The sequence below is a fragment of the Bufo bufo genome, chromosome 2, assembly GCF_905171765.1.
Source record: "Bufo bufo chromosome 2, aBufBuf1.1, whole genome shotgun sequence".
Classification (NCBI taxonomy): domain Eukaryota; kingdom Metazoa; phylum Chordata; class Amphibia; order Anura; family Bufonidae; genus Bufo; species Bufo bufo.
Window position 1 is genome coordinate 816,223,278 of NC_053390.1, and position 72,089 is coordinate 816,295,366.

A 72,089-nucleotide genomic window follows, 5' to 3' on the forward strand; every position below is an offset into this window, starting at 1 on the left:
AGGCATATCCCCATGCATTCTGAATGGAGAGTAATCCATTCAGGATGCATCAGGACGTCTTCAGTTCAGTCATTTTGACTGATCAGGCAAAAGATAAAACCGCAGCATGCTACGGTTTTATCTTCGGCGAAAAAAACTGAAGATTTGCCTGAATGCCGGATCCAGCATTTTTCCCCATAGGAATGTATTAGTGCCGGAGCCGGCATTCAGAATACCGGAATGCACCCGCACTAATTCCGGACCCATTCACTTCTATGGGGCTGTGCACATGAGCGGTGATTTTCACGCATCACTTGTGCGTTGCATGAAAATCGCAGCATGCTCTATATTGTACGTTTTTCACGCAACGCAGGCCCCATAGAAGTTAATCGGGCTGCGTGAAAATCGCAAGCAAGTGCGGATGCGGTGCGATTTTCACGCATGGTTGCTAGGATGAAAGTCTATTCACTGTATTATTTTCCCTTATAACATGGTTATAAGGGAAAATAATAGCATTCTTTATACAGAAGGCTTAGTAGAAGGTCAATATAATAAACATTGGTGGCGCAGTGCGCCCCCCCCAACACCCCAGTATGATAAACACTGGTGGCGCAGTGCGCCCCCCCAACACCCCAGTATATTAAACATTGGTGGCGCAGTGGGCCCCCCAATATAATAAACATTGGTGGTGCAGTGCGCCCCCCCAACACCCCAGTATAATAAACATTAGTGGCGCAGTGGGCCCCCCCAATATAATAAATATTGGTGGCACAGTGCGCCCCCCCAACACCCCAGTATAATATACATTGGTGGCGCAGTGCGCCCCCCCAACACCCCAGTATAATAAACATTGGTGGTGCAGTGCGCCCCCCCCCTCAATATAATAAACATTGGTGGCGCAGTGGGCAGTGCCAATGAGGGTTAAAAAATAAAAAAATAATTAACTCACCTCCTCCAATTGATCGTCTCCTGTTCTTTCTTCAGGACCTGTGGTGACATCACTGTGCTCATCACATGATACATCACATGATCCATCACCATGGTAATGGACCATGTGATTAGCTCAGTGACGTCACCACAGGTCCTGAAGAAAGAACAGGAGACCGGCAGCTACGCGATCAACTGGAGGAGGTGAGTTAATTTTTTTAATTATTTTTAACCCTCATTGGCACTTCTCACTGAGCCACCAATGTTTCTTATACTAGGGTGTTGGGGGGGGCAAAATGTGCCACCAACGTTTCTTATACAAATACAGGATGCGGTGCTGGAATCAAATAGCCGACACCCGACCTTTGTGACAGGGAGCTGCGATCAGCGGCAGTTAACCCCTCAGGTACCGCACCTGAAGGGTTAACTCAACTGCAGCTGATCGCAGCTCCCTGTCACAGAGGTCGGGTGCCGGCTATTTGATTCCAGCACCCGCCTCCTGTATTTGTATTACAGGTCAGTTATCTTCATTGGTGGCGCAGTGGCCACAGCCCCTCCCCTCCTCCTCCCGTCTCTCTTCTTATTGGCAGCGGCGGGGGCAGCAGCACAGGGGGGAGGGAGAGACTCCTTCTCCACTGCGCTGCTGAATAGAACATCGGCGGCGGGGCAGAGAACTATCATCTCCAGCCCTGGCTCATCTCAGTGCCTGCCCCGCCGCCGCCGCACACATTGCCCCGCTGCCGCTGTGGGGGATTTGACCATACCCGTCCCCCCCGCTTCCTACGCCCATGAGTGTCCCTGCGGACAGTTAAATTATCCGTGCCACATCTCCTGTTTAAAGTGCGCGCATCCCAAAAATATCAGTGACATCCAGTGCACTTTTTCCGTAGATGGTTTCCGTTGCAGACAGTTAAATTATCCGTGCCACATCTCCTGTTTAAAGTGTGGCCATCCCTAAAATATCAGTGACATCCAGTGCACTTTTTCCGTAGACGGTGTCTGCTGCGGACAGTTAAATTATCCGAGCCACATCTCCTGTTTAAAGTGCGTGCATCCCTAAAAGTGGGTAATTTGCGCGCCCCCGCTTGCCTTCCTTGGATGTTGTAGCCGTTTCTCAGGCTCCCTCTCCGGAATCAAACACTGATTCCCCAGTTACCCGTGGTCCTCATGTTAGGCACAAAAAAATACATCGAAACTTGATAGGCAGACATCCAAATGGATCATCGACATCACGGGGATATACGATCAGGCAGAAATTATCTAGAGTCAACAAAGTGGCAGCAGGCCCTTGTCCATAATGTTTGCGATGGTCAGCTCACCTGCAGGCCCTCAACCATAATTTTTTTAGATGGTCAGCTAAGCAGCAGGCACTCTCCCACAAGAGTCTGGTCAACACAATCCTCACCGCCGGGGGTCACATAACTAATTAGCACTGAGGAGTCTCGGTTATCGGAATTATCCAGACAAATCGCTCCACCAACTCAGAAAAGCCATGCACCACCACCCACAGAATCGAGAACGAGCTATCAATCTGTCAATCCTTTCCGTGTCCGGGCCGGGTGAGGTTTGCCGTGTTGAGTCAAATTAAGCAGCAGGCTCCACTCTTGGTGGTGCCCTTCCGTCAAATAGTTAAAGTTTCAGATTTGCAACCATACTCCCCCCAGAACCCAAAGACTTTGGTTTCCTGGAAGCTTCTCTGCGGGTCATGGGAATAACACAGCCGGATCGCCTGACGGATCGTCTTCGAACCTCCGACTTTTGTTGTTGATTAATGAAAACATTCTTTGCAAATGCTTTCACTGTGGTTCGTCTTGCATCGGTCCACGATTTTCACCTCTAGCGACGCAATACGGATGCCACCGGCCGTCCCTCTTGATCATGGCCCCAGTTCCGAAAATCAACAAAATTTTTGGCTGAACTTGCACTTTATATACAAGTAAATATAAAGGAAAGAATGTTTCCTAACACTTTTTCCTTTAAAATCAATTTCATCTTCGGTTTTGTGTGTATTATTGTCAGTCTGTAAAAGTGGCGTACTAATCTGACAACATCGTTTCCAGCAGCAACCTGGGAGTCCAAGATGCATCCAGACATCCTCCCCATGCTGTTCCCAAACAATTTTGGTGGTGTTTCCATCATTTTCTGACATTTTCCTATGAACCAGGCACCCCCCCTCTTCAGAGCAGGGGGTACCTGATTTAATGATCGCGTTCTCCTATTGACTTCTATTATACTCGGGTACTCTGTAGAGCAAGTGGACTCATGAATTTTGATCCAAACATGAATAAATGGCCTCATATACAGTTTATATATTATTCTGAGATGCAGTAGATCAATGCATGATGTGGATATGCTATCCATGTTTTTTTTTTTTTGGAATGCTACCCTATTTTATACTGACTTCAGACTAACACAAAAAAAAAGTGTATATGTAGACTTTAGATAACATTCTAAAATATATAGATATTTTTTTTTTTGTATCTTGTAGTTTCCACATTCTCGCTGCAATGAAAAATGTCCCCCTGGATACAGGAAATCTCAGGATGGAAGACATCTGGTCTGCTGTTATGACTGTGTCCTATGTTCTGAAGGAGAAATATCAAACATCTCAGGTGCCATGGAAGTATTACATTAACCCTTCTGTGCTGACTATTAGAGAAATCACCCCCATATACACAATCTTATTCAGATCTTTAAAGATCCTTACATGCAGTATGATTTATCACTCTTCCTCGGTAAGTCCGTTTCACACAGAAATAACCTGGGGCCAGATTTATCACAGCATGGCAGCGTATGCCGGGCTGTGATAACCAGGAGCACTGCTGGGTGCTGCGCCTGATTTAGGACAAGGTGTAGCTCCCGGCTGATGTAAAGGTTAGTGTACTTCAACACCAGAAAACTAGGGTAGAGGATGATAAATGTGCCTCTGACCTGCTGCTCCTCACCCTCAAAATGACCACTTTTACGGAAGGTAGTGAGGCCGAGGGAATAACAGCAGTACCGTAAAATGTTTGCACAAGTGCCATTGAGAATGACTCAAAGAAATGTTTCTCAACATAACCATTGCATGCGCGTACAGTGCGGCGGGAAGCGACTTCCTGACAGCCGTCATACAGGTGCGGCATGCTGATCGGGCGGGTGCAGGAGCCCGGCTGGGTCTCACAGACAGGCTGTTCAGTGTCTTACACTGCTAATACACTGACAGTCAATTCATTACATTCATTGTAATGCATTGTAGAGATGATCAGAACCCTAAAAGTTGAAGTACCACAGTTGGACAAAAATAAAAAGTAAAAAAAAAGGTGTTTTTAAAAATAGAAAAAAATATGTTATAAGTAAAATAAAGTGCCCTTTCTCCTCATCAAGTCATACACAATAAAAAAAATAGTCATATTAGGTATCGGTGTATCCGTAATGACCGACTCTCTAAATATTTTACGTGATCTACGCCATCAGATGAAAGCCATTTAAAAAAAGGAAAAATAAAAACCGTGCCAACATAGCCATTTTTGGTAACTTTGACTTCCAAAAAGTGTAGTAGCAAGCAATCAAAAAGTACAATGTACCCCACAATGGTACCACTGAAATGTCACTTCATCCCGCAAAAAATTAGCCCCTACACAAGACGAATGACTCAAAAATAAAAAATAAATATGACTCAGACACTGGCAACACAAAACAGCATTTTTTTAAAAACATGCTTTTATTGTGTAAGATTGCAAAAAATAAATAAAAATATTTGGTATTGCTGCATCCGTAATGACCTGCTCTTTAAAAATATCTAATGGTCTACCACTTCAGGTGAATGCTGAAAAAAAATGTAAAAGTAATAAAATGTAAAAAAAAAAAATGTTACAAAATTGGTATTTCTGTAATCCCACTAATCAGCAGAACAAAGATAACATTTCAATTTTCTTGCATGATGTTTGCCGAAATAACAAATCCCAAAAAGCAATGGCAGAATTGCCACCTTTTGTTTATCCTGCTTCCCAAAAAGCTAAATAAAAAAAGGATCAAAAAGTTGTATGTACCCAATTATAGAACCAATGATAAAGCTCAGTTGAGATAAAAATAATATTTGTGGTTGTCAGTAAACGGCTGTACTGGTGTCCAGTGGCTGATCAATAGTAACATGGCGCCTGTAAACCATTCCACCAAAATGTTCTCTTCATGTGGAGTTCCTTCTCTTCTGATCCCTGCCGTGTGCCCAAACAGCAATTCACAACTACATATGGGGTGTTGCTGTGTTCAGGAGAAAATCCTTAACAGAATTTGTGGTTCTTTTTCTCCTGTTACCCCTTGTGAAAATGAAAAATGAGGCACTTATGCAACATTTTGCTGGAAGAAATGATTTTTTTTATTTTAACAGCCAAGTACTTCTAAATGCTATTAAAAGGCTGTGGGTCAAAGTGGTCAGAACACCCCTCAAAACAAGTACATGAGGGATGTAGTTTCCAAAATGGGGTCACTTTTTGGGGGATTCAACTGTGAGGGGACCTTATTGTGCCTTCAAATGTAACATGACTTTTACTAAATTGACCCTAACATATGTAGAGGCTCAATAAATAATTTTACAATTGGTCACAGACTACTAGTTGCCTACTATTAACATATGTTCATTCCTATCTAAAACATAACTTTTATTATTGGGCTCTAATATTGTCTTAGACCAGGGTTCCTCAACTCCAGTCCTCAGGGCCCACCTGCCAGTCATGTTTTCAGGATTTCCTTAGTATTGAGCAGGTGATATAATTAGTTTCTGTGCATCAGGACTTACCACAGGTATTCATTTGGTGGGATATTCTCAAATCATGACTGGTAGGTGGGCCCTGAGGACTGGAGTTGGGGAACACTGTCTTAGACAATTACTCATTTGTTAAAATTCTCAGTTGTGTTCCCTCTATGTTACATTGTGTCTGGGCAGCACTGTGGTTACTGTACTGCTTATTAGTATATAATGGGAGGCTAGTTGCTGCGCACCTGCTCTAGACTCTTCCCTCAGGATTACTGTCCAACTACTTATTTTGCATCATAAAGTTAAATTAGGGCTCACTTCTGAATCCTAAAGAACCTCAAACACTGCCCCGACATGTTTCGCCAGCCAACTGTAGTTGGACAGTAATCCTGAGGGAAGAGTCTAGAGCTGGTGCGCAGCAACTAGCCTCCCATTGTATACTAATTAGCAGTACAGTACCACAGTGCTGCCCAGACACAATGTAACATAGAGGAAGCACAACTGAGAATTTTGATCAATTGAGTAATGGTCTAAGAAGACAACATTATAGACCAATAATAAAAGTTATGTTTTAGATAGGAATGAACATATGTTAAAAGTAGGCAAATAGTAGTCTTTGACTAATTGTAAAATTATTCCTTGAGCCTCTACATATGTTAGGGTCAATTTAGTATGTTACATTTGAAGGCACAATAGGCACAGTAAGTGTTCAAGTTTGGGGAAAACCCAGTGATGATCCCTACCAAGCCGCTGCTTAGTGTCAATAAATTTAGTCAGCATGCCATAGCATGGCATGTGTCACGGCTGAGGATGGGGGAAATCCTCAGCCGTGTGAAGCCCGGTGATGTTACGGCTGCTTGGCCATGAAGACAGGATTAGGGAGCAGGTCACCTCCTAAACGCATCCCTAACCTGACCCTGGCTCCTAGCTACATGAGCCAACCTTGATGGTAGGAGGGCCCATGCTCCGGAACCTAAAAGTCCCTGCTAGCCCTCAAGATGACCCTCACCTAGGAGCTGAGTAAGACAAGCCCACTCCTCCTAGACACGGAGGAGCAGGAGTCTCAACGGCCAAGCTGCAGGAAAAGGGGAGACATAAACAGCTCTATGGATATGGCAGGTGAACAAAGAGTTCCACCTACCTGCCACAGCCTTGCTGACTGGATCCCTGTGTTAGCAGGGTGCAGATCACAAACGCATCCCCACACAGGGACCCAGATCCATAGCTGCACAAAATCACATATAAAACATCACACGGACAACACACATAACTGGAAATAACTTAAAGCGACATTATGGTTATGACCACAGGGGTGGCTCTTACTGGCAGGTAATAAAGACATGAGGCTGCTCTCAGCTAAGCATGGCTGAAGCAACCTGCAGGCCTGCAAAAGCAGTGAGGCTTTATAGGCCAAGAAGCCACACCCCATAGTCGGACACACCCAGTGCACACACACACTAGGAAGGAGATTAACCCTTCCAACAACAGGGAAGGGAAAACACCACTTAAAGGAGATGTGCACACAATAACATAAAAAGGAAGTGCACACATACACACATAACACAAAACCGCATGCACAACGTAGCGAGCTGCAATGGCACAGCTCAGCCTGCTACGCTGCCACATACACACTGTTGCCAGCGGCAACCACAGGTGAGGCAAATACCACAGCCCTCACCTGTGATTGAACACCAAAGAAAACCGCTGACAACCGCATGCGGTTCAGGAGTCACGGTCATAGCCATGGCCGTGACAGCATGTTTTTTTGTCAAATCAAACATCTACCCAGTTATTCTGGACAGAGGTGAGCAAAGTTTTTCCCACAGAGAGTCCTCCAGTTCATGTACTAGATAGTAATCAAGCATTCAAAGAACTAAATAAAACCTAAAAAAAATATATTAGGTCCATATGGGAAATTACCAGTTTAGAGACCTACTTACAGCAGAATATTGTATATAAAGGTATGCAAATTAATATTACACCTAATTCACATCAGGAAGATCTAGACATTATAAAAAGGGGGAGCAGTGCTTACAGAAAATGCTCTTCGTATGCAATCATACCTATTGGAGTATAAAAAAACATATCTGGTATAGATGGAAATCAGTGAAATACAAACATTCAGAACTCATTCTGATTTTGAACAATTAGAAGCCTTGCAGAGTGAGATAAAGGAAAGGAAACACTAGAAGTATAACTGTGATAAAAGGGATTTTGAAATCGGGAAAATATACATAGAAACATAGAAACATAGAATGTGTCGGCAGATAAGAACCATTTGGCCCATCCAGTCTGCCCAATATACTAAATACTATGGATAGCCCCTGGCCCTATCTTATATGAAGGATGGCCTTATGCCTATCCCATGCATGCTTAAACTCCTCCACTGTATTTGCAGCTACCACTTCTGCAGGAAGGCTATTCCATGCATCCACTACTCTCTCAGTAAAGTAATACTTCCTGATATTACTTTTAAACCTTTGCCCCTCTAATTTAAAACTATGTCCTCTTGTAGCAGTTTTTCTTCTTTTGAATATTCTCTCCTCTTTTACCTTGTTGATTCCCTTTATGTATTTAAAAGTTTCTATCATATCCCCTCTGTCTCGTCTTTCTTCCAAGCTATACATATTAAGGTCCTTTAATCTTTCCTGGTAAGTTTTATCCTGCAATCCATGTACCAGTTTAGTAGCTCTTCTCTGAACTCTCTCCAAAGTATCAATATCCTTCTGGAGATATGGTCTCCAGTACTGAGCACAATACTCCAAGTGAGGTCTCACTAGTGCTCTGTAGAGCGGCATGAGCACCTCCCTCTTTCTACTGGTAATTCCTCTCCCTATACACCCAAGCATTCTGCTAGCATTTCCTGCTGCTCTATGACATTGTCTGCCTGCCTTTAAGTCTTCTGAAATAATGACCCCTAAATCCCTTTCCTCAGATACTGAGGTTAGGACTGTATCACAGATTTTATATTCTGCTCTTGGGTTTTTACGTCCCAGGTGCATTATCTTGCACTTATCCACATTAAATTTTAGTTGCCATATTTTTGACCATTCCTCTAGTTTTCCTAAGTCCTTTTCCATTTGGTGTATCCCTCCAGGAACATCAACCCTGTTACAAATCTTTGTGTCATCAGCAAAAAGACACACCTTACCATCGAGGCCTTCTGCAATTTCGCTGATAAAGATATTAAACAATATGGGTCCCAGAACAGATCCCTGAGGTACCCCACTGGTAACAAGACCTTGGTCTGAATATACTCCATTGACTACAACCCTCTGTTGCCTGTTCCTTTAGCCACTGCCTAATCCATTCAACAATATGGGAGTCCAAGCCCAAAGACTGCACTTTATTGATAAGCTTTCTATGTGGGACAGTATCAAAAGCCTTACTAAAGCGATGTCTACTGCACCTCCTCCATCTATTATTTTAGTCACCCAATCGAAAAAATCAATAAGATTAGTTTGACATGATCTCCCTGCAGTAAACCCATGCTGTTTTTTATCTTTCAATCCATGGGATTTTAGATGGTCCACAATCCTCTCCTTAAGTATGGTTTCCATTAATTTCCCCACTATTGATGTCAGGCTTACTGGCCTATAGTTGCCCGATTCCTCCCTACTACCTTTCTTGTGAATGGGCACAACATTTGCTATTTTCCAATCTTCTGGGACGACTCCTGTTGCCAGCGATTGGTTAAATAAATCTGTTAATGGTTTTGCTAGTTCAACGCTGAGCTCTTTTAATAGCTTTGGGTGTATCCCATCAGGCCCCTGTGACTTATTTGTATTAATTTTAGACAGCTGACTTAGAACCTCTTCCTCTGTAAAGACACATGCATCAAAAGATTCATTAGTCTTCTTTCCTAACTGAGGTCCTTCTCCTTCATTTTCCTTTGTAAAAACTGAACAGAAATATTCATTGAGGCAGTCAGCTAGTTCTTTATCTTCTTCTATATACATTCCTTCTTTTGTTTTTAATTTGGTAATTCCTTGTTTTTGTTTCCTTTTTTCATTTATGTATCTGAAGAATGCCTTCTGGCTTTTTTTTCCTGACTGAGCTAATTTCTCTTCTGCCTGTGCTTTGGAAGCTCTTATAACTTGTTTGGCCTCTCTCTGCCTAATCTTATAAATTTGTCTGTCATCCTCGTTTTGTTTTTCTTTATAATTCCTAAATGCTATCTTTTTGTTTTTAATGATTTTGGCCACTTCTGCTGAGTACCACAGTGGTCTCTTCCTTTTTTTGCTTTTACTGACAAGCCTAATGCAATTTTCTGTTGCCTTCAATAGTGCCACTTTTAAGTAGTCCCATTTCTCCTGGACTCCAATGAAACTGTTCCAGTCTGATAGGGACTTGTATACCACTAATCTGATTTTAGAAAAGTCTGTTTTTCTAAAATCTAAAACTTTTGTTTTTGTGTGGTGTGACTCAGTCACTGTACTTATAGTAAACCACACTGACTGGTGATCACTAGATCCCAAGCTTTCCACTACAGTAAAATCAGATACCAAATTCCCATTTGTGAATACTAAATCTAAAATGGCCTCCTTCCGGGTTGGCTCCTCCACTACTTGCTGTAGAGATAATCCCAGTAGGGAATTTAGAATATCTGTACTCCTGGCAGAACTAGCTATTTTGGTTTTCCAGTTTACATCTGGAAGATTGAAGTCTCCCATAATGATAACTTCCCCCTTCAATGTCATTTTAGCTATTTCCTCAACTAGTAGATCATCTAATTCTTTGACTTGGCTAGGTGGTCTATATATCACACCTACACGAGTTGCCTTATGATTATCAAGCTGCACGGTAACCCAAACTGACTCTAAATTGTTCTCACTAACTTGTATCAAATTAGATTTTAGGTTATCTTTCACATACAGGGCCACCCCTCCCCCCTTCTTGCCTTCTCTGTCTTTCCTGTATAGAGAGAACCCTGGTATTGATATATCCCAGTCATTACTCCCGTTGGCAATCAGGGAGGTAGAAATTATTCTAACTACTCAGATAAACGTATGAACTATACTGACATATCAGAATCTGAAATCTCTGAGTCAGAAGGAAGTGTACAAAATAAAAAATTGGGAACTAAATGGAATGCAAAAAACAAACCAGGGCCTTCCCAAAGAAGATTTAACCCTAACACAGCCCAGAAATTCCAAATAAATCAGAAATTAAACAGTGGAGGACAGGGAATACTAAATATGGAAGGAACATTTATACCTCCTTCCTCATCCTTCTTACCCTTTCCATTTTCCCAAAAAACAGTCTCTCAGCCTCAACAACCAGTGACACCAGCTATAACGATGGCACCTACAGCTCCTTTTTTATTACCAGGGATACAACTAAGGGATCGGGACAAATGGTTAGACCAACAATTAAAAAGCTAATTACCCAATAAAAAGATAAAGAAATGCAGGTTATTAACCTATCCAACATTATCCTAGATTCGGAACATGAAAGCCTGATACAGAAAGGCCTATCATTTACACCAGCCCCATACTTTGATTGCTTTTCATGGGTCAGAGATGTTAACCTTTTCGCTAGAAAATTGGCCTTACATAAGGAGTTTAAAAATAAAGAAAGGGATCCACAGGAATTATAGAAAAGGGAAGCAAGAGCAATACGAGTCTTAGAACAACTACAGAATGAACAGTTAGTGGAAGCTATCATACCATCAGCCCAATTTAGTACACTTACCCCCCAAACAACATTTTCTCCACCATTTACAAAATATGGGAATATACAAACATTTGTGAATCTGGTAACGGCAGACCTGGAGAAAATTAAGACCAAAAAAGAAAAAGTTGGCCAGAATCTAACGGATAAAGAAAGCAAGGCATTATGAGAACTAATGGAAAATCATGATCTAGAAATAAAACCATCAGACAAAGGGGTGAATGTGGTAGTGATGAATAAAACTGAATATAAAGAGATGGTTATGAGCCTCCTAAAAGATGTGAATACATATACAGAACTATCTATATACTGTTAAATATACGCAGAAACTAAAAGTGATATTACAGTCAGCTAAATTGGAAAATGTAATAACTAAAGAGGAGTATAAAGTTCTATTCTATCCTAAACCTGTTATCGATCCCAAATGTTCATAAAAAACGTCATCCAATACCAGACAGACCGATAGTGTCAGGCAATCAGAATCTTTGTGAGGTAATTAGCAAATATGTAAATGAGATCATATCCCCATTTGTCCCAAGCCTTACTTCGTATTTAAAGGACACCAAAGATGTTCTAACTAAGTTGCAGGGAGTAAGTGTTAGTAAAAATACGTTAATATCGTTCCTTGACGTTGAAGCGCTATACACGAGTATCCAACACCAACTAGGAATGGAGGCCATCAATTATTATCTAAGCACGAAAGGCACATAACTCAATAAACACAACACCTTTCATGGTAAATATTATTTACAGATCACGGGTACTGCTATGGGCACGATGTGTGCGCCAAATTTCGCTAATTTATTTTTAGGGTGGTGGAAAGAAGGATAGTTTTCACAGAGGAACACGTCAATTTCACAGAACACATTAGTTTCTGGGGTCGTTATATTGATGATGTTTTAATTTTTTTCAAGGGTACTAAAGATAAATTTTACGAGTTTGTAACCACTCTTAATATAAACACTATTGGTCTCAGATTTACAGCAGAGATTCATGAAAGCAAGCTGAATTTCTTAGATCTAACCCTTGCCCTGCAACCTGATGGAAGCATATTAACCGAGGTACGGTATATAGGAAGCCTACTTCAACTAACAGCCTGTTACATTAGAAAAGCTTCCATCCACAATCGTTAAAAATAAGGAATCCTTGTTTGCCAATATTTGAGAGCAAGGGGGAATTGCTCGAGTGAAGAAAGCTTTGATTGTGAAAGTGAGCTGTTATATCAAAGGTTCTTAGATCAAGGGTACCCCAAAAAAGTGCTGCATAAAGTATATAGAAGAGCTAAAACCACCGAAAGGGGCACTCTTCTATACAATCAAAAACAACTTGGTAAAGAAGAAATTGCACGATGTATTGGAACATTTGATGTACAACACAAGAAAGTGAGACAAATTTTACAACATCACTGGCACATTTTGAGAGCTGATGATGATCTAAAAGACATTATTTATGAATATCCAACGGTGACTTATAGGAAAGGAACCAACCTAAAAGAAAATCTAGTCACTTTCAGTGGACCTATTAGAAAGAGAATAAAACAAAGTGGCTAACCACCAATGGATCATATCTGTGTGGAGACTGCAATTTTTGCAGTAAAATGATATCCCAAAGAGAATTTGTGAATCCAATTGATAACAAAAATATCAGATAAAACAGTACATCAACTGCAAGACTACTGGGGTGGTATACACCCTTAGGTGTGGATGTCAGAAATTATACATTGGGAAAACGATACAAGAATTGAGAAGGCGTATATCCAACATACATAAGGGGAATACGACTAGTCTCAAATACTGGGGCATAGCTAAGATATCACTAGGCCCAAGACAGAGCAGCATTGACAAGAGACTCCAGCAAGAAGAGGCGAGATGGATATATCGCCTTAAAAGTTTAGCCCCTCAGGGATTGAACGAGGGATTTACCTTTGCTCCATTTCTTTGAAAAGCGGAAACATCTATTCCTAAGAATAAACTATGAATAATTAGTGCAGGATGACAATTTAACTACATACAATATGTAGTCCCTGGTGATGGATCTATCACATTAGGACAGTGTCTCCTCTTTAATCCAACTTCTATTGGCTCCATCTCCTCTTTTTCTCCGTTCCCGTCTCTCCCCCCTCCTCTTCCCTAATATATATGAATTATGATTCTAAGAACTATAAATGAGGATTATGAATAAACAACAAATATAACTCATGAGAAATGTATCAGATAATTATAATCTAATATGCTGAGAATTATAGATTTATCTGAATTTATGATTATGATCATGATTACAACTTACAATTAATTGGCCAGGTATCCAATAAAATCAGTCTAAAATCATTCTAAAACTATTTATTGACTAAAAAAGGATATAATGTGCATAGATGATTAATAGCCTTTTGAAAAAGAGGAAGTAGGAAAAAAAGGGAAACAAAAGAACAAAAATAAAAAATAAAAATAAAATAAAATAATTAAAAATAAGAGACAAACAGAAGAACATGATGGGTGGTCAATATAGCAAATGATGAATGACTGAATACACCATAATTTGCTGATGGAAACATGATCATGAATTCTAAGTTATTAAGTGTAAACGATATGCTATATGGATAGGGTCCTTAGTATTTATCAGTTATAATAGACATGATTATGAGTAGGGATGAGCAAACCCGAACTGTATAGTTCGGGTTCGTACCGAATTTTGGGGTGTCCGTGACACGGACCCGAACCCGAATATTTTCGTAAAAGTCCGGGTTCGGGTTCGGTAATCGGCGCTTTCTTGGCGCTTTTTGAAAGGCTGCAAAGCAGCCAATCAACAAGCATCATACTACTTGCCCCATGAGGCCATCACAGCCATGACTACTATTGGCATGGCTGTGATTGGCCAGTGCAGCATGTGACCCAGCCTCTATTTAAGCTGGAGTCACGTAGCGCCGCACGTCACTCTGCTCTGATCAGTGTAGGGATAGGATGCAGCTGCTGCTGTTAGGGCGAGATTAGGCAGGGATTTACTTACTGAAGTGATCGATGTACAGCTGTGTATCATACAACCTCTGCTATTCAATTGCTCACTGTTTTAAGGCTGTCCAGAGCTTTTTCAGTCACTTTTTTCTGGGGTAATCGGCGGCCATTTGTGTGTCTTGTGGTGCGCGAGCACAAGCTGCCACCAAGTCCATTTTTAACCATCAATAGTGTTTTTTTTTTTTTTTTGCTATATCCTACATCAGGGGCTTGGCAGTGCTTGCTATTTTATTGAGGGGTGAAATACAATTGCCAAAATAGCAGTACCCTAAATCTGGTGTTTCAGCTGTGGCTAGCCAATTGTAATACTGTCTGCTGTCTGCCGAAGCACAGTTTTTGTTCTGGGTTGAATACAATTCCCAACTTAGCAATTCCCTAAATTAGTGGTTTCTGCTCTATCAGGCCAAGGTTAAATCTATCCATAAAAGGGTATATTAGATTGAAGGTGCGGATAGGGTCATTCTCAATAACTTCACACGCTACCGTGCATTTCCAAGTCTAATTCTGTCCGTAAAAGGGATACCTGTCATCCAGGGCCTAAATACTAGGCCTACAATTTATATTCAGCTAAATCTGTCGTTACTGCTGTGCCAGTATTACTGTAACACGGTACCTAAATAGATAGCCAGATAGTGTTAGGTGTCTGTAAAAAAAAGGCCTGAATTTGAATTCAATACATTGGGCCAAATAATTTTTTTCTTATTGTGGTGAACGGTAACAATGAGGAAAACATCTAGTAACGGACGCGGACATGGTCGTGGTGGTGTTAGTGGACCCTCTGGTGCTGGGAGAGGACGTGGCCGTTCTGCCACAGCCACACGTCCTAGTGAACCAACTACCTCAGGTCCCAGTAGTCGCCAGAATTTACAGCCATATTTGGTGGGGCCCAATGCCGTTCTAAAGATGGTAAGGAATGAGCAGGTACAGGCATTAGTCAATTGGGTGGCTAATGCCTGTACCTAGACCCCACATGGAATGAAGGTCATGCCACTGACTTTCAGAATTCGGAGGAAGAGGCAGTGGTGAGACCGAGCCAACAGCGTATCAAAAGAGAGAGCAGTGGGAAAAGCAGAACACCTGCCGCCAAGAGACTCCGCCTGCTACTGACCGCCGCCATCTGGGACCGAGCACCCCAAAGGCAGCTTCAAGGAGTTCCCTGGCATGACACTTCTTCAAACAATGTACTGACGACAAGACCCGAGTGGTTTGCACGCTGTGCCATCAGAGCCTGAAGCGAGGCATTAACGTTCTGAACCTTAGCACAACCTGCATGACCAGGCACCTGCATGCAAAGCATGAACTGCAGTGGAGTAAACACCTTAAAAACAAGGAACTCACTCAGGCTCCCCCTACTACCTCTTCTGCTGCTGCCGCCTCGGCCTCTTCCTCCGCCTCTGGAGGAACGTTGGCACCTGCCGCCCAGCAAACAGAGGATGTACCACCAACACCACCACCTCCGTCAACAAGCATCTCAACCATGTCACACGGCAGCATTCAGCTCTCCATCTCACAAACATTTGAGAGAAAGCGTAAATTCCCACCTAGCCACCCTCGATCCCTGTGCCTGAATGCCAGCATTTCTAAACTACTGGCCTATGAAATGCTGTCATTCAGGCTGGTGGACACAGACAGCTTCAAACAGCTCATGTCGCTTGCTGTCCCACAGTATGCTGTTCCCAGCCGCCACTACTTCTCCAAGAGAGCCGTGCCTTCCCTGCACAACCAAGTATCCGATAAAATCAAGTGTGCACTGCGCAACGCCATCTGTGGCAAGGTCCACCTAACCACAGATACGTGGACCAGTAAGCACGGCCAGGGACGCTATATCTCCCTAACTGCACACTGGGTAAATGTAGTGGCGGCTGGGCCCCAGGCAGAGAGCTGTTTGGCGCACGTCCTTCCGCCGCCAAGGATCGCAGGGCAACATTCTTTGCCTCCTGTCTCCTCCTCCTCCTACTCAGCTTCCTCCTCCTCTTCTTCCACCTGCTCATACAGTCAGCCACACACCTTCACCACCAACTTCAGCACAGCCCGGGATAAACGTCATCAGGCCATTCTGAAACTCATATGTTTGGGGGACAGGCCCCACACCGCACAGGAGTTGTGGCGGGGTATAGAACAACAGACCAACGAGTGGTTGCTGCCGGTGAGCCTCAAGCCCGGCCTGGTGGTGTGCGATAATGGGCGAAATCTCGTTGCAGCTCTGGGACTAGCCGGTTTGACGCACATCCCTTGCCTGGCGCATGCGCTGAATTTGGTGGTGCAGAAGTTCATTCACAACTACCCCGACATGTCAGAGCTACTGCATAAAGTGCGGGCCGTCTGTGCGCGCTTCTGGCATTCACATCCTGCCGCTGCTCGCCTGTCTGCGCTACAGCGTAACTTTGGCCTTCCCGCTCTCCGCCTCATATGCGACGTGCCCACCAGGTGGAACTCCACCTTGCACATGCTGGACAGACTGTGAGAGCAGCAGCAGGCCATAGTGGAGTTTCAGCTGCAGCACGCACGGGTCAGTCGCACTGCGGAACAGCACCACTTCACCACCAATGACTGGGCCTCCATGCAAGACCTGTGTGCCCTGTTGCGCTGTTTCGAGTACTCCACCAACATGGCCAGTGGCGATGACGCCGTTATCAGCGTTACAATACCACTTCTATGTCTCCTTGAGAAAACACTTAGGGCGATGATGGAAGAGGAGGTGGCCCAGGAGGAAGAGGAGGAAGAGGGGTCATTTTTTGCACTTTCAGGCCAGTCTCTTCGAAGTGACTCAGAGGGAGTTTTTTTGCAACAGCAGAGGCCAGGTACAAATGTGGCCAGACAGGGCCCACTACTGGAGGACGAGGAGGACGAGGATGAGGAGGAGGTGGAGGAGGATGAAGCATGTTCACAGCGGGGTGGCACCCAACTTAGCTCAGGCCCATCACTGGTGCGTGGCTGGGGGGAAATGCAGGACGATGACGATACGCCTCCCACAAAGGACAGCTTGTCCTTACCTCTGGGCAGCCTGGTACACATGAGCAACTACATGCTGCAGTGCCTGCGCAACGACAGCAGAGTTGCCCACATTTTAACGTGTGCGGACTACTGGGTTGCCACCCTGCTGGATCCCCGGTACAAAGACAATGTGCCCACCTTACTTCCTGCACTGGAGCGTGATAGGAAGATGCGCGAGTACAAGCGCACGTTGGTAGACGCGCTACTGAGAGCATTCCCAAATGTCACAGGGGAACAAGTGGAAGCCCAAGGCGAAGGCAGAGGAGGAGCAAGAGGTCGCCAACGCAGCTTTGTCACGGCCAGCTCCTCTGAGGGCAGGGTTAGCATGGCAGAGATGTGGAAAAGTTTTGTCACCACGCCACAGCTAACTGCACCACCACCTGATACGGAACGTGTTAGCAGGAGGCAACATTTCACTAACATGGTGGAACAGTACATGTGCACACCCCTCCACGTACTGACTGATGGTTCGGCCCCATTCAACTTCTGGGTCTCCAAATTGTCCACGTGGCCAGAGCTAGCCTTTTATGCCTTGGAGGTGCTGGCCTGCCCGGCGGCCAGCGTTTTGTCTGAACGTGTATTCAGCACGACAGGGGGCGTCATTACAGACAAACGCAGCCGCCTGTCTACAGCCAATGTGGACAAGCTGACGTTCATAAAAATGAACCAAGCATGGATCCCACAGGACCTGTCCATCCCTTGTGCAGATTAGACATTTAAAACTACCTCACCTTAACCATATATTATTGTACTCCAGGGCACTTCCTCATTCAATCCTTTTTTTATTTTCATTTTACCATTATATTGCGGGGCAACCCAAAGTTGAATGAACCTCTCCTCTGCCTGGGTGCCTGGGCCTAAAAATATCTGACAGTGGCCTGTTCCAGTGTTGGGTGACATGAAGCCTGATTCTCTGCTATGACATGAAGCCTGAATCTCTGCTATGGGACCTCTCTCCTCTGTCTGGGTGCTGGGGCCTAAAGATATATGACAATGGCCTGTTCCAGTGTTGGGTGACGTGAAGCCTGATTCTCTGCTATGACATGAAGCCTGATTCTCTGCTATGACTTAAAGCCTGATTCTCTGCTATGACATGAAGCCTGATTCTCTGCTATGACATGAAGCCTGATTCTCTGCTATGGGACCTCTCTCCTCTGTCTGGGTGCCGGGCCTAAAAATATCTGACAATGGCCTGTTCCAGTGTTGGGTGACGTGAAGCCTGATTCTCTGCTATGACATGAAGCCTGATTCTCTGCTATGGGACCTCTCTCCTCTGTCTGGGTGCCGGGCCTAAAAATATCTGACAATGGCCTGTTCCAGTGTTGGGTGACGTGAAGCCTGATTCTCTGCTATGACATGAAGCCTGATTCTCTGCTATGACATGAAGCCTGATTCTCTGCTATGACATGAAGCCTGATTCTCTGCTATGGGACCTCTCTCCTCTGTCTGGGTGCCGGGCCTAAAAATATCTGACAATGGCCTGTTCCCGTGTTGGGTGACGTGAAGCCTGATTCTCTGCTATGACTTGAAGCCTGATTCTCTGCTATGACATGAAGCCTGATTCTCTGCTATGGGACCTCTCTCCTCTGTCTGGGTGCCGGGCCTAAAAATATCTGACAATGGCCTGTTCCAGTGGTGGGTGACATGAAGCTTTATTCTCTGCTATGGGACCTCTCTCCTCTGTCTGGGTGCCGGGGCCTAAATATCTGACAGTGGCCTGTTCCAGCGGTGTTTGAGATGAAGCCTGATTCTCTGCTATGGGACCTCTCTCCTGTGTCTGGGTGCCGGGGCCTAAATATCTGACTATGGCCTGTTCCAGTGTTGGGTGACGTGAAGCCTGATTCTCTGCTATGACATGAAGCCTGATTCTCTGCTATGGGACCTCTCTCCTCTGTCTGGGTTCCGGGGCCTAAATATCTGACAATGCCTGTTCCAGTGGTGGGTGATGTGAAGTCTGATTCTCTGCTATGACTTGAAGCCTGATTCTCTGCTATGACATGAAGCATGATTCTCTGCCATGAGACCTCTCTCCAATTGATATTGGTTAATTTTAATTTATTTTATTTGTATTTTAATTAATTTCCCTATCCACATTTGTTTGCAGGGGATTTACCTACATTTTGCTGCCTTTTGCAGCCCTCTAGCCCTTTCCTGGGCTATTTTACAGCCTTTTTAGTGCCGAAAAGTTCGGGTCCCCATTAAATTCAATGGGGTACGGGTTCGGGGCGAAGTTCGGGTCGAGTTCGGATCCCGAACCCGAACATTTCCGGGAAGTTCGGCCGAACTTCTCGAACCCGAACATCCAGGTGTTCGCTCAACTCTAATTATGAGCTATAATTCATAAATCATAGATCATTGGTTTTAGTCATAATAACTGATAGAAGAAATTAATCATGTACTCTAAACACTAACTGTATAATAATACAATTCTATGAAAAGGATAATGGATGCCTATACAGTTTAATAAGGGCATCAATAGTGTGCCAATGTACACTATTGGGTACACGATTGGGTATAGCAGTATATATAGTGACTAAATGAGAGAAATCCTAAGTCTGTGCGCTTGCGCATTGAAAGGAAAAATTAACAGCTGAGACTAAGTCAGCAATTCGGCGCAGTTGTGTAAAAAAGAATGAAAAATAATCTGTCTATTGACATGCACAGTAGCTAAGAGAAGGCTGAGGAAAAGAGAAGACCTCTGACATGTGACTTCAAAACTAGGGTTGAGCGAACTCGTGGAGGTTCGGGTTTGCCTGGTTCAGCCGAACTTCAGGTCAAAGTTCGGGTTCGGGACCCAAACTTGACCCGAACTTAAGTCAATGGGGACTCAAACTTCACTTTATTATTTTCCATTATAACATGGTTTTAACGGAAAATAATAACATTCTTAAAACAGAATGCTGAATAAAATGTCTACTGAGAGGTTAAAAATAAAAAAAAAACTCACCTCATCCACTTGATCGTACAGCCAGTATCCTCTTTTCTTCGGGACCTGCAAAAGGACCTGTGGTGACGTCACCGTGCGCACCACAAGGTGAATGCGGTGACGTCACCACAGGTCCTGCTGAATGAAGATAGAAGGACCTGCGGTGACGTCACTGCGCTCACCACGTTATAATGGAAAATAATAAAATCACCCGAACACCGAACCCAAACCCGAACTTCAGTCAAAAAGTCCGGGTTCGGGTCCGGGTACCCGAACTCACAAAGTTCAGTACGAACCCGAACTTTGCAGTTCGGGTTCGCTCAACTCTATTCAAAACTCAATCGGTCCTTAAAAAAGTGGATTTTGGAAATTTTCTTAAAAATATGAAAATTTGCTTCTAAAAGTCTAAGCTTTCTAAAGTCATAAAAAATAAAATTACATTCACAAAATGAGGCAAACATAAAGTAGACATATGGTGAAAATTAATTAATAACTACTTTATTAGGTATCAATTTCTGTTTTGAAAGCAGAGAAATTCAAATTCTGAAAATAGTGAATATTTCCATATTTCCATTCAAAGCAGTAAATCGGGTGTCTATGGGTAGTAGTAGTAGTAGTAATAGTATTAGTGGTAGTGAAGGTAGTAGCTGTAGTAGTGGTGATAGTGGCAGATGCTTTGGGTTAATAGTGCTGGCAATAGGGGATTAGCAGTGAGGAGCAGCAGCAGTTGAGGCAGTGGCAGCAGCCATATGGTACATGTTGGCAGGCATGCAGGGACATGATGGAAGCTGCAGCAGCCTTACAGAAGATGATAATAGGCAGGCCGGAGCAGTGGCATGAAGGCAGTGGTGGTATGATGGAGGCAGCAACAGCCATACAAAACATGATGGTCGACAGGCCGCAGCAGTGGCATGATGATGGCAGCAGTATGATGGCAGCAGGATGGCAGGAAGGCAGAAACAGTGGCAAGATGGGGCACCACCAGCAAGGACAGATCTATTGTTAACTCTTTGGCCTTAGCTAGAAGAGTGTAAAAATCCTCCCAAATCCAGTCTTTGTTCATTTTGACAAAACTGATGTTTTGGATGCTGGCAGAGGACAACTTGGCCCGTTTGGGTGTAACCATGTCCCTTGCAGTGCTGAAAACCATCTCTGGGATGACACAAGAGGCTGGGCATGAAAGAAGAAAGACAGTGTGCTGTGCCAGTTTGGGCCACTGTTCCAGTCTGCCTCCCCTGAAATCCATGGGGTTAGGAAACAGAGTAAGTGCCAGAGACTGGCCAGAGTGTAGGTACATCGACCTGAACCTCGGCATTGAGGCGGGAGCTGTCGGCTTGATGACTGGCCTCAGCTTGGTGTTGTGCATGGAAAAATTGCTCTATAATGTTGAGGAGGCTGAATGAGACCTCCCTTTCAGACACACTGGTGGCAGGCGTCTGCTCGCTGAAAGCTGCGGCAAGCTGCCTACACAGTGTTTTCTAGTAACAACGTAATTTGTCCTCCCTTGCTATGGGAGGGAAACAATCCCCAATTTTGCTTTGATAGCGAGGGTCTAAAAACATGGCTATGTAGTAATTATCAGAATGCTTGAGGTCAACTCTATGTCTGTCACTGCGTAAGCAAGTGAGCACACAGCCATGTCACCATTCTGGCCAGCGTTTCCAAGATGCATGTTCTTTCTGACTTTGCCAACCACTGAGACGATTGGGTGTCCTGTCTGCTGCCATTGTCATCATCGTCCTCTTGCTCCTCCACATCCGGCTCCTTTTAATCCTCTTGCAGCGGCGGCTCCTCATTGTCCTCCACGTGAGAGTACATGGCAGGGATGCTGACTAGGTATCTTCCAGTGAGGCTGAGCACACGCCATTAGCTCCTTAAAGGCAGCAAAGTCCACTAAATGGTATGTACTGTCTTGGCCAAGTGGGAATTAAACTTGCACACCAGTGGATTGCTGGAAGTGTATAGTTGTTTCCTGGCCACGCATTCTGTTTTGAAATACATCATACTGCCTGTGGATGTGGCCTGGCAGCCCATAGGGGGACCGGGAGAATGAGGGAATACCACCTTTGCTTTCCCACGGGATAGGATGATGCCCATTCATGTGGTTCAATAGAGCTTTGGAGCCTAGGTTTGTGTTTGGCTGGCCAAGTCTTATTTTGATCTTGAAGAGCTTGCACAGGGCTTCAATGCTTCTGTATTCCGGAAGTGTGAAGAAAACCTGCCAGATTAGAGATAGTCAGGCAGAACTAGAAGAAACCAAACTTGGCTTAGCTCTGGAACGTTTTGGGCCTAATCCACCCACAGTGTCAGTGGCATCACCGGATCCCAAAACAGACATGACATTGGCTCTTCTTTGGGAGGTATGTGGCCTCTGCTCTTTATTGCTGCCCCAATCACCTTCCTCTTCTGATGTTGCCTTCTCCTCCTCCCTCAGCACCCTGATCCAGCTCCTAGGTCCTGTTCAGCACACAAACATCATCAGAGTCCTCATTCTCCCTGCCGCTTCAGGGACTGTGAGATATCATTGTAGGTTCTTTGGCTCCCCTCCTCCTCTGCTCAACAGTTACCACAACTGCCATTTTTTGCTGTCCCCATCACCAATACTGTGGATACGGGTGCCACTACTTCTACTAGCAACACAGCTATACCTGGGGTCTGTAGCCTCCTCCTCATGCTCCTCCTCAGGCATTAAAAACGCTGACTGCTCTCACACAAGTTGTCAACAGGGACAGTCTCTTGACTGTTTGTCATAGGGCATGGTGGGGTTTTCTTGCAACTTCTTAGAAAAAAGGAAGGTGCCCCACTAGGAAGGGGCAGTGCAGACTGAGAGAACTCCACTGACAGCCTTCTCTGGGGCTGTAAAGAGGAGGAGCAACAGGAACAAATTTTTGCTTGTTTGGTATTAAACTTTTTGTGAGGCAAGGCAACTTTGTTGTAATACTGTACTGAGCGGGAGCTCTCTACAGTATTAGAATGTATTGGCTCCGATGAGCCAAAGTTATTACTTTGTGAAGTCTTGTGAGACTTTGTGTAATAACTTTGTGATATAATTATTACTGTAAAAAACCTTGATACTGAACTCGGGTTCGGTTCCAAGGTACCACTTGGAAGTAATAACGAAGTAAATATTCGTCTTATCGGAGCCAATACATCGGATCCAATACATTCTAATACTGTACGGAGCTCCAGCTGCTTTCAGGAACACCCAGGCCCCTGCCACTCCTGCGTCTGCCCAATCAGAGCAACGTACATGTACGGCACTGGGCAGGAACGGGTTAATGGCATTGGCATTGTACTTTCATTGACTGTTTCTTTCTGTTCATCTTTCTGTTTCATAACATTTCATAACATCTTTTTCCAACAGACAGTGAACTCTGCCACAAATGTCCCATTGATGAGTGGCCAGATGAGAGAAACGTGAAATGTCTTCCCAAGCCACATGAGTTTCTGTCCTATGAATCTGAGCTCGCGTTACTGTTTTCTGCATTAGTTCTGCTACTTTCTGCTGTAACAAGTCTCATTCTAGGATTATTTATTGTACACTGGGACACTCCTTTTGTAAAAGCCAATAATCGGACAGTGAGCATCACTCTCCTGGTCTCCATCTTGCTGAGTTTCCTTTGTGTCTTCTTGTTCCTTGGTCGTCCTGTGGACATAACCTGCATGCTAAGACAGACGTCATTTTCAGTCTTCTTTTCCGCTGCCGTCTCCTCTGTACTCTCTAAGACTATCACAGTCTGCATAGCTTTTAAAGCCACCAAACCCAGTAGTCTGTGGAGAATGTTGGTGGGACACAAACCAGCTAATTATGTTGTCTTGACATTTTCATTTATCCAAGCTCTGATCTGTGTTATTTGGTTGGCCTCTTCTCCTCCATATCAGGAGGATGACTTCATGTCTTATCCTGGGAAGATCATCATTCAGTGTAATGAAGGTTCGGTCACTGCGTTCTACTCTGTGTTGGGCTACATGGGATTTCTGTCATCTGTCAGTTTTGTTCTGGCCTTCATGGTGAGGACATTACCGGACAGTTTTAATGAGGCCAAGTACATCACCTTCAGCATGCTGGTGTTCTGCAGTGTCTGGATTGCCATGATCCCGGCTTATCTGAGCACAAGAGGGAAATATGTGGTGGCTGTGGAGATATTCGCTATCTTAACTTCTAGCGCGGGAATATTATTCTGTATATTTTTTCCTAAATGTTACATAATGCTCCTAAAGCCTGAATTAAACATTAAAATAAGACAACAAAGGTTATAGCTATGGCTCATTCTGCAGCATGCCTCTAGGAAATGACACTAAATGATTTATAGTGTACACATTGTGTTAGTAATGTACTTATAGTAAATGATGGTGGTAATAAATGATAAATAAATTACTCTAGTATGTGAAAGATGGAAGAAATGTTCTTTCTAGATAGGCACACATGGATGTCATATCAAAATCCAGCCTTAATGGATACAAATCTAAATAGTGGGTTGAAGGTAAGAATTTATGGTCCAGCTACAACATAACCCTTACAGAAAGATAAACTTTAATATTACTCTTGCAACAATCAATTTGTCCTATAGTGTCCATACATATAACCGTCCGCCAAGATACTAATAAAAATGGGGAATTGGATAACCCTAATTACAATACCTCAAACTAGGCCCTCTGCCCAGGGGCGACTCCTGAAGGTGGAGACCCCCCGTCCTCGAACCTATCTGGCAGCTCCTAGTTGGCCCTATTGTGTATGGGCTGGGTAGTCTAATGGTGGATTGGTGCAGGCATAGACAGAAGGGATCAAATATAACAATATGCACAGTGTATACAGCCCTGATGGTATATAATACCAAGAGGTACACGGTGCAACCGACTACATAAAACAATACACGACACCTAAGACGATAACTATGATCACACAGAAAATTCTGTGCTCAATCCCAACGCGTTTCCCCCACGGTGTGGGATCATCAGGGGGTAAATGGATTAGGATAGAGAGCTAAATTGACAAATATCGAACGGAGGGAGGCCCAATGAAATATTGGGACAACCGCGATACACCCGTTCGGCAGACAATGGTGTCACATGACGATCAATAGTGCAGTTAAAAGATTGGACCAGATGGCCTTACTGGGAGAAAAGGAGGGAGGGACATACACCAACAGTCTTGATGTAAGAGGCACGTATTTTTGGCGTGGTAGAGCCAGAATGGATATCTGTAAAAAAGAGAGATGGAAATATACAGATGTATATATGCATAGATCAACATCCAAACACCAAAATAAATTACGTGAGGGACCACCACGAGCAAAGGCCCTATTAAAGAGAGTCACTCACTGTGTCCAGAGGAAATTTAATACATATATACAGCCAAGTACGGTCTCTCAAACAAGGCCCTGGTTAGCCTAAAGATAATATTCACATAGACCAATGGTGTTCACAAAGTCCAGTGTTCATAGATATAACTGGCAACGGTAAGCTGAAACACAATGTAATGGCCGATAAATCGAGAGATGTGCTAAATAGGACCCTGATAGTGTAGCCTAGACAGGGGGAATATGCATACCTTATAGTACGTCCTGACTCAAATTAGACAGTCGCTTAGGGTAAAGAGACTGTTCATCTTGCGTCCCCTATACAACAAAAGCATATGATAAAGCCTATGTCCCATTTAGAAACACAGTAACATGCCCCATATGTATCAATGTGGTAACCGAAGGTTACTTACTGTTGGTGCCTACGGACGACTCATTCTCCCATGACAGATAGAAGTCACTCCTCCCAAGGTCCAACAGTAAGCCTCAGTGGATTGCCCCCTCTTATAGTCAGCCCCTCCTATTAAACGATAATTGATAGCCCCTGTGTAAGGGCTAGGGTATCCAAACAGCCCCCTCTTCATACCGGTAGAGACTACAGCTGGTAGCGATTGTATAGAGGGCGTGCGTTCCACTGTGGAACGCACGCCGCATAGTCGACTTCCGGCCGTGATGCCCGGATGTGACGTCATGGACCCGTGCGTTCCAGAGTGGAGCGCACCTCAGCATTGGGCTGATAGATCGTGTGTGTGGCGTCCAATTAGGTCCAGTGTGGAACGCAGTCGGCCGGACTCAATGGGAACACGATAGTTAGGGCTCAGGTAAGCTTCAAAGGAGAAGGGACAGATAGAATAGAAATATAAGTATTATACACAGCCCAAATATAACTCCTATTGATAGATAGTAAGTCTCTACAAGGGAGCAGTGATTATAAAGATTTTAGAAGATAATCACATTGAGTAGAGGGTAGCTATGGGGGGTGGCTGGACCAGGGCTTAAAATTAGACAAATTTGAGATTGCATTAATTGATAAAATAATTGATGAGCGAATTATAGCTAAGTCAGTGAAAACGTACATAATCACTGTCCATGATAGTAGAGTTTAGGTGCTTCTCGGACCAGGCCCAGTCTATAGGGACAGAAAGGTCAACCGAGCCCATAAGTAGCAGGGGAATAAAAGAAAAGGGGGTAAGGGGTGGGGGGTGGGGAAAAAAAAAAAGAACATATCAGGAATAGGCCTAGAGGCCAAGGAGCAAAACGGGTCACAAGAAGCATGAAAATGTGAGTCTTTCATTAAGACCATGGGGGGATTGAGACCGGAGTCTATGGATCCATTCACTTTCCTTTTGTAGGATCCTCCTGTCCCAATCGCCCCCACGGGGAGATGGGTGTACCAATTCAAGAACAGTGAAGCAGAGGGACCTGGGATCTCCATCGTGGACCTCATTCACATGTGTCGCAATCGGGGTAGCCTCCCTATTCTTAACATCATTGACATGTTCGAGAATTCTCCTTCTGAATTCTCTGACAGTCTTACCGACATAGTCCAAAGGACAAGTGCACTGACATAGATATACTAGGCCCTTAGATCTGCAATTTATAAAATCACGTATCTGGAAGGTCTGACCAGATACTGATCCAGTGATGTTTTTAGCTGTATTCAAGAATTCACATGCCTTACATCCGCCGCATCTATGGACACCTACCGGCCGTCGGTCCAGCCAGGTACCCTCTTTCACAGGTGGTATAAAATGACTAGCCACCAGCCGATCCCTGAGACTTCTTCCCCGTCTATAAGAGATGGATGGACGTTCAGTCACAATTTCAGAGATGTCAGGGTCCATTTTCAGGATGGACCAGTATTTATTTAAGATTTTCTTGACATCTTGATTAGCAGTGTCAAAATTAGAGATAATTCTCATAGGCTGGGGGCTGTTCACTTTCCTCATTTTAGGAGTGAGTAAATCACTGCGAACTTTGGACCGTGCATGTTTGAAGGCATCCCTGAGCACTGGTTGTGGGTATCCTCTGGCAACAAATCTGTCCTGGAGGGCCCTAGCCTCTTTAAAAAAGGCTTCATCACTGGAGCAGTTCCTCCGTGCCCGAAGGTATTGACCTCTCGGAATGCCCTGTTTAAGGGAGGTAGGGTGGTAACTGCTCCAGTGAAGTTGGTTGCTGTAGTCTTCCTGTATAAATTAGTTGATAAATGGTCCCCTACTATTGTTACCTTTACGTCCAGAAATGTAATACTAGACAGATTTTGTTCATAGGTGAAACGGAGTCCAATTTCATTTCTGTTGAGATCAGACACAAAGCGCTTAAGCTCCATCGAGTCTCCTTTCCAGACAACAAACACGTCGTCGATATAGCGGGTCCAGAATTAAATATTTCTGGACCACCAGACGTCATGATCTGGAAAGACATGTGTATCTTCCCACCAGCCCAGGAAGAGATTGGCGTACGTGGGGGCACATGGGCTCCCCATCGCCGTCCCCCTGAACTGGTGGTAGAATCTTGAGTTGAACAAAAAGTAGTTATGGGTTAGGGTATATTCGAGTAGCCTGATGATAAAGCTATTGTGTGAAATGTATTGTGTACCCCTAGCACATAAAAAATAATCTATGGCTTTGAGGCCATGCTGATGTGGAATCGAACTATATAAAGACTCAACATCAATGCTACATAAGATACAGTCAGGGTCAAGAACGAGAGCATCAATTTTGTTGAGGAAGTTCATTGTGTCCCTCGTGTACGCTGGGAGGGACACAACGAACTCCCCCAACACCTTGTCCAAGTATACCCCGCAATTCTGAGTAAGTGAGTTGACCCCCGATACTATAGGGTGACCCCTCAACGGGTTAACCCCTTTGTGAATCTTGTAGAGCCCGTAGAAGGTCGCTATCAGGGGTTTGGTGGGTAACAGGAACTCAAATTCGGATGCCCCTATCACTTGCTTCTCCAAGCCAACCAACAGAATCTGTTTAAGATCGGCCAGAAATAACTGAGTGGGATTCGAGGGTAAAATTCTATAGCCCTCCTTATCCTTAAGGAGGTCCAGGCACATATGGATATAGGCATCATTCTCAAGAACAACTAGATTGCCGCCTTTATCCGAAGGTTTTATTACAATACTGCGGTCTTTTTCGAGAGACTGTAATGCCTGCATCTCTGTGCGGGAGAGATTGAAAAATCTTGGGCCTGATCGAGCAAGATGTTCAAGGTCATTTATGACCATTTGTAGAAAGATGTCTACATGCTCGTAGTTAGCAGGGGGGGGCATTTTCTTACTTTTCAATTTTAATGTAGTGACCGGACCTGATCCAATGACATGAGTATGATCTCTATTTAAGTCGATGAGGGTTTGAAGGTCATCTAAATCACCTTCATCCAGGCCCATCTTTCTGCATGTGTCTCTGTTTGAAGTTCTAAAGAATTTCTGCCACTTGAGTCTCCTGCAGAAGAGGTGAAGGTCCTTGGTCCAAGAAAAAAGACTAAAGTTAGTGGTGGGCACAAATGACAGGCCTCTCTTAAGGACCTTCACCTCCACCGGAGTGAGACTCCGGGTGGACAGATTCACAACTTGGAGATCTGTTACTACCAGCTGTAGTCTCTACCGGTATGAAGAGGGGGCTGTTTGGATACCCTAGCCCTTACACAGGGGCTATGAATTATCGTTTAATAGGAGGGGCTGACTATAAGAGGGGGCAGTCCACTGAGGCTTACTGTTGGACCCTGGGAGGAGTGACTTCTATCTGTCATGGGAGAATGAGTCGTCCGTAGGCACCAACAGTAAGTAACCTTCGGTTACCACATTTATACATATGGGGCATGTTACTGTGTTTCTAAATGGGACATAGGCTTTATCATATGCTTTTGTTGTATAGGGGACGCAAGATGAACAGTCTCTTTACCCTAAGCGGCTGTCTAATTTGAGTCAGGACGTACTATAAGGTATGCATATTCCCCCTGTCTAGGCTACACTATCAGGGTCCTATTTAGCCCATCTCTCTATTTATCGGCCATTACATTGTGTTTCAGCTTACCGTTGCCAGTTATATCTATGAACACTGGACTCTGTGAACACCATTGGTCTATGTGAATATTATCTTTAGGCTAACCAGGGCCTTGTTTGAGAGACCGTACTTGGCTGTATATATGTATTGAATTTCCTCTGGACACAGTGAGTGACTCTCTTTAATAGGGCCTTTGCTGGTGGTGGTCCCTCACAAAATTTATTTTGGTGTTTGGATGTTGATCTATGCATATATACATCTGTATATTTCCATCTCTCTTTTTACAGATATCCATTCTGGCTCTACCACGCCAAAAATACGTGCCTCTTACATCAAGACTGTTGGTGTATGTCCCTCCATCCTTTTCTCCCAGTAAGGCCATCTGGTCCAATCTTTTAACTGCACTATTGACCGTCATGTGACACCATTGTCTGCCGAACGGGTGTATTGCGGTTGTCCCAATATTTCATTGGGCCTCCCTCCGTTCGATATTTGTCAATTTAGCTATCTCTCCTAATCCATTTACCCCCTGATGATCCCACACCGTGGGGGAAACGCGTTGGGGTTGAGCACAGAATTTTCTGTGTGATCATGGTTATCGTCTTAGGTGTCGTGTATTGTTTTATGTAGTCGGTTGCACCGTGTACCTCTTGGTATTATATACCATCAGGGCTGTATACACTGTGCATATTGTTATATTTGATCCCTTCTGTCCATGCCTGCACCAGTCCACCATTAGACTACCCAGCCCATACACAATAGGGCCAACTAGGAGCTGCCAGATAGGTTCGAGGACGGGGGGTCTCCACCTTCAGGAGTCGCCCCTGGGCAGAGGGCCTAGTTTGAGGTATTGTAATTAGGGTTATCCAATTCCCCATTCTTATTAGTATCTTGGTGGACGGTTATATGTATGGACACTATAGGACAAATTGATTGTTGCAAGAGTAATATTAATGTTTATCTTTCTGTAAGGGTTATGTTGTAGCTGGACCATAAATGGATGTCATATATCTTGACTTCTCCAAAACATTTGGATCTGCAACACATGAAAGGTTAGTATATAAAATGAGAATCCTTGGACTGGGGGAAAATGTTTGTATGTGGGTAAGTAACTGGCTCAGTGATAGAAAACAGAGGGTGGTTATTAACGGTACACACTCAGATTGGGTCACTGTCACTAGTGGGGTACCTCAGGGGTCAGTATTGGGCCCTATTCTCTTCAATAAATTAATTATTTTATAGAGAGGCTGCACAAAATAGTAACACTTTTTGCAGATGACACTAAACCGTTTAACTGTATTAACATGGAAGAGGACAGTATACTGCTACAGATGTGTTTGGATTAGAGATGAGCAAACCTTTAGACATTCGGTTTGTAATACCCCAGAATGGCATTACCACCTCTTTTTTACCCCCACTATCTGCATTGTGTGATTTAGTGTCATCTCATATATATTTATTGCCATTTCCTGCAATGTATGTATGTATTTAGTTGAAAATGTAATGTTCACATTTAATGTGCCTGGTTCACCAGCAGATGGCGTCAATATGTGCATAGATAGTTTCTCTGGAGAGGAACCTTCTAGTTCCATTCCAGCCCTCTCTAGAGAGGGAGGAGTTTAGCTAGTGTAGGTTAGTCTAGTCTACCCTCCTCAGGGGGAGGTTGTGTGTCGGCCAGCAGAGCACTGTCTGCTCTGCTGGGCCTGCAGGCCCTGCCTGCAAAAGTTCTACATAGTTGATTGTCCCCTCCTGGGCTTGTATTGCCTAACCCCAAGCTAAGTGAGCTTGATGCCAGGAAGAAGTTCCTAGAATTAAAGATAAAGTAAGAGACAGACTACAGACAGCTAAGTTTCAGCAGAAGAGGAAAATGTTCCTATTTACCCAGCCAGCATGGCAGAGCTGAGATTGTTGTAGAAGTGTTTGCCTGCCAGAGTTAAGCCAATATCTGCTGATGACCAAGATAAAGTTTGGAAACTGTTTGGATAACCATTAGAGATGTCGCGAACGGTGAATGGGAATTTCCGCAAATGCTCGCGAACGGGCGAACCGGGCGAACCGCCATAGACTTCAATAGGCAGGCGAATTTTAAAACCCACAGGGAATCTTTCTGGCCACAATAGTGATGGAAAAGTTGTTTCAAGGAGACTAACACCTGGACTGTGGCATACCGGAGGGGGATCCATGGCAAAACTCCCATGGAAAATTACGTAGTTGACGCAGAGTCGGGTTTTAAACCATAAAAGGCATAAATCACCTAACATTCCTAAATTGTTTGGAATAACGTGCTTTAAAACATCAGGTATGATGTTGTATCGATCAGGTAGTGTAAGGGTTACGCCCGCTCCACAGTGACAGACCAAACTCTGAGAGACCAAACTCCCCGTTTAACGCACCGCAAACAGTCCATTTGCACAACCGCAAACTCCCCATTTGCACAAGGTTGGATACCAAGCTAGCCATGTCCCGTTCCTTGTCCTTAGTGAAGTCATTGAAGGTCTCTTCCCCCACCCAGCCACGTACAACATCAAGGATCCCCGAAAGGTGACAACAAGCCCCCTGGGACGCCTGCTGTGGTTGGTCTTCCACTTCCTCAAAGCCACCTTCCTCCTCTGACTCCTCTTCTTCAGACTCCACTCTCTGCGTTGCCGCAGGTCCAGCAACCGACAACGACAAGGCTGCTTCTGGTGGTGATGGTGACCACAACTCTTCTTCTTCATGCTTATCTATGGCCTGATCCAGCACTCTTCGTAGGGCACGCTCCAGAAAAAATGCATATGGGATGAGGTCGATGATGTTGCCTTGGGTTTGACTGACCAGGTTTGTCACCTCAGCAAAAGGACGCATGATCCTACAGCCATTATGCATGAGCGTTCAGTAATGCGGCCAAAAAATACCCAGCTCCGCAGAGGCTGTCCTCTTTTTTTTAAATTAAAAAAATCTGTTCTTACCAGTTTAATCTCTGTTTTGTCCCCTATCAGGGGCCGGTGTATGGAATAGATTTTATGAACCGGGAGATGGAAAAAGAGGCTTGGTCGGTCCTCTTACTTCCAATTTGTGGCACTGCGCGTGCAATGTGCTGTGCTACTCTATATGAGTGGAATGTTAAGTAGTACTATTCCTATCAGTTTAATCCCTGTTACGTCCCCTATCAGGGGCCGGTGTATGGAATAGATTTTAGGAACCGGGAGATGGAAAAAGATGCTTGGTTGGTCCTCTTACTTCCAATTTGGGGCACTGCGAGTGCGCCGTGCAATGTACTGTGCCACCCTATATGAGTGGTGTGTTAAGTAGTACTATTCTTATCAGTTTAATTCCTGTTACGTCCCCTATTAGGGGACGTGTATCGAATAGATTATAGACAACCGCAAAGAGTTGTCAATAGTTGACACACTCATGACATAAATTTTATTCCTCTATGCGTCAATCTTGGTGTAGTGATGACTGCGCTCGTGCGCACGTTTGGGAGATTGCAGGGTATGGCGGTTTTTCAAAGCCTATGGTCGTGCTGAGGTAGTCCAGTGACAGTTAGGTGACCCAGAAAACAATGATTCTGCAGTGTGGGCCCATTGTTGGCCTAGTAGGCTTTAATGATCACCTTAGATGATCACAAAGAAAATTAATGTTTTTTCTATGCAAAATTATCCAGCCGATCGCTTTTGGTCTGTTCACAATAAAGCAATGACATTATCATCTGGGGTGTGCCAACATTGCCATTGCCAACACACTCATAGAGGTGATCTCTTCATTGTGATATGCAAGCCCCTTCACCACAACAAGGTAACGATCACGAAGGGGAATTGACACATGTATGTGCTTTTTTTTTTGTTTTATTTTTGCAGCCACAGTGCAGCACCAGAAGCCAGAAAAATTAGGCATGTACACATGCCTGAAAAACTAGGTATTGTTGCATCCGCTGCTACTTTCCAGGCAGAAAGTGCACTAAAACATTGCGGCTTGAACCCTAGTCGGTGGCGGAGAAGTCACACAAGTCATCCGGCATGCAGAGATTAAATACAGCAGCGTGTGGACCATTTTTAGCCCAAAGCATCTCATCAGGCCTTTTTTAGTCAAATGCATCCCCCACTGTCAGTCCCTTCAGGATCCATGGCTCATTCATCTTAATAAAGGTGAGGTAATCTAGACTTTTTTGACCTAGGCGACTTCTCTTCTCAGTGGCAATACCTCCTGCTGCACTGAAGGTCCTTTCTGACAGGACACTAGAAGCGGGGCAGGCCAGAAGTTCTATCGCAAATTGGGATAGCTCAGGCCACAGGTCAAGCCTGCACAACCAGTAGTCAAGGGGTTCATCGCTCCTCAGAGTGTTGATATCTGCAGTTAAGGCGAGGTAGTCTGCTACCTGTCGGTCGAGTCGTTCTCTGAGGGTGCTATGATATTTACAGTTGGTCACTAGGACCAATAATTGTCTCTGGGTTGACAACGTGTTATTTAAATATCTAAAATATAACATTTATTAATCGTCCTTAAAATAAATCACTGCTGCAAACTAACACACGATTTAAACTATCAGCCGTGTCTGCACTATATCTAGTCATAGTTTAGTTGTAACTGTGGTCTCACTGGAGATATAGCCTAGACTGAAGGCTGCTTAGCTAGCTCCACACTCTGCGTGACGGTCATCCGGACTCTCTTTGGTGTGCACTGTTGGTATCACAGTGCACTACCCACAGGTGGTAGCAGCTCTCATAGTGTTCACCAATCACTCATAGTACATTCCTAACTGAGCTTATTACTTAGAAGAACATCAGCTGGCTAAAATGTTAATATGTATCACTCTCTGCCCCCCGACATGTTTCGCCAAACACTTGGCATCTTCAGGGGTTTGGGCAGTGAACTGTGAAAAGGGGCGGAACCTGGCCTTTGAAACCTCCCTCATATCTCCGCTGTCCAATGGGTGCTGCTTTTACTTCTATCTCCGGGTATCCATCCAATCACATTGCGCTCCATCAAGGGACCTCCCATTGGTCTAAATGGCTTGTCAGCTGGTATTGTGTTTCCTGTGCTTGTGCGTCATCATGCCCCTCCTCCGATCTGCGATCCAGTTTGCGCATGCCCAAGTACTTACAGGTTCTTTAAAAAAAATTAGCATATTGTGATAAAGTTCATTATTTTCTGTAATGTACTGATAAACATTAGACTTTCATATATTTTAGATTCATTACACACAACTGAAGTAGTTCAAGCCTTTTCTTGTTTTAATATTGATGATTTTGGCATACAGCTCATGAAAACCCAAAATTCCTATCTCAAAAAATTAGCATATCATGAAAAGGTTCTCTAAATGAGCTATTAACCTAATAATCTGAATCAACTAATTAACTCTAAACACCTGCAAAAGATTCCTGAGGCTTTTAAAAACTCCCAGCCTGGTTCATTACTCAAAACCGCAATCATGGGTAAGACTGCCGACCTGACTGCTGTTCAGAAGGCCATCATTGACACCCTCAAGCAAGAGGGTAAGACACAGAAAGAAATTTCTGAACGAATAGGCTGTTCCCAGAGTGCTGTATCAAGGCACCTCAGTGGGAAGTCTGTGGGAAGGAAAAAGTGTGGCAGAAAACGCTGCACAACGAGAAGAGGTGACCGGACCCTGAGGAAGATTGTGGAGAAGGACCGATTCCAGACCTTGGGGGACCTGCGGAAGCAGTGGACTGAGTCTGGAGTAGAAACATCCAGAGCCACCGTGTACAGGCGTGTGCAGGAAAAGGGCTACAGGTGCCGCATTCTCCAGGTCAAGCCACTTTTGAACCAGAAACAGCGGCAGAAGCGCCTGACCTGGGCTACAGAGAAGCAGCACTGGACTGTTGCTCAGTGGTCCAGTCCAGTGTCAAGTACCCACAGTCAGTGATGGTCTGGGGTGCCATGTCATTTGCTGGTGTTGGTCCACTGTGTTTTATCAAGGGCAGGATGAATGCAGCTAGCTATCAGGAGATTTTGGAGCACTTCATGCTTCCATCTGCTGAAAAGCTTTATGGAGATGAAGATTTCATTTTTCAGCACGACCTGGCACCTGCTCACAGTGTCAAAACCACTGGTAAATGGTTTACTGACCATGGTATTACTGTGCTCAATTGGCCTGCCAACTCTCCTGACCTGAACCCCATAGAGAATCTGTGGGATATTGGGAAGAGAAAGTTGAGAGACGCAAGACCCAATACTCTGGATGAGCTTAAGGCCGCTATCGAAGCATCCTGGGCCTCCATAACACCTCAGCAGTGCCACAGGCTGATTGCCTCCATGCCACGCCGCATTGAAGCAGTCATTTCTGCAAAAGGATTCCCGACCAAGTATTGAGTGCATAACTGAACTTAATTATTTGAAGGTTGACTTTTTTTGTATTAAAAACACTTTTCTTTTATTGGTCGGATGAAATATGCTAATTTTTTGAGATAGGAATTTTGGGTTTTCATGAGCTGTATGCCGAAATCATCAATATTAAAACAAGAAAAGGCCTGAACTACTTCAGTTGTGTGTAATGAATCTAAAATATATGAAAGTCTAATGCTTATCAGTACATTATAGAAAATAATGAACTTTATCACAATATGCTAATTTTTTGAAAAGAACCTGTATATTCAAGACCCATTTCCCTCATTCATTTTGCGCATGCGTGCTATCTATAATTCTCCTACAATATAATATTAGCTTAGAGGTGGGCCGGTACAATGTGTCTCTGTTGCATACTCACCTGCGCTTCACCCGGTGAGGACGGACGATACATAAGTGCACTGCGCCAACTATTAAGGACGCTCGATATAGGTTATTCTGCGCACGCGTGAATACTTCTTCTCTCAAAGGCATCAATTATACCACTGCGCATGTCGGAACATTCAACTACTGTGTGCGTGTATCTTGGGGTGATAAGGATTAGTTAGATTGTCTCACTGCGTTTGTGCTTAGACAATCCACTCAAGCAATGTACCTTCTTGCACTTGCATTAGAACTTGTCCCTAAACGCATGCACAGTCATGCCAGACAGATACATAGACGCTGGATATCTTGATATGTATAATGGAAGGAATGACATCGTTTAGGGACAAGTTCTAATGCAAGTGGAAGAAGGTACATTGCCTGAGTGGATTGTCTAAGCACAAACGCAGTGAGACAATCTAACTAATCCTTATCACCTCAAGATACGTAGCAAGAACAAAATATAAGTATCCAGGCATGCGCAGTCATGCAAGAGACATACACAAACGTCCTGACATACACCATGGAATAATCTATACTTCCGGGAGAGGCAATTCCAACGCACAGAGACATACTGGACCGGCCCACTCAGAAGCCAATACTATAGAATAGTACCACGGCAGATCCGGAATTTTCTATCCTGGCCGAGTCTGTTATTTGGCGCATGCGCATTGAGGCATCCTATCCGTCTCTCAATATCTTTAGATGCATAGAAGGAGAAAAACACAAGTACCTGGGCATGCGCAGTCATACAATACACGCACACAGTAGTTGAATGTTCCGACATGCGCAGTGGTATAATTGATGCCTTTGAGAGAAGAAGTATTCACGCATGCGCAGAATAACCTATATCGAGCGACTTTAATAGTTGGCGCAGGCGCAGTGCACTTATGTATCGTCAGTCCTCACCAGGTGAAGCGCAGGTGAGTATGCAACAGAGACACATTGTATTATATTATAGGAGAATTATAGATAGCACGCATGCGCAAAATGAATGAGAGAAATGGGTCTTGAATATAAGTACTTGGGCATGCGCAAACTGAATCGCAGATCGGAGGAGGGGCATGATGACGCGCAAGCACAGGAAACACAATACCAGCTGACAAGCCATTAGATCAATAGGAGGTCCCTTGATGTGATTGGATGGATACCCGGAGATAGAAGTAAAAGCAGCACCCAATGGACAGCGGAGATATGACGCACAGAGGGAGGTTTCAAAGGCCAGGTTCCGCCACTTTTCACAGTTCACTGCCCAAACCCCTGAAGATGCCAAGTGTTTGGCGAAACATGTCGGGGGGCAGAGAGTGATACATATTAACATTTTAGCCAGCCGATGTTCTGCTAAGGAATAAGCTCAGTTAAGAATGTACTATGAGTGATTGGTGAACACTAGGAAAGCTGCTTCCACCTGTGGGTAGTGCACTGTGATAGCAACAGTGCACACCAAAGAGAGTCCGGATGACCGGCACGCAGAGTGTGGAGCTAGCTAAGCAGCCTTCAGTCTAGGCTATATTTCCAGTGAGACCACAGTTACAACTAAACTATCACTAGATATAGTGCAGACACGGCTGATAGTTTTAATCGTGTGTTAGTTTGCAGCAGTGATTTATTTTAAGGACGATTAATAAATGTTATATTTTAGATATTTAAATAACACGTCAACCCAGAGACAATTATTGGTCCTAGTGACCAACTGTAAATATCATAGTGCCCAAAGTCTCAACACGTGTGAGTAGGTCAAATGTGAATATAATAGAGTTCTCTGAGGGTGGACCCCGAAGGGCTGTGGCGATGCGTAGGACTTAAAAAGCTCCGCATGTCCTCCATCAACAACACGTCTGTAAAGCATCCTGTCCTTGCCGGCGTGGTCGTGGTAGGAGGAGGATTACTTTCACCTCTTTCCCTGTTATATTCCCGTTGTGCTGTGACATCACCCTTATACGCTGTGTAAAGCATACTTTTTAACTTGTTTTGGAACTGCTGCATCCTTTCCGACTTCTGGTAATTCGGTAACATTTCAGCCACTTTCTGCTTATACCAGAGGTCTAGTAGCGTGGCCACCCAGTACAGGTCGTTCTCCTGTCAGGCATGACAGCATAAAAGACTCCATTTGCACAAGGTTGGATGCCGAGCTACTCATGTCCCGTTCCTCGTCCTCACTGATCTCATTGAAGGTCTGTTCTTCCCCCCAGCCACGTACAACACCACGGGTACCAGATAGGTGACAACGAACACCCTGGGATACCTGCTGTGGTTGGTCTTCCTCCTCCTCAAAGCCACATTCCTCCTCTGACTCCTCTTCCTTAGACTCCTCTTCCAGCGTTGCCGCAGGTCCAGCAAGCGATGCTGATAAGGCTGTTTCTGGTGGTGATGGTGACCACAACCGTTCCTCTTCCTCTTCACGCTCATCTACGGCCTGATCCAGCACTCTTCGCAGGGCATGCTCCAGGAAGAAAACAATGGTATGATGTCGCTGATGGTGCCTTCGGTGCGACTGACTAGGTTTGTCACCTCCTCAAAAGGACGCATGAGCCTACAGGCATTGCGCATGAGCGTCCAGTAACGTGGCAAAAAAATACCCAGCTCCGCAGAGGCTGTCCTAGCACCTCTGTCATACAAATACTCGGAGCAGGCGGTCGAACATTAGAAGTGTTGAATTCCAACGTGTCGGGCTGTTGCAAATCAAGCGCCTCATTGGCATGTTGTTTCGCCGCTGAATATCGGAAAAGTGCGCCATGGCCGTGTAGGACCCCTGAAATGGCCACACACCTTCCTGGCCTGCTTGAGGACGTCCTGTAAGCCTGGGTACTTATGCACAAAGCATTGTACGATCAGATTCAACACATGTGCCATGCACGGCACATGTGTCAACTTGCCCAAATTCAATGCCGCCAACAACTTGCTTCCATTGTCACACACCACTTTGCCGATCTCCAGTTGGTGCGGGGTCAGCCACTGATCCACCTGTGCATTCAGGGTGGACAGGAGTGCTGGTCCGGTGTGACTCTCTGCTTTCAGGCAAGTCAACCACAAGATGGTGTGACACTGTCGTATACGGGATGTGGAATAGCCCCTTGGGAGCTTGGGGGGTGCAGTTGATGTGGAGCAAGACGCAGCAGCAGAAGAGGACTCAGCCGAGGAGGTTATGGAAGAGGATGGAGTAGGAGGAGTAGAGGAGGTGGCAGCAGGCCTGCCTGCAAGTCGTGGTGGTGTCACCAACTCCTCTGCAGAGCCACGCATTCCATGCTTGGCAGCCGTCAGCAGGTTTACCCAATGTGCAGTGTACGTGATATACCTGCCCTGACCGTGCTTTGCAGATCAGGTATCAGTGGTCAGATGGACCCTTGCCCCAACACTGTGTGCCAGACATGCCATGACTTCCTTTTCCACAATAGAGTACAGGTTGGGGATTGCCTTTTGTGAAAAAAAAAATTCGTCCGGGTACCTTACACTGCGGTGTCCCAATAGCTACAAATTTTTTTGAAGGCCTCAGACTCCACCAGCTTGTATGGTAAAAGCTGGCGGGCTAAGAGTTCCGACAAGCCAGCTGTCAGACGCCGGGCAAGGGGGTTACTCTGTGACATTGGCTTCTTACGATCAAACATTTCCTTGACAGACACCTGACTGTGGGCAGATGAGCAGGAACTGCTGAAGGTGAGAGGCGGAGTGGCGGGTAGTTGAGAGGGGGCAAGGAGGACAGCAGTGGTTGACGTGGCTGAAGATGCTGGACCAGGAGGAGGATGGTGGATTTGAGTTTGTGTGCTGCTTGTACTCATCATGTGTTGATCCCATAGGAGTTTGTGATGTGAGATCATGTGCCTTCGCAAAGCAGTTGTACCTAGGTGGGTGTTGGACTTCCCACGACTCAGTTTCTTTTGGCACAGGTTGCAAATGGCATCGCTGTTATCAGAGGCAGACACACAAAAAAAATGCCACACTGCTGAGCTCTGCAATGACGGCATTCTGGTGGTGGCAACAGCATGCATTGATTGGCGTGCTGTCTGGCTGACCCCGGGTGCCGATACATGCTGTCTGACTGTGCCACTAGCTCCTTGCGACGACCTCCCCCTGCTTCCAACTCGTCTCCTTCTCCTCTCTGACATCCACGGACACATCGTCATCATCAACCGCTTCACTTGTATCTGACAACTCAGCAGAGGAAGCAGCAGCGGGTACAACATCATCATCATCACACCGTACGCCTCTGGCAATAATGGTTGCGCATCACTCATTTCTTCCAACTGATGTGTAAATAACTCCTCTGACAGATCAAGTGAAGCAGCTGTGGTGCTAGTGTTGGTGGTGGCGGCAGGCGGGCGAGTGGTAACTGTAGAGGTGCCCGAAGCTGAGCTGGAGGAGGATGGTGCGTCAAGGTTCCGAGCGGAAGCTGTAGAAGATTGGGTGTCCTGTGTAAGCCAGTCAACTATGTCCTCAGAACTTTTCGAGTTCAGGGTACGTGGCCTCTGAACACTGGGCATTATTCTAGGGCCAAAGGAAATCACAGCACCACGACCACGACGGCCCCTGCGGGGTGGCCTGCCTCTGCCTGTTATTTTTTTTTAGATTAGTGGTACTATGCATGCAAGCTACTGTGACACCAGATATGAGTTGTGGGCACTGGTAGTCAGGGCTGGGACAAGGTCCACCACCAACAGAGGCTGAGCTGCCCAAGTGCGCCCCCCCCCCCCTTCCCCTTGCCTGCGCCCAGGGCCGGTGCAAGGTTTTTTACCAACACAAGCGAACCTACATTTTGGCGCCCCCGACCCCCCCCCCCCCCGACCCCTTCAGCTCACCTGGGGGAAGGGGGGGGGGGGTGCGCCAAAATGTAGGTTCGTCCCATAAGACGCACCTAGGTTTTAGAGGAGGATAATAGGAAACAATATTTTTCATTCCACCTCAGGTCAGACCAGCCATCAGACCCCAGCTCACAGGCACAGCCCCAATGCCTCAGATCAGACCCCAATGTCAGCCATCAGCCCTCCATGTCATATTTCTCCCCGTCCATGGCACAGACAGACTACAGTCATGGTCTCCGGCCCATCATGTAACCCCATCCTCACCCATGTCACATTTCTCCCCCTCCATTTGATTGCTCTAACACCTAAAGAAAGTTTTTTATTTTTTTTAAACCTGATGTTTCTCCAGATGATCTTATGCTAAAAGTCATAGAATCTCAAAGGTCTATAGAAGCAGGTACACAATTTTTACAAACCTTTGAGACTCTATTAACACTACTATCAACATCAGGTCATTTAGAGAAACAGCAGGTTTTTTTAATTATGTTTTTCCTTTAGGTGTTATAACATAACTTTCATTTGATTGCTGTAACACCTAAAGGAAAAATCTTTTTAAAAACCTGCTGTGTCTCTAGGTGACCTTATGTTGACAGTAGTGTTAATAGAGCCTCAAAGGTCTGTAAAAATAGGGTAACTGCTTCTATAGACCTTTCAGACTCTATTACCACTGCTATCAACATAAGGTCATCTTGAGAAACAGCAGGTTTTTAATTTGTTTTCCTTTAGGTGTTCAAGAAATCAAATAAGTTATGGTTTAACACCTAAAGGAAAAAGATAATTTAAAAAACTTGCTCTTTCTCTAGGTGACCTTATGTTTATAGTAGTGTTAATAGAGTCTCAAGGGTCTATAAAAGCAGTTACCCTATTTTTACAGACCTTTGAGACTCTATTAACACTACTATCAGCATAAGGTCATCTAGAGAAACAGCAGCTTTAAACAAATCCCTTTAGGTGTTAGAGTAAATTGCAATCAAATGAACGTTATGTGTCAGAAGATTAGGGTCAGAAGCCGACAAGCAGGGCTTTGTTTAGTCTCTTGGGTATCTTAGTTTTTACATTCATAAAGCTCCACATTGAGCTTCCAGCAGCAGACAGATGCCAGGGCACTTCTGTGGTCACCTCACCTGGGCACATGGTCTTTGCTCAGCAGAGTCCTGCCATACATGCTGGGTAGATGCTAGAATGGATTTGTTAGAAGGAGGTCTGTGACGTCACTGGTCACATGCTCCTTCATGGTCACATGATCCACTGTGAGAACACCTGCCTCCTGCTGTGTTCAGCTCCAGAGAGAAGGGGGTGTGAAAGGATGGACCAATGGCAGGGCAGCTAGCTAATACTGGCCAATCAGCAGCCTCCTGCTCAGGGGCGTAACTAGAAGTGACTGGGCCCCACAGCAAATTTTTGTATGGGCCCCCCCCTTCCCCCAGAAAACTACTGATCGTTAAACAAAAACAAGCCCTCACATAGACCGAAATATAGAAAAGTAATTTTTTAAAGTAATTAAACAAAATAAAAACCATACAAGTTTAGTATCGTATTGAGCCGCAGAATAAAGACGGCATTTTTAGTGAACGCTGTGATGTGAAAACCTCAAAAATCTTGGTGGAATTGTGTGTGTTTTTTTTTTTGTTTTGTTTTTTTAACCCACAAATATATTTTTTTCCTGCTTTCTGATACAAGACATGGTAAACTAATTGGCGGCATTTAAAAAATGCATCTTGTCCCACACAAAATAAGCCCTCATATAACTGTGAATGGAAAAAGAAAAAGGTTATGGCTAATGTACAAATGAAAATGGGGCCGGTCTTTAAGGGGTAAAAGGTATCAAACTACAATGTTTTATATTGCTTGCTCTTTTTGAGAGCATCAGGGTTTTTGCACATTTTACATACACAGCTCTGCTACATGCGCACACACACACAGCTCTGGGTGGCACATTATATATCACTGTGTTGCACATTTTACATTCCTCTGTCTCATACAGCTCTGCTACATACACCACACACACTACTGTGCTGGATTCACACTATACACCTATCTTTGCTGCATTATACACATGAAGCACCCTCAGCTCTGCTACATGCACCCCACACACAGCTCTGCTACATGCACCCCACACACAGCTGCTCTGGGTAGGCAGACACACACAGCTCTGCTACATACACCTATCTTTGCTGCATTATACACATGAAGCACCCTCAGCTCTGCTACATGCACCCCACACACAGCTCTGCTACATGCACCCCACACACAGCTGCTCTGGGTAGGCAGACACACACAGCTCTGCTACATACACCTATCTTTGCTGCATTATACACATGAAGCACCCTCAGCTCTGCTACATGCACCCCACACACAGCTGCTCTGGGTAGGCAGACACACACAGCTCTGCTACAAGCTCGCTGTACATCTTGTTTGCAGATTTGACTAAATCTGCAATGTGTGAATGAGGCCATACACATCATCCCTGCATTAACCCCTAAGTATCCGGAATTGTAAGTGCTAGGGTGCTAACCTCATATGTTCAACAGTTCAAGCCAAAGTCAGGAGCAGATGAGGATCATAAAGGCGCTACCAGTCCACAGCCTGGCTCCTCCCACCCACATGACCGGTCACATGGTCATGACATCATCAAAGGTCCTGTAGCTTAGAAGGATCTCGCATCTACACTGAGCTGCAGGGCGCAGAGCCCCTATGTCTGGTATACTGGGAGGGGGGGCGCGGAGCTGAGGGATCCCCATATGTTTAGCTCTGCAGGGATAGACAGGGCACGCTGCCGGGCGAGGGGAGGGGAGGGGAGGGCGCCCGGCAGCAAGTAAGTGATTAAAAAAAAAAAAAAAAAAAGTTTGTTTTTCTGCCCACCCCAGGCTGCGCCCTGAGGCTGGAGCCTCCCCAGCCTCTGTGTCGGCCCGGCCCTGCTGGTAGTAGTCGGCACAGTACACGCTGTGGGCCTGACACACAATCTGGCAGGCAACTGCAATTATATTACAGAGAAAAAATTATATTCCTTTTTTATCTGCAAGCTACTGTGCCACCAGATATGAGTGGTGGGCAGTGGCAGTGGGCACAGTACACTCTGTGGGCCTGACACACACTGGCAGGCAACTGCATTTATATTACAGAGAAAAATATGAGTTTTTAAAACCACAGAAAATGATGGGTGTATTTCTAACTTAAATTGCACACTGACTAATCCAGATGTTGTAGATTGCCAAAATTTTTTCTTTTTTTGGTAACAGAATATGAAAGCTGTATATATTAACCCCTTCACGACTGCAATATGTTTATATACGTGATATTTGCACATGCCCCGTGCAGCTATCACGTCTACAAACATCAAACCAGCTCTTTAATACAAGCGCTGCCAAGCGCTTGGATTAAAGCTTCTGCCCCTGTCCTGCTGCTGTCAAGGACAGCATACAGTGCAGTAATGCCAGCAAGGGACCAATCAGAGTGGTCCCTTGCCGGCAATCGATCCGATTGATTAGTCTGTGCAGACTAACCAATCGGATCGCGGCAATGAAAAAAATGCTGGTTTCAGGCTCTGATCTGCACTCTGCAGATCAGAGCCTGAAATCAGGTAGTGTCTCTGTGGCCCCCGATCTGTGCCCCCTTCCTGTGCCCCCCGATCTGTGCGCCTCCAACACCCCCCTGTCCGCGCCTGCCTCTGATGCAGTTCCCCCGCCCCATCCATATTCATGTAGTCTGCCCCTGATGCTGACACTCTGCTGTAACCCCATAGATGCCGCGGTTGCAAGAGCATTGCAAAGTATAGTACAGCCATCAGCCCCACTGGATCTTCATGATCCAAGAGGGACTTGATAAAAAAAGAAAGTGAAAATAATAAAAATGAAAAATAAATGAATAAATAAAAATGTAAATTTAAAAATAATTGCCTTTTGCTATAAAAAAATGAAAAAATTATATAAAATACAGATAGTAGGTGTCACCGCATCCGTAACGACAGTCTCTATAAATATATTACATGATAGACCCCGTCCGATAAACACCATAAAAAAAAAACTGTGCCAAAAAAGCTATTTTTGTCACCTTACATCACAAAAAGTGCAACAGCAAGCGATCAAAAAGGCTTATGACCCCCAAAATAGTACCAATCAAACCGTCTCCTCATCCCGCAAAAAATGATACCCTATTTAAAACAATCGCCCAAAAAATATAAAAGCTATGGCTCTCAGACTATGGAGACACTAAAACATCATTTTTTTGGTTTTTATAAATGCTATTATTGTGTAAAACTTAAATAAATAAGAAAAAGTATACATATTAGGTATTTCCACGTCCGTAACGATCTTTTCTATAAAACTATCAGATGTCCTAACTCCTCAGATGAGTTTTGCTTGGCTATTAACCCTCAATGTGTTAAGGAAAAAAATGTAATAAAATGGAAAATCTGCCAAAAAAGTGAAATTTAGAAATTTCATCTCCATTTTCCTTTAATTCTTGTGGAACACCTAAAGGGTTAACAAAGTTTGTAAAATCAGTTTTGAGTAACTTGAGGGGTGTAGTTTCTACAATGGGGTCATTTATGGGGGTATCCACTATGTAGGCCCCACAAAGTGACGTCAGACCTGAACTGGTCCTTAAAAAGTGGGTTTTGGAAATTTTCTTAAAAATTTTAAGAATTGCTTCTAAACTTCTAAGCCTTCTAATGTCCTAAAAAAATAAAATTACATTTCCAAAATGATGCCAACATAAAGTAGACATATGGGGAATGTTAAGTAATAAATATTTTATTAGGTATCACTTTCTGTTTTAAAAGCAGAGAAATTGAAATTTGGAAAATTGTGAATTTTTCCAAATTTTGGTTACATTTTGGATTTTTTCATAAATAAAGGTGAAATATATTGACTTAAATATATGACTATCATGAAGTACAATGTGTCATGAGAAAACAATCTCAGAATGGCTTGGATAAGTAAAAGTGTTCCAAAGCTATTACCATATAAAGTGACACATGTCAGATTTGTAAATTTTGACCTGGACACTAGGGCATCAATGACCCTTGGTCATGAAAGGGTTAAACTTGAATTTAACACTTGCAGATCTGGAAAATACAGTTTTTTGGGGGGGAAAAGTGTGTTTTTCAAACCACAGAAAATGATGGGTGTATTTCTAGTTTAAATTGCACACTGACTAATGTTGTAGATTGCCAAAAAAGTCTTTTTTTGGTAACAGAATATGAAAGCTGTATATATTAAACTTGAAGTTAACACTTGCAGATCTGGAAAATACTGTTTTTTGAAAAAAAATTAGTGTTTTTAAAACCCCAGAAAATGATGGGTGTATTTCTACCTTAAATTGCACACTGACTAATCCAGATGTTCTAGTTTGCCCAAAAAAATGGTGATTTGCAATGTCCCAAAAGCTCAGATGCAGTGCTGGTGCACTGAGCATGCATAAAATGGCCGCTGCCGCCGCCGCCACTCGCCTAACTAACAGAATTATTATCGTTTTTGGTTTTTTTGGTCAATGGCCTCAGGGCAGGGTAAAACGATAGTGCCCTGCACCCACACAACTATTTCTCTGTAGATCGCTGAGTTAGATTCTCTCCTTTTCTCTCCCTGAAATCACAAGTCCAGCCGCATCCTCTCCCTACACTTGTATCAGCAGAGTGACGTGCAGCGCTACGTGACCCAAGCTTATATAGAGGCTGGGTCACATGCTGCTCTGGCCAATCACAGCCATGCCATTAGTAGGCATGGCTGTGATGGCCTCTTGGGGCAAGTAGTATGATACTTGTTAATTGGCTGCTGTGCAGCCTTTCAAAAAGCGGCAAGAATGCGCCGAACACCGAACTCAAACTTTTAAGGAAATGTTCGGGTTCGTGTCCGGGGTCCAAAAAACCTAAAGTTCGGGTTCGCTCAACCCTACTTGCGGTGCATGCAACTGCTTCTGTCGCAATCCATGTATTCCATTGCTACTGGTTACATCTCTCTGTGCCCGTATGTTTATGCTTCCTGCTGGTACCGAATTCATTTATCTCCTGGTCTGTGTGGACCAGCTGCCACTGACTCGGTTTACGCTCTGGAGTAGCCCCAGGCAATTACCTTTGGCCCAAGCCTATCCTCACCATTGGAGGCTCTAGTGAATACCAGGTGTTGCTTAGTTACGCCCCTCCAGAGTATTGCTAGTCAGTGGCACAGTGGGTCTACACCTTCTGTTCTGTGTAGTGCGCCTGTGCGTACGTCTGTATGTCTTGTTGCAGCGCATGCTATATTTTGCTGCTGGTCAGTTTTACCTGTATACCATTTATCTTACCTCCCGGAGGTCTGCATTAGACCCCCGGCATCTATCATAAGAACAACCCCCAAAAACCGATCCTGTGTTTTGAGCATCTGCCTTCACATGGTCAGCATTTGGTCAGTAATCCATCAGTATATCTAAGGCCAAAGAATTAACAGGAGTGGATCCAAAACAGAGATGACACGTGATTGGAACGTTTGCATGCCTTCTGAGTTTTGTACCCACTCCTGCTTTTAGCTTCCAAATCATAAGAAAATCGTGATGAACAATAGGGACCATGTGATACAGGCCTTATGGATGCTTACAAAGACAGAATCCGTTGTGTTTATGATTTTTCCATTCTTCTGACAGAGTAAAATAAATAGTGATGTCATCAAGGCCAAACAGGGATAAAAGTGGCCCCATCATAGAGTGGGGAGGGTGGAAACCGCATGAGGAATCAACACAGTGGCCCAGTTACAGTGAGGAACAGAAGTATTTGAACACCCTGCGATTTTGCAAGTTCTCCCACTTAGAAATCATGGAGGGGTCTGAAATTCACATTGTAGGTGCATTCCCATCTGAGAGACAGAATAAATAAAAAAATTCAAGAAATCACATTGTATGATTTTTAAAGAATTTCTTTGTCTTGCACTGCTGAACATAAGTATTTGAACCCCTGAGAAACAGCAATAATTCTGGCTCTCAAAGACCTGTTACTGTGCCTTTAAAAAGTCCACCTCTACTCCACTCATTAATCTAACTTTGTAGCACCTCTCTGAGCTCTTTAAAGACAACTGTCCACCCCAAAGTCAGTCAGACACCAGCTACTACCATGGGCAAGACCAAAGAGCTGTCAAAAGACACCAAAGACAAAATTGTGGACCTCCACAAGGCTGGAAAGGGCTACGAGGCAATTGCCAAGCAGCTTGGTGAAAATAGATCAACTGTTGGAGCAATTGTTAGAAAATGGGAGAGGCTAAAGACTGTCACTCTCCCTTGGACTGGGGCTCCATGCAAGATCTCACCTTGTGGGGTATCACTGATGATAAGAAAGGTGAGGATTCAGCCCAGAACTACAAGGGAGGAGCTGGTCAATGACATGAAGAGAGCTGGGACCACAGTTTCAAAGGTCACTGTCGGTAGAACACTACGCCGTCATGGTTTCAAATCATGCATTGAAACATAGAAACATAGAATGTGTCGGCAGATAAGAACCATTTGGCCCATCTAGTCTGCCCAATATACTGAATACTATGAATAGCCTCTGGCCCTATCTTATATGAAGTTTGGCCTTATGCCTATCCCATGCATGCTTAAACTCCTCCACTGTATTTGCAGCTGCCACTTCTGCAGGAAGGCTATTCCATGCATCCACTACTCTCTCAGTAAAGTAATACTTCCTGATATTACTTTTAAACTTTGCCCCTCTAATTTAAAACTATGTCCTCTTGTAGCAGTTTTTCTTATTTTAAATATTCTTTCCTCTTTTACCTTGTTGATTCCCTTTATGTATTTAGAAGTTTCTATCATATCCCCTCTGTCTCGTCTTTCTTCCAAGCTATACATGTTAAGGTCCTTTAATCTTTCCTGGTAAGTTTTGTCCTGCAATCCATGTACTAGTTTAGTACTAGTTTAGCATGGAAGGTTCCCCTGCTCAAGTCATCACATGTCCAGGCCCGTCTGAAGTTTGCCAATGACCATCTGGATGATCCAGAGGAGACATGGGAGAAAGTCATGTGGTCAGATGAGACCAAAGTAGAACTTTTTGGTCTAAACTTCACTCGTTGTGTTTGGAGGAAAAAGAAGGATGAGTTGCATCCCAAGAACACCATCCCTACTGTAAAGCATGGGGTGTTAACATCATTCTTTGGGGGTGCTTTTTTGATTAATTGCCGATTTGCAAAATAGCTAATATATTGGAGCACTTGACTCTATCTGCATATGAAGCTATTGTAATGTTCTGCCATGCCAACCATTTTCTCCAGTAATAGGAAACTTCTAGCAGCTTGAAAAATGTAGCAAAAGTGGCCCACACCTTTATTGCTCTCGCAATACGCGCATATTACATGCAATCAAGAAAATAATGACGAATTCTTGAATTCGCAAATTTAATACAAATATTCGCCCAAATATTCACGAAATATCACAAATTTGAATATTACCCCTGCCACTCATCACTATTCAGGAACCGTTTGAGAACCAGATTGAACACGTGTGCCATGCAGGGCGCATGGATCAGATCGCCTTGATGCAGCGCCGACACCATTTTCTTCCCTTTGTTGGTCACCATGGTTCCGATTTTGAGTTGTCGTGGAGAAAGCCAGGATTCGATTTTTTGATGAAAGACATGGAGCAGTTCCTCCCCTGAGTGACTCCATTCGCCCAGGCAAACGAGGTGCAGAACAGCGTGACACCGCAATGCCCCGCACATGTGGTATTCTGGAGGGGCACTGTGAATTGTCCCTGCAGTGGAGGCTGAGGACACGGTGGAGGATAAGGAGGCAGAGGCAGACATTGTTGCAGGACCAACATCGTGAGAACATGGAGGAAGAAGTGGCGTCACCTGGCCAAGTTGCTGGTATGGCTGTGCAGGAACCACATCCACCCAGTGGGCCGTAAAGAACATGTATTGTCCCTGACCGTACAGCTCCACACGTCGGCGCTGCCGTGCACTTTGGCAGACACCGACAGGCTCAAGGACTGGCCCACCTTCTGTTCTACATGTATGTGCAGGGCTAGTACTGCCTTTTTGCAAAGAAATTATGGCTTGGGACTCTCCACCTCTGCTCGGCATAAGCCATCAGTTCTCTGAAAGGTGCAGAGTTCACCACTTGGAAAGGGAGGGACTGCAGCATTCAGCTTCTGCGCCGTTGGATGAGTGCATGCATGCTGTTGTCTCTTGGCAATCGCTTCGGTGATCCATTGCTGACGGAATGACTGGCGAGGAGTAGGAGGAGGAGCAAGAGCATCAGAACCAGCAGATGATGGGAAGGACAGACAGCTCCCTTAGCCTGAGGTGGTGGAGCCTTGACTGCCTGAAATTGGGTGCGTGCCACTGGGCGATGCAGCGGTTCCTGCGGCAGGCTGGACCACCACATCGGAGCCACTGTTTTCCCAGGCCACTTTATGGTGACACTGCATATGTTGACGCGGGACTGTGGTTCCAACATTGGCACCCTGGCCACGCTTCACCTTTTGCCCACAGATTCTACAAGTGGCCATGTTCACCTCCTCCGGCGGCTTAGCAAAAAACTGCCACACATCCGAATGGGTGATTTTACCCGCAACACTCCGCACTGACTGAGTGCTACTGCCACTGTTTCCATGAACCCCTGCACCACTACTTTTTGGGCATGTAGGCTCCTGTGAAGCGGGTGGTCTACACCGGGCACATTTGGCTCCCTACCTCCCACTGCTGCCACCCTGCTGACTCCTGGCCACGCTCACGACTTGCTGGCTCTGCCACTCCCCCACGGGCAAGCTGCCATGATGAAGCCCCTAATTTAAAGTGCGATCGGCTACATCATCATCATCGAGAACTGTCTGCACGTCACTGATGTCCTCCTCATCAGTCTCTGGGTCAGGAGCATCATTGCTCGCAACACCAGCTCCCATGTTACTCTCCTCCTCCTTACTTGCCCGCTTAGTGGAGGAAGCTCCAGATGTCTCCTCCACATCTTGGCTGGACAGTAGCTGCTGACTGTCTTCTAGTAGCTCGTCCTTGCTGTATAGTGGAGCTGAGCCCACAGCATATAATAATTGTCTGGCTGAGGGAACAGAAAAGGACAGACGCAGGTTTAGGACATGTGAAGTCACAGGGCCTGCTCCCGGGCCATGCCAACTAAGGGTTGTGTCTGACGAACCCACCGACTCTTTGCTGGGGATGTCTGATGTCACTTGGGAGGAAGTGGATGACAGAGTCAACCATTCAAGAACCGCTAGGTTGCTGGTCAAGACATGACCGCTAGATGACACCGGGAGCTCAGGCCTCTCGCTGCGACTCCTGCTGCCACGCCCCCTTACTTTGCTGTGACCTGTGCCTGCGCCAGAAACATTTAGGCCTCTGCCACTCCCCTGTGCAGGGCCTGGCACTTCTCTGTCTGACATACTGTTAGATCAATAAATAAATAAAAAGGAAATTAAAACACCCCAAAAAAGTCTGTAATTTTCTCACTTCACCACACGACGGCTAATAAGCCCTTTTATTTCTCCACTAATACACACCAAAGAAAGCTTTAGAAAATATAACTGCACCGCTGAAAGGCAAATAGGCCCTTATTTTTTTTCCACTTATACACTCCACATAAGGCTTTAAAACATATAACTGCACTGCAGAATGGCAAATAATATATTATGAGGTTACACCTCTTCAATCTTGAGGCATCCAAGATATATGACACAGGCAAATAAATCAGGTCCCCACTGCCAACACTCTAAGGCCCCTGTGGGATATCAGAAAGTATGCATATAGTGAAGCACTGAGGTCACCAGAAATTCCTTGTGTGATTGTACTCACAAGCGCAGCTTGACATATAGGCACATAGTATAACTCCAAGGCTCTCCTTTTATCCACGCGTCTTCACCACCACTAAAACAAGGATCACTCCAATAGTGAAGCACCGCTAGCAAAACGCTGTATAAGGCCCCTTTCACACGGGCGAGTTTTCCACGCGGGTGCAATGCGTGCGTTGAACGCATTGCACCCGCACTGAATCCGGACCCATTCATTTCTATGGGGCTGTGCACATGAGCGGTGATTTTCACGTATCACTTGTGCGTTGCGTGAAAATCGCAGCAAGCTCTATATTGAGATGAGCGAATTGAAGCTGACTAAGTGGAATTCGATCCGAATGTCTGGAAAATTTTGATTCGCACCGAAGCCGAATTTCCTTGCGCTTCGTGGTAACGAAGCACATTTTTTCCTAAAATGGCTTCTGCACGTGTGAGGACATGGAGAAAGGAACTTTGGTAAGGCAGGATCACCTAGATTGACATGCATGCATGCAGCCAATCAGCAGCCAGCAAGTCCTGTGGTATCATAGTCCTATAAATAACGGCAGCCATCTTAGATTCTGCCATTTACCAGTGTCATTAGTGCAGAGAGAGACGTCTGCAGGCACTAGGGACAGTGGTAGAAAAAACTGTTCAGTTGTGCAGAAAAAGTGATTTACCAGTGCAGGGAAAGATTATTCAAGGTGTAGGAGAAGGATAGGGAGGAATCATTTTACAGCTTTTATGTTAAAAATGGTTCTGTAGGGGAGGTGACAGCCTGGGTAATAGGAACAATCCTATAACACCTTGAAGCACTGACTGCGGATCCAAATTGCTATTATAAAGCTCTGCAATTCCAGCAAACCGTTCTTGTTATTGGGGTGCAAGTGCTGTTTTATACAGCCATTAACAGGGTTTATTACAAGGAAATATTTCTACATCTTATTTACTCTTGTGCGGTGCAGTTATACACTCACCTAAAGAATTATTAGGAACACCTGTTCTATTTCTCATTAATGCAATTATCTAGTCAACCAATCACATGGCAGTTGCTTCAATGCATTTAGGGGGGTGCTCCTGGTCAAGACAATCTCCTGAACTCCAAACTGAATGTCAGAATGGGAAAGAAAGGTGATTTAAGCAATTTTGAGCGTGGCATGGTTGTTGGTGCCAGACGGGCCGGTCTGAGTATTTCACAATCTGCTCAGTTACTGGGATTTTCACGCACAACCATTTCTAGGGTTTACAAAAAATGGTGTGAAAAACATCCAGTATGCGGCAATCCTGTGGGCAAAAATGCCTTGTGGATGCTAGAGGTCAGAGGAGAATGGGCCGACTGATTCAAGCTGATAGAAGAGCAACGTTGACTGAAATATCCACTCGTTACAACCGAGGTATGCAGCAAAGCATTTGTGAAGCCACAACACGCACAACCTTGAGGCGGATGGGCTACAACAGCAGAAGATCCCACCGGGTACCACTCATCTCCACTACAAACAGGAAAAAGAGGCTACAATTTGCACGAGCTCACCAAAATTGGACTGTTGAAGACTGGAAAAATGTTGCCTGGTCTCGATTTCTGTTGAGACATTCAAATGATAGAGTCCGAATTTGGCGTAAACAGAATGAGAACATGTATCCATCCTCTGATGGCTACTTCCAGCAGGATAATGCACCATGTCACAAAGCTCGAATCATTTCAAATTGGTTTCTTGAACATGACAATGAGTTCACTGTACTAAAATGGCCCCCACAGTCACCAGATCTCAACCCAATAGAGCATCTTTGGGATGTGGTGGAACGGGAGCTTCGTGCCCTGGATGTGCATCCCTCAAATCTCCATCAACTGCAAGATGCTATCCTATCAATATGGGCCAACATTTCTAAAGAATGCTATCAGCACCTTGTTGAATCAATGCCACGTAGAATTAAGGCAGTTCTGAAGGCAAAAGGGGGTCCAACACCGTATTAGTATGGTGTTCCTAATAATTCTTTAGGTGAGTGCATGTTCTAAAGCATTTTTGGGCTTGTATTATTGGGAAAAAATGGCTTATTAGCCGTTGTGTGGTGAAGTGCTAAAATTACAGCCCTTTTTGGCGTGTGTTAATAGCAAAAGTAAAATATATTTGCCCGTCAGCGGTGCAGTTATCTGATCTAAAGCCATTTTTGCCGTGTATTAGTAGCAAAACCAAAATATATTTGCCGATTGGCGGTGCAGTTACCGTATATGTTTGAAAGCCTTTTATGGCGTGTATTACTGTAAAAAGAAAAAATATATTTGCCGTTCAGCGGTGCTGTTATCTGTTCTAAAACCATTTTTGCTGTGTTTTACCGTCAAAACCAAAATATATTTGCCGGTCAGCAGTGCTGTTATCTGTTCTAAAGCCATTTTTGCCGTGTATTACTGGAAAAAAAACTAAATATATTTGACGATTAGCGTTGAAGTTACCGTATATGTTTTAAAGCCTTTTGTGGCGTGTATTACCGTAAAAAGAAGAAAGATATTTACCACTCAGGGGTGCACTTATCTGTTTTAAAGCCATTTTTGCTGTGTATTAGTGGCAAACCAAACATATATTTGCCGGTCAGCGGTGCATTTCAGACCAATGCTGGAGATGTGGAACTAGTAGAGGCTCATTCTTTCACATATGGTGGAGTTGCCCTTTGATACTTTCTCGGTGGAAAACCATTTACCGACTAAGCAATGATGTTTGTAGATCCAAGTTTCCCTGTACTCCTGAAATTGCTCTCCTATCTTTTGGCATCCGCGGAGAAGACACCCACAAAATGTCCCTCTTCTCCTTTCTGATTTTGGCAGCCTGCCTCTTGATCCCCACACTATGGCATTCTTCTGAGACCCCTACTGTAGACCAATGGATTAATAAAGTTGATCAGTTCTATCACTTAGAGGAACTCTCCCATTGGGAGCTTAAAACTAGAAGTACTTTTCTCCATATCTGGTCTCTTTGGAAAATTTACAGGAACTTTAACTAACACAATGTACACATGATTTATACTCCTATGTTCCTGAGTTTGATGTAGGGTCTTTGCCTTCTTTGGGAATTATTGTAATTAGTACTTTGATCATGTCAGGTGATAAGGGTTGGTTATAAACTGTTGGGAAGTCATCTGGGCCAGGGCACTTGTCTTTTGGGGTGGTCCTTAGGGCATTTTTAAGTTCTGGGAGTGAAAACGGTTTTACTAATACATCTCGTTGGGTGGAAGATAGAGTTGGGAGGTTTAATGAGTCAAGGAAATAATTAACAGTAGAGTCTCTATCTAGAATGTCTTGATCTCCTTTCACATGTGGTAGATTATACATAGCTTCATAGGAGAGTCTAAACTGTTTGGCAATGGCCTCCAAGGAAAAAAGTTGATGTCCTTGAGGGGATTTAATGGAAGTTACATGTCTTGCTAGTTTTCTACGTCTTATGTGTTGCATCATAAATTTTGAGGCTTTATTGCCATGAGCAAAGAATTTATGCTGGGAGGATAAATAATATTTGGCTGCTTTTACATTTAGGAGGTTTTTGAGTTCTGTCCTAAGGGCTGTAAGGCTAGACAAGTGTTGGGCTGCTAGTAGAGTTGAGCGGACACCTGGATATTTGGGTTCGGCAATGGGGACCCAAACTTTTGGCCACCAAAATGGCTCTAAAATAGCCCTTGAAAGAGCTAGAGGGCTGCAAAAAGCAGCAAAATGTGCTTAAGAGCATGGCAAATGCTCTGCAAACAAATGTGGATAGGGAAATTAATTAAAAAAACATAAAAGACCTTAAAAAAATAAAAAATTAGAATGATGTAGGAGGAAGAGGTTGAGGAGGCGTGATTGGGTGGATGTGGCCGTGTAGGCTCACGTGGCGGTCTAGGTGGAAGCGGCGGTGAAGGAGGAATAGGTAGCCAACACAGATGTGTGTTATTTTGCATTTTTACATAGGGGTTTCCCCCAAAATATTGGGACATAAAAAAATAAAAAAAAGGAATAAGTGCACTTGAGTACAAGGATGGATGGTTGAGGCTGTTAGAACTGTCTATTCTGCACAAGGTACAGACAAGTCTTGTGGGATCCAGGCCTGGTTCATTTTAATGAACGTGAGCTTGTCCATGTTGGCTGTGGACAGGCAGCTGAGTCTGTCTGTAATGACGTGCCGTGCTAAATACACGTTCAGAGAGTACACTGGCTGCAGGGCAGGCCAGCACCTCCAAGGCATACAGGGCAAGCTCTGGCCATGTGGACAATTTGGAGACCCAGAAGTTGAATGGGGCAGAACCATCAGTCAGTACGTGTAGTCGTGTGCACAGGTACTGTTCCACCATGTTGTTCAAATGCTGCCTCCTGCTAACACGCTCCATATCAGCAGTTGGGGCCGGTTGTTGCGGCGAGGTGACAAAGCTTTTCCACATGTCAGCCATGCTAACCCTGCCTTCTGAGGTGCTGGCGCTGACACAGCTGCGTTGGCGACCTCTTCCTCCTCCCCTGCCTTCGCCTTGTGCTTCCACTTGTCCCCCGGTGTCAGTCGGGAATGCTCTCAGGAGTGCGTCTACCAGCGTGCGCCTGTAGTCGCGCATCTTCCGATCACGCTCCAGTGAGGGAATTAAGAACGGCACATTGTCTTTGTAACGGAGATCCAGCAGGGTGGCCACCCAGTAGTCAGCACACGTTAAAATGTGGGCAACTCTGCTATCGTTGCGCAGGCACTGCAGCATGTAGTCGCTCATGTGTGCCAGGCTGCCCAGAGGTAAGGACAAGCTGTCCTCTGTGGGAGGCGTGTCGTCTGCGCCCTCCATATCCCCCCAGCCACGCACCAGTGTTGAGCCCGAGCTGAGTTGGATGCCACCCCGCTGTGAACATGCTTCATCCTCATCCTCCTCGCCCTCCAGTAGTGGGCCCTGGCTGGCCAAATTTGTACCTGGCCTCTGCTGTTGCAAAAATCCTCTTTCTGAGCCACTTCTAAAAGACTGGCCTGAAAGTGTTAGAGATGACCCCTCTTCCTCCTCCTCGTCCTGGGCCACATCCTCTTCCATCATCTCCCTAAGTGTTTTCTCAATGAGACATAGAAGTGGTATTGTAACGCTGATAACGGCGTCATCGCCACTGGCCATGTTGGTGGAGTACTCGAAACAGCGCAACAGGGCACACAGGTCTCGCATGGAGGCCCAGTCATTGGTGGTGAAGTAGTGTTGTTCTGCAGTGCGTCTCACCCGTGCGTGCTGCAGCTGAAACTCCACTATGGCCTGCTGCTGCTCGCAGAGTCTCTCCAGCATGTGGAAGGTGGAGTTCCACCTGGTGGGCACGTCGCATATGAGGCGGTGAGCGGGAAGGCCGAAGTTACTGTGTAGAGCAGACAGCCGAGCAGCGGCAGGATGAGAACGCCGGAAGTGCGCACAGACGGCCCGCACTTTATGCAGCAGCTCTGACATGTCGGGGTAGTTGTTAATGAATTTCTGCACCACAAAATTCAGCACATGCGCCAGGCAAGGGATGTGTGTCAAACCGGCTAGTCCCAGAGCTGCAACAAGATTTCGCCCATTATCGCACACCACCAGACCGTGCTTGAGGCTCACTGGCAGCAACCACTCATCGGTCTGTTGTTCTATACCCCGCCTCAACTCCTGCGCGGTGTGGGGCCTGTCCCCCAAACACATCAGTTTCAGAAAGGCCTGCTGACGTTTACCCCTGGCTGGGCTGAAGTTGGTGGTGAAGGTCTGTCGCTGACCGGATGAGGAGGTGGTAGAAGAGGAGGAGGAAGCCGAGTAGGAAGAGGAGGCAACAGGAGGCAAAGAATGATGCCCTGCGATCCTTGGCGGCGGAAGGACGTGCGCCAAACAGCTCTCCGCCTGGGGCCCAGCCGCCACTACATTTACCCAGTGTGCAGTTAGGGAGATATAGCGTCCATGGCCGTGCTTACTGGTCCACATATCTGTGGTTAGGTGGACCTTGCCACAGATGGCGCTGCGCAGTGCACACTTGATTTTATCCGATACTTGGTTGTGCAGGGAGGGCACGGCTCTCCTGGAGTAGTAGTGGCGGCTGGGAACAACGTACAGTCATGATCAAAAGTTTAAAACCACTTGAAAAATGGCAAAAAATCATATTTTACATTGTTGGATCTTAACAAGGTTCCAAGTAGAGCTTCAACATGCAACAAGAAGAAATGAGAGTGAGACAAAATTAATTAATTGAAAATAACGATTAAACTGAAACAGGCTTTTTTTTCAGCTGATCCAAGTTTTAGGACCACATGCCTTTAAAAGGCCAAATCTGTGCAAAGATGTGGATTCATTGTCATTTTCTGTCAGGTAGTCACACGTTGTGATGGCAAAGGCAAAAAAACTCTCACTTTTTGAACGTGGTCGGGTTGTTGAACTGCATAAGCAGGGTCTCTCACAGTCATTTGGAATTTCTTAAATGATCCTGAGGGTTATGGAACAAAAAAGTCAAGTTGAAGACCCAAAAAAATATAATCAGCACTGAGCCGGAGGATCCAATTGGCTGTCCGTCAAGACACTGGATGATCCTCGACCCAAATTAATGCCCTTACTGGTGATGACTGCAGCCCCATAACCATCAAGACGGCATCTGAGACTGAAGGGCTTCAAAAACAAAAAAACATCTTCAAAGACCTCGTCTCCTTGAACGACACAGAACTGCTCTTTTGGACTTTGCAAGAGAGCACCAAACATGGGACATTCAAAGGTGGAAGAAAGTTTTATTCTCTGATGATAAAAAATGTAACCTTGATGGCCCTGATGGTTTCCAACGTTACCGGCATGACAAGCAGATCCCTCCTGAGATGTTTTCTACGCGCCACAGTGGAGGGGGCGCCATAATGGTCTGGGGTGCTTTTTCCTTCAGTGGAACAATAGAGCTTCAGGAAGTGCAGGGGCGTCAAACAGCCGCTGGCTATGTCCAGATGTTGCAGAGAGCATTCCTCATGACTGAGGGCCCTCGTCTGTGTGGTAACGACTGGGTTTTTCAACAGGACAACGCTACAGTACACAATGCCCGCAGGACAAGGGACTTCTTCCAGGAGAATAACATCACTCTTTTGGCCCATCCTGCGTGTTCCCCTGATCTAAATCCAATTGAGAACCTTTGGGGATGGATGGCAAGGGAAGTTTACAAAAATGGTCAACAGTTCCAGACAGTAGATGGCCTTCGTGCGGCCGCCTTCTCCACTTGGAGAAATGATCCCACTCACATCATGGAAACGCATCAAGCATGCCGAAACACATTTTTTAAGTGATAAACAATAACGGAGGAGCTACTCATTACTGAGTTCATGTTTGGAAGTTGGATTTCTGATTTGGGGGGTTTCTTTTTTTTTTGGAGGTGTGGTCCTAAACTTTTGATCAGCTGAAAAACTGCCTGTTTCAGTATATTTGTTGATTTCATTAAATTAAATGCTCAAAAAATGTTTTGTCTCACTCCCATTTCTTCTTGTTGCATGTTGAAGCTCTACTTGGAACCTTGTTAAGATCCAGCCATGCTAAATATGATTTTTTGCCATTTTTTTAGTGGTCTTAAACTTTTGATCAGGACTGTACTATGGGACAGCAAGCGACATGAGCTTTTGAAGCTGTCCGTCTCCACCAGCCTGAATGACAGCATTTCAAAGGCCAGCAGTTTAGAAATGCTGGCATTCAGGGCCAGGTATCGAGGGTGGCTAGGTGGGAATTTACGTTTTCTCTCAATGGTTTGTGAGATGGAGAGCTGAACGCTGCCATGTGACATGGTGGAGATGCTTGGTGACGGAGGTGGTGTTGTTGGTGGCACATCTTCTGTTTGCTGGGTGGCAGGTACCAATGTTCCTCCAGAGGTGGAGGAAGAGGCCGAGGCAGCAGCAGAAGAGGGAGCAGGAAGGGCCTGAGCCCTTTCTTGGTTTTGAAGGTGCTTACTCCACTGCAGCCCGTATCTCGCATGTAGATGCCTGGTCATGCAGGTTGTGCTAAGGTTCAGAACGTTAATGCCTCGCTTCAGGCTCTGATGGCACAGCGTGCAAACCACTCAGGTCTTGTCGTCAGCACATTGTATAAAGAAGTGCCATACCAGGGAACTCCTTGAAGCTGCCTTTGGTGTGCTCGGTCCCTGTTGACGGTGGCCAATAGCAGGCAAACTGTTTTGGCGACGGCTGCTCTGCTTTTGCACCCTGCTCCCGCTGTTGGCTCGGTCTCACCACTGCCTCTTCCTCCGAACTCTGAAAGTCAGTGGCACGACCTTCATTCCATGTGGGGTCTAGGACCTCATCATCCCCTGCATCGTCTTCCACTCAGTCTTCCTCCCTGACCTCCTTTTTGGTCTGCACACTGCAGAAAGACGCAGCAGTTGGCACCTGTGTTTCGTCATCATCAGAGACGTGCTGAGGTGGTATTCCCATGTCCTCATCAGGAAACATAAGTGGTTGTGCGTCAGTGCATTCTATGTCTTCCACCCCAAGGGCTAGGTGGATGCCCTTGAGAAACCCTGCCAGCAGAGTCTTCAAACAGCATAAGAGACTGCTGCATGACTTGAGGCTCAGACAGTTTCCCCGATATGCACGGGGGGTGATGTGACAGACTGATGGGCATGGGTTTCAGGTGCCACCTGTGCGCTTTCTGCAGAAGACTGGGTGGGAGATAATGTGAACGTGCTGGATCCCCTGTTGGCCACCCAATTGACTAGCACCTGTACTTGCTCAGGCCTTACCATCCGTAGAACGGCATTAGGCCAGACCAAATATCGCTGTAGATTCTGGCGGCTACTGGGACCTGAGGTAATAGGTTCAGTAGGATGTGTAGCTGTGGCAGAACGGCCACGTCCTCTCCCTGCACCAGAGGCTCCACCAACACCAACACCACGACCATGACCGCGTCCCTTATTAGATGTTTTCCTCATAGTTAGCGTTCACAAAGCAAAGTAAAAAGTGGTTAAGTATGGTAAAAATAATTAACCGCCAATATAAATCCTGATGTAGGGTTTTGCACTCAATTGTTTTTTTTAAAAACTCTATATGACAGCGGTATTTCAGGCCTAAATGTGACAGTCACCTATGCAAGTGTAATCCCAGATGTGCATTATTTTAGAGGGACTTTTCACCACATTATCCTAAAAGCCTTACTTGTGGCCTAATTGTGACAGTCACCTATGCATGTGTAATCACAGATGTGCAGTATATGAAAAAAAAAATTTTTTTAACTACAGTAACCTAATAGCCGTATTTGTGACCTAAATGTGACAGTCACCTATGCACATGTAATCACAGATATGCACTATATCAGAGGCTTTTTTCACCCCAGTATGCCAAAGCTGTATTTAAGGCCTAAATGTGACAGTCACTTATGCACGTGTAATCCCAGATGTGCTGTATATTAGAGGCTTTTTTCACCCCAGTAACCAAAAAGCCGTACTTTTGGCCTAAATGTGACAGTCACTTATGCTTGTCTAATCCCAGATGTGCAGTATATTAGAGGGTTTTTTCACCCTAACCAAAAAGTTGTATTTCTGTCCCAAATGTGACAGTCACTTATGCGTGTGTAATCCCAGATGTGAAGTATATGAGAGGGTTTTTTCACTCCAGTATGCCAAAGCCGTATTTATGGCCTAAATGTGACAGTCACTTATGCATGTGTAATCCCAGATGTGCAGTATATTAGAAGGTTTTTTCACCCTAACCAAAAAGCTGTATTTCTGTCCTAAATGTGACAGTCACTTATGCTTGTCTAATCCCAGATGTGCAGTATATCAGAGGCTTTTTTCGACCCAGTATGCCAAAGCTGTATTTCTGTTCTTGCAGATAGCCTGTGCTGGTGCACTATCGTTGCATAAAATGGCTGCCGATCATGTATTGATATTGACTAACTGAAGAAAAAAAAGTTTGTTTTCAGCAGTAGTTGGCTCAGGGCAGGCCTAAAAAAATTGTGCACTGCACCCACAAAACACTTTTGCTGTACATCACTGAGTACAAAAAACAGTTCTTGATAAGATTTCTTCCTGATCTCTCCCTCACAGCAGTTGCAGCCTCTCCCTACACTAATCCTAGCAGAGTGACGGGCGGCGCTACGTGACTCCAGCTAAAAAATAGAGGCTGGGTCACATGCTGCAGTTGGCCAATCACAGCCATGCCAATAGTAGGCCTTTTGGGGCAAGTAGTATAACGCTTGTTGATTGGCTGCTGTGCAGCCTTTCAAAAAGCGCCATAAAAATCGCCAAACACCGAACCCAAACACAAAATTTTATGTAAATGTTCGGGTTCGCGTCCTGGTGCCGAAAACCCTAAAGTTCGGTACGAACCCGAACTTTACAGTTCGGGTTCGCTCAACTCTAGTGAAGGTGTTAAGCTGACAGAAGGCGGTAGAGGATGAGGAAGCGGAGTAGAAGGAAGAAGCAACAGGAGGCAAAGAGAAGCGCCCTGCAATCCTCGGTGGTGGAAGGACATGCGCCAAACTGCTATCCACCTCAGGCCCAGCCGCCACTACATTTACCTAATGTGCTGTTAGGGAGATATAACGTCTCTGACCATGCTTACTGGTCCACGTATCCGTAGTTAGGTGGACCTTGCCACAGATGCAGACGCAGTGCACACCTGATTTTTGAAGAGGCCAAGACTGCAGCAGAAGAGGAAGCAGGAGGAGCCAGAGACCTTTCTTGGTTTTTGAGGTGTCTACTCCACTGCAGCTCGTGCTTTGCACTTAGATGCCTGGTCATGCAGGTTGTGCTCAGGTTTATGCCTTGCTTCAGGCTCTGATTGCACAGCGTGCAAACCACTCGTGTCTTGTCGTCAGCACATTGTCTGAAGAACTGCCACGCCAGGGAACTCCTCGGAGCTGGCTTTGGTGTGCTTGGTCCCTTGCTGTGTTGGGCAGTAGCAGGCATACTGTCTAGGGGACGACCGCTCCACTTTTGCACCCTGCTCCCTCTTCTGCTGTGTTGGTTGCTTTGTTCGACCACCGCCTCTTCCTCCGAACTACACAGGTCACTCGTATGACCTTGATTCCATGTTGGGTCGAGGAACTCATCGTCCTCCACATCATCTTCCACCCAGTCTTCACCACTGCCCTCCTTGTCGGTCTGTACACTTTCAAAAGCCACAGCAGTTGGCACCTGTGTTTCATCATCATCCGAGACGTGCTGCTGTGGTCCTCCCATGTACTCATCTTGAAAAATAAGTGGTTGGGCATCGGTGCACTCAATCTCTTCCACTTCTGGGGCAGGGCTATGTGGATGACCCTGGGAAACCCTGCTAGCAGAGTCATCAAAAAGCAGAAGAGACTGCTGAATGACTTGGGGCTCAGACTGCTTGGCTGATTTGCAAGGGGGTGAGGTGAAAGATTGATGGACATCGGGTGCAGGTGCTAACTCTGATCTTTCAGCAGGAGACTGGGTGGGAGACAATGTGAAGGAACTAGAGGCACTGTCAGCAACCCAATCTACTATCGCCTGTACTTGTTCTGGCTTCACCATTCAAATAATGCTGAAGGTTCTGTTGCCTACTCGTACCTGAGGAAGGTGTTTCACTTGTGAGTGTAGCTGGTACAGATCTACCACGTCCTCTCCCTGCAACAGGAGCTCCAGCAGCAGCACCACGACCGGGGCCACGTCCCATATTCGACGCTCTCCTCATTCTACGCAAATTTTGGATCTTGCCCAAAATGGGTGTTTTTTTTTTATAACAGAATAGAACACCAGTATCTAACGTGTGTATTTCACACTGACAGATGCAGCCAAGGCCGCAAATTTAGTATTTGGCCCAAAATGGATGTTTTTTTAATAACAGAATAGAACAGTAGTATGTAACGCGTGTATTTCACACTGACAGATGCAGCCAAGGCCGCAAATTTTGTATTTGGCCAAAAATGGGTGTTTTTTTTAATAACATAATAGAAAAGCAATATCTAACGCGTGTATTTCACACTGACAGATGCAGCAAAGGCTGCAAATTTAGTATTTTGCCCAAAATGGGTGTTTTTTATAACAGAATATTATTGCAGTATTTCTAGCTTGTATTTCACACTAATAAATGCAGCATAGAACCCAGATGTAGGATATTGCCAAAATGGGTGTTTTATTTTTAAGCCCAGAATATTATTGCAGTATTTCAAGCTTGTATCTCACACTGACAGATGCAGCCAAGGCCGCAAATTTTGTATTTGGCCAAAAATGGGTGTTTTTTTTTTATAACATAATAGAAAAGCAGTATCTAACGCGTGTATTTCACACTGACAGATGCAGCAAAGGCTGCAAATTTAGTATTTTGCCCAAAATGGGTGTTTTTTTTATAACAGAATATTATTGCAGTATTTCTAGCTTGTATTTCACACTAATAAATGCAGCATAGACCCCGGATGTAGGATATTGCCAAAAATGGGTGTTTTATTTTTAAGCCCAGAATATTATTACAGTATTTCAAGCTTGTATCTCACACTGACAGATGCAGCCAAGGCTGCAAATTTTGTATTTGGCACAAAATGGGTGTTGTTGTTTTTTTTTAAAAAAAGCTTTGCTTTGTAAAATCAGGTGTACAGAATTAAATGAGGTTAGAGGAGGGTATGAACAATCCTCCAGCAAAATATTATATTAACTGGCAAGTTAACAATGGTATGATTCATGATAGGTCACGAGATACAAATAAGTCATTGCTTCTTATTGTGAAAAGTTCTGGGTACTTTCAAGAGAGAGAGCCAGCTTCCCGTCCACACTTCAGAGGGCCAAACAAGGACCAATATGTTGATTTATTTGAAAGGAAGTTGTGCGAATAGATAGGGTGTAGGATGATAGCTCTAGAGATTTACATCATCTCCCAAAACCTCTGTGGATCTTCCAAGCGAGCCATATGGAGTTGAACTTATGAATAGAACTCATTTCCCAGTGTGAAATTTCCTCCATTCTATATATCTGATCGACTCTGGCGAACCATTGTTCAATAGAGGGGGTATCTGGCGCAAGCCAGTGGTGAGGGATTAGAAATCTAGCCGCGTTAACCAGCTGTCTGAAGAGGCCAAGATTTGGAATCCTGCAAGATGTAGGGTATAGGTTCAAGAGAGCAATCTCTGGTTGAGGTAGCAGAGAGGCCCCGCAGATTTGGTTACATAGGTCAAAAATCTGCATCCACCAGTCCTATAAAGGAGGGTATTCCCACCATATATGTAGGAAGGAGCCTCTAGATTTTGAGCACCTCCAGCATGTGTCAGAAGCAGATGCGGAATATAGGCAGGCTTCATCTGGTGTCTTATACCATCTGGCCACCACTTTATAACTGTTCTCCTGTATTCTGACGCATCTGGATGTCATGTGAGGGGAGATCAAGATTTTGTCTATTTCCTGTGTGGAAAACAACCGGTTCAGGTCTTTCTCCCAAAGTCTAATGGACGCTGGGATAAAGAAAGTGTCAGGAAGCCGTAATCTATTATAAAGCTGGGAAATTATTTTGGTTGGGGTCTGGGCACAGTCAAATAAACTTTCCAGCCATACTTGTGGACGAGAAAAGTCTTGTGGTTTGATGTTTTGTTGGAGGTATGAACGTAAGAAGTGTAAGGAAGTGGGATTAGAATGCTGATAGTTTAGTTTGGTCCTCAAATCCGCTATAGGGATTAAGTGGGAGTAGCTAGCGATGTCTCTAAGTGGAATTGTGGAGTTTTTAAGGCACCCCTTCACACTTTCTATCAGGGCCTTGGGGGCGACATTTATTACATCCCTGACTTGAAGTGTTTGAGAGGGAAATGGTATTAGGTGTTGAGTGTCACTGAGACCTTTCCAAGCGGAGATAGTAGCTTTCATTAGTGGAGAGGCAAGTGGAGGTAAAGATTGAGCTGTTTTGTGGCCGAGCAAGAAGGCCCTAAATGTGGTTCCTAGTAGAGCCTGTTCCATAGAGACCCATGATTTGTGTGGAGGGGCCCTCATCCAATCAATCACTCTGGCTAGGAGAATCGCCTTCCCATATATTTCGGGATCGGGTAGAGCAATACCTTCCCATTTATTTGCCCTGTTCAGTGATTTGTATGAGAGTCTAGGTCTCTTGTTGTTCCAAATGAAGGAACTGAAGAGGTATCTTACTTTTTTGTAGAAAAGCAAGGGGACCAGGATAGGGAAAACCTGTTGTAGATAGGTTAGTTTGGGGAGAATTTGTGAGGCTAGGATGTTTTTCCTGCCGAACCACGAGAGAATTGGCAGATCAAGGCTGTTAAGTGTCTTTGTAATATCCGTTAACAAAGTATCGTAGTTCAGAGAAAACAATTGAGAAGGATCTGTGCTGATCTTGATCCCTAAATACGTCAGGTGTGGGGCTGACCAATTGAAAGGGGATGATTGAGCTAACAGTTTTTTAGTAGTGGCAGATAGACCGGAGCATATGATTAGCGATTTATTTAATGTTAGGGGCATACACATTAATAAACGTGTATGACTGAGACCCTATTTTGCCTTTGATCATTAGGTATCTTCACTCAGTGTTCATAATCTGGTCATTAAATAAGAAGGGAATATTCCTTTTAAAACCAATACTCACTCCTTTCGAGTTGGAGGAGGGAGACCCACAGTGATACCACTGAGAGTACTGGGAGAAGGAGAGGTTTGGGAAACGATCAATCTTCAGGTGTGTCTCTTGAAGGAATAGGACATTTGCTCTGTCTTTCCTCAACACCCCAAATATTTGGCATCTCTTGGATGGCGAGTTAAAGCCATGAACATCTACTCTTAGATCAGCCATTGGGAGTGTGTAGGAAAACAGTACCAATCTGAAGAAGCTGAGTGTATATGAAGTGGTGTGAAGATCAGAGTGGGAAGTGCAACTGACCTAATTTGTAAGTAAGACGTCATGGATTGGGATTGATGAAGCTTGACTCTCTCCAGAACTTGCTCCGGTGACCTTTGAACATACAGAACAAAATAGACAACTTGAGTGAGACAAACAAAATGATATACAGTATATCTGAACACAATAATGGGGGGAGATCGGGATCCAACCATTTGGGAAACCTGTCCCTACCATGTAGAATAGGACCTGACAACTGGGTCTACCAGAAATCCGTCCGGCCCAACCATCAGGTGCCCGACAGTGCAAGGAACCAACCTGTAAAGCAGTATGGTTTGGAACTCGACTGTTTCCTGGTAAAGTGGGCTGAATACCTGGAATAAAACAACGTCCGTATGGAATGTAGGATTGAATTAACTGTTACTAGTATTGTGTAGGAGTGGGAGAGAAGGGGGGTGGGAGGAGGGAAGGCATAAGGAAGAGGTATGGGTAGGAAGGAACTTAGCTAGGGAGGAGAAGGGGGTATGGGGGGGGATTGGGGGGTGAAAGGCTGCAGCAGGTGGGATGGTGGGTTTCATAACCCAGCAGGGTTATTATGGGTCAGGATTAAGCGGGTAGGGGGACACCCCTAATACAGTGTTATTTACTGGGGGTTAATAGGAAAATGAAGCTCTACTTATTTTTTACATGAACCAAGCAGGCTAATTGGCCACAATAGTAGGGGCTAAACCAAGAACCGGAGGGAAAAAAGAACTTCCAGGTTCATCAAAGCGTCGCAGAGCGAGAAAGTGGGAACTCCGTCAGAGTTCTGTGACTGTGAAAACGGGTATAAGATTAGGATGGTTAGAGTCAGAAGTAATCCGAGTTGATTCTTCTTGGAGTTAAGGGTGAGTTCTTCCTTTCGGGGTTCTTCTCATCTCATACGGGATTGATTTCGAGATCTCAAGGAGAGAAGTTAAATCTTGTATAAAGTCCCAGTTCTCGATTTTCATGGGTTGTATCTCCAGGTGGTCGAACATCTGTGCAAGATCTGTGTAAGAGTGGATGTTGTGTCTGCGGCCATTAAAGGCAAAGGTGAGACGAAAAGGAAATGTCCCAGCGGTATAGGACTTTTTGGTTCCTGAGCCAGTCCATCAATGGTTTGAGGACTTTGCGCTTCTTTAATGTGATGGGTGCCAGATCTTGGTAGATATTGATGACTGCACCTTTGCATGTAAGTTCAGAGGAGTTGCGGGATTTATAGAAAACCGCTTCTTTGTCTTGGTTATTGAGGAAGCGACAAATTATGTCCCTCGGGGGTCTGATGTGTTTGGCTGGGCTCTGTGGGCCCTTTCTAGGATGATTTGTGAGGGGTAATCTGGACCTAACAGGTCTGCGCAGATGGCTAGGATCGCAGTCGGTACCTCAGATGTGGTGATGGATTCTGGGACTCGGAGGTTGTTTCTCCTTCCGCGGTTCTCCTGGTCCTCCAGGGCTGCGTGAACCGCGTTTAGATGGTGTTGTCATTTCTGCATGGTGACGGTTGCCGCTGTTTTCCATTCTTGCATGGCGGCTTGTGAGGTTTCCAGCGTCTCTACTCTGCCCCCAATGTATCTCACGTCTTGGTAGAGGGAGGCTAACTCATGAGCCACTGGTTCCATAGCTTTCGATAAGATCTTTTTGAGAAATCTCCTTGAAATCGGAAGACTCTGTGAGCCCCTTGATTCCTCTGTGTCGCTCTCGCCGTCAGAGGCCTCATGTTCACTCATGGAGGCCTCGGTTTTGTGGTGCGGGCGCCATCTTGGATTCTTTAGAGGCGCATATAGCAGCGGCTTTCCTGATGAATTTATCCATATCACCTTCACCAGTCGGTTTCTTTTGATGGCGGGTGGAGTCCCCCAGTTTGGGGTTTCCTATTTTCACCATTTTAAGTCGGGTGTGCTGGCGTAGGCTAGGTAGTGAGCGAGTCTATGTAACGGAGCTCAAGCGCTTGTGACCATTCCCTTCCGGCGCTAGCTCCGCTCCCCCAAAATGGGTATTGTTTTAATAACAGAATAGATTACCAGTATATAACACTAGTATTTCACACTGACAGAAGCAGCAAGGGCTGTAAAAATTTTTATTTTGCCCAAAAAGGGTGTTTTTTAAAACCCAGAAAATTATTGCTGTATTTCAAGCTTAAATTTCACACTGACAAATGCAGCATAGACCCCAGATGTAGGATATTGCCAAAAATGGGTGTTTTTTTAAGCCCAGAATATTATTGCAGTATTTCAAGCATGTATCTCACACTGACAGATGTAGCCAAGGCCGCAAATTTAGTATTTTGCCCAAAATGGGTGTTTTTTAAAACCCAAGATATTATTGCAGTATTTCTAGCTTGTATGTCACACTGACAAATGCAGCATAGGCCCCACATGTAGGATATTGCCAAAAATGGGTGTTTTTTAATTACAGAATATGACAGTAGTATCTAACGCTTGTATTTTATACTGACAGATACAGCAAGGGCTGTAAAATTTTGTTTTTGGCCCAAAAAGGGTGTTTTTTTAAACCCAGAAAATGATTGCAGTATTTCAAGCTTATATTGCACACTGACAAAACCTGTATAGGCCCCAGACTGTATGGTATTGCCAAAAATGGGTGCTTTTTTAAACCCAGATAATTATTGCAGTATTTAAAGCTTGTATGTAACAATGAAAAATTCAGCAAACGCCGCAAAATTAGGATTTTGCCCAAAATGGATGTTTTTTTAATAACAGAATATGACAGCAGTATATAATCCTTGTATTTCTCACTGACAGATGCAGCAAGGGCTGTAAAATTTAGTATTTTGCCCAAAAAGGGTGGTTTTTAAAACCCAGAAAATGATTGCTGTATGTCAAGCTTAAATTGCACACTGACAAATGCGGCATATGCCCCAGATGGAGGGTATTGCCAAAAATTTGTGTTTTTTTAAAACCCAGAAAATTATTGCTGTATTTCAAGCTTGTGTCTCACACTGACAGATGCAGCCAAGGCCGCAAATTAAGTATTTGGCCCAAAATGAGTGTTTTTCGAATAACAGAATATGACAGCATTATATAACGCTTATATTTCACACTGACAGATGCAGCAAGGGCTGTAAAATTTAGTATTTTGCCCAAAAAGGGTGGTTTTTAAAACCCAGAAAATGATTGCTGTATGTCAAGCTTAAATTGCACACTGACAAATGCAGCATAGACCCCAGATGTAGGATATTGCCAAAAATGGGTGTTTTTTTAAAACCCAGAATATTATTGCAGTATTTCTAGCTTGTATGTCACACTAACAAATGCAGCATAGGCCCCACATGTAGGATATTGCCAAAAATGGGTGTTTTTTAATAACAGAATATGACAGTAGTATCTAACGCTTGTATTTCATACTGACAGATGCAGCAAGGGCTGTAAAATTTAGTTTTTGCCCAAAAAGGGTGTTTTTTAAAACCCAGAAAATTATTGCAGTATTTCAAGCTTATATTGCACACTGACAAAACCTGTATAGGCCCCAGATGTATGGTATTGCCAAAAATGGGTGCTTTTTTAAACCCAGATAATTATTGCAGTATTTAAAGCTTGTATGTAACAATGACAAATTCAGTAATATGACAAATTCAGTAAACGCCGCAAAATTAGGATTTTGCCCAAAATGGATGTTTTTTTTAATAACAGAATATGACAGCAGTATATAATCCTTGTATTTCTCACTGACAGATGCAGCAAGGGCTGTAAAATTTAGTATTATGCCCAAAAAGGGTGTTTTTTAAAACCCAGAAAATTATTGCTGTATTTCAAGCTTAAATTGCACACTGACTAATGCTGCAAAGGCCACAGATGTAGGGTCTTGCCAACAATGGGTGATTTTTTTAAACCCAGAATATAATTGCAGTATTTAAAGCTTCTATCTGTCTGTCACAAATGCATATATGCTGTGCTGGTGCACAGAACTTGCATAAAATGGCTACCGCCACCCACCTAACTAACAGACGGATACAAGTTATTTTTCTCTGTCACTGGGCTCAGGGCAGGGTAAAAAGATTGTGCACTGCACCCACAAAACAAAATCTAGGTAGATCGCTGAGTTAACAAGCACTTCAGATTAAAGATTCTGTCCTATTCTCTCCCTCACAGCAGCAGCATCCTCTCCCTACACTAATCAGAGCAGAGTGACTCCAGCTTATATAGAGGCTGGGTCACATGCTGCACTGACCAATCAAAGCTATGCCATTAGTAAGCATGGCTGTGATGGCTTCTAAGGGCACAAGAGTAAAACACTTGTTGATTGGCTGCTCTGCAGTTCGGGTTCGGGGTCCAAAAATCCTAAAGTTCGGTCTGAACCCGAACTTTACAGTTCGGGTTCGCTCAACCCTACTTATCAGCCATACATGCTCCTCTGGAATTCTGGCAAGAAGGCATGCAAATGAGATCTCAGCCAGCTCTGCCTGTAATGCCACCAGATGTAAGGCAGCTATCCTATAAATCAATGTTTGACCCTTTAATTAGTGTGTTTTGCTGGAATGATTTGGGGGGTACTATAGCTCCTTAATCGTCGTGAAGAGGCTTATAGGCCATACATGCTCCTCTGGAATTCTGGGAAGAAGTGATGCAAATGAGCTCTTAGCGCACTCTGCCTCTAATGCCACCAGATGTCAGGAAGCTGTCCTTTCGATCCCTTATTTGCATCCCTTCTTTAGAGAATTCCAGAAGGGCATGTATGGTCTATAAACCTCCTCAGTTAAGGTGCTTTCTGCAATAAGAGATATAGTACCCCCCAAACCTTGGTCTCTCACCCAGATGAGCCAGTACTCTCTGCTCTGCAGTGATAAAGGGCAATCACCCCAAAACAGGTGTCTGCAGGTGAGGTTCTGGATCAAGGCTTATTTAAAGGGTCAAACTTTGACTTATAGGAAAGCTACCTTACATCTGGTGGCATCACAGCAAGAGCTTGCTGAGATTGCATCCTTTCTTGCTGGAATAATATCTGGCTGCTTATCACATTTGCAGAGCCATTGAGGAACCCTTACAGTGTAATCACCCTATAAGTGAACCCATTTTGAAAGCTACACCCCCAAAGTTATTTATCAAGAGGTAGAGGGAACATTCTTACCCCACTGGTGTTTTGCAAAAATTCATGAGCAGGGGACTGCGCAAAATGAAAATTGCACGTTTTCCCAGAGATGCCGTCCCCAGAGTGTGCCACTAAAGACATACAGTAGCTCACCCATAGCTCACCCATAAACGAGGATGTAAACTGGGTACGCGGCAGAGTTTAGAGCCTCTGGGGCAGCAGTGCAAACATATATTTTTTCTCTCAATGGAAGTTTGTAAGAGCTACATTTTTATGGGATGAGTTGCCATTACCAATGGTTCTATTTTGAGGTACCGAAAACTTTTTTATCACCTTTTGTTTAGCTTTTTGGGTTTTGTTTTCACTGCATGCACCTTGCAGAAAAAATGACACGTTATCCTTATTCTGTTGATCAATATGATTACAGATATACCACATTTATATCATTTCTTTTTATGTATTACCACTTTTACACAAAACATTTTTAAAAGAAAAAAATATTG

The 72,089-nt window shown here is 44.7% G+C and overlaps 1 protein-coding gene across 1 annotated transcript; it reads left to right on the top strand.

Annotated features, from left to right (window-relative positions):
- The first annotated feature begins 21,020 nt into the window (after positions 1–21,020).
- On the top strand, positions 21,021–24,502 carry LOC120991081 (vomeronasal type-2 receptor 26-like). Its single transcript, XM_040419971.1, has 2 exons — positions 21,021–21,168; positions 23,607–24,502. The coding sequence occupies exons 1-2, from the start codon at positions 21,021–21,023 to the stop codon at positions 24,500–24,502; spliced, it is 1,044 nt and encodes a 347-aa protein (XP_040275905.1).
- Positions 24,503–72,089: the final 47,587 nt, after the last annotated feature.

Coding starts and splice junctions, on each gene's coding strand:
- LOC120991081 (XM_040419971.1), top strand. CDS start 21,021: ATGATGGAAGCTGCAGCAGCCTTACAGAAGATGATAATAGGCAGGCCG. Junction 21,169..23,606: donor GTGGCATGATGATGGCAGCA/GTATGATGGCAG, acceptor TTTTTCCAACAG/ACAGTGAACTCTGCCACAAA.